We start from the raw sequence: 72,089 nt of genomic DNA on the forward strand, positions 1-72,089 counted from the left end.
AGACTTTAGTCCGGAAAATGTAAGGTTGGCATTCAACTTGCCCATGATGCAAGGAGATACACACCCATACACTAGAAGGGTCAACTTTGATCAAAGGTTGGACCAAGTTCTCATGGACATCTGTGAAGAGGGCGCTCAACGGAAGAGAGATTCAAGAGGGAAGCCGGTTCAACTAAGAAGGCATGACCTTAAGCCCGTGGCTAGGGGATGGTTGGAGTTCATCCAACGCTCAATCATTTCCACTAGCAACCGGTCTGAAGTTACTATAGACCGGGCTATCATGATTCATAGCATCATGATTAGAGAGGAAGTAGAAGTTCATGAAGTTATATCCCAAGAACTCTACAAAGTGGCGGACAAGTCCTCCACTGTGGCAAGGTTAGCCTTCCCTCATCTCATTTGTCACCTTTGCAATTCAGCTGGAATTGACATAGAGGAAGACATCCTCATTGATGAGGACAAGCCCATCACTAAGAAAAGGATGGAGCAAACAAGAGATCCCACTCATGGACAAGAGCATGAGGAAACTCCTCATGAAATCCCTGAGATACCTCAAGGGATGCATTTTCCTCCACAAAACTATTGGGTGAAAATCAACACCTCCCTAGGAGAATTAAGTTCCAACATGGGACAACTAAGGGTGGAGCACCAAGAGCATTCCATCCTCCTCCATGAAATTAGAGAAGACCAAAGAACCATGAGAGAGGAACAACAAAGGCAAGGAAGAGACATTGAGGAGCTCAAGCACTTCATAAGATCTTCAAGAGGAAGAACAAGCTGCCATCACTAAGGTGGACCCGTTCTTTAATTTCCTTGTTCTTTATTTTCTATTTTTTTCGAAAATTGTGCTTTATGTTTATTTATGTTTGTGTCTTTATTACATGATCATTAGTGTCTAAGTGTCTTAAAGCTATGAAAATGAATCGATCACCTTTCTTAAATGAAAAATGATTTTAATTGAAAAAGAAAAAGAAGTGCATGAATTTCAAATTTTAAAACAGTTTAATTATCTTGATGTGGTGGCAATACTATTATTTTTCTGAATGAATGCTTGAACAGTGCATATTTTTGAATTTGATTGTTTATGAATGTTAAAATTGTTGGCTCTTGAAAGAATGATGGGAAAAGGAGAAATGTTATCTGATGATATGAAAAATCATAAAATTGATTCTTGAAGCAAGAAAAAGCAGTGAAAAGCTTGCAGAAAAAAAAGAGGCGAAAAAAAAAGAGAAAAGAAAAAAAGAAAAGCAAGCAGAAAAAGGCAATACCCCTTTAAACCAAAAGGCAAGGGTGATAAAAAGGATCCAAGGCTTTGAGCATCAGTGGATAGGAGGGCCCACATGAATAAAATCCTGGCCTAAGTGGCTAAACCAAGCTGTCCCTAACCATGTGCTTGTGGCGTGAAGGTGTCAAGTGAAAACTTGAGACTGAGCGGTTAAAGTCGAGGTCCAAAGCAAAAAGAAGAGTGTGCTTAAGAACCCTGGACACTTCTAATTGGGGACTCTAGCAAAGCTGAGTCACAATCTGAAAAGGTTCACCCAGTTATGTGTCTGTGGCATTTATGTATCCGGTGGTAATACTGGAAAACAAAGTGCTTAGGGCCACGACCAAGACTCATAAAGTAGTTGTGTTCAAGAATCAACATACTTAACTAGGAGAATCAATAACACTATCTGGATTCTGAGTTCCTATAGATGACCAATCATTCTGAACTTCAAGGAATAAAGTGAGATGCCAAAACTGTTCAGAAGCAAAAATCTAAAAGCCCCGCTCATCTAATTAATACTGATCTTCATAGATGTTTTTGGAATTTATTGTATATTCTCTTCTTTTTTATTCTATTTGATTTTCAATTGCTTGAGGACAAGCAACAATTTAAGTTTGGTGTTGTGATGAGCGGATAATTTATATGCTTTTTGGCATTGTTTTTAGTATGTTTTTAATATATTTTAGTTAATTTTTACTATGTTTTTATTAGTTTTTATTTAAAATTTACTTTTCTCAACTTTACTATGAGTTTGTGTATTTTTCTGTGATTTCAGGTATTTTCTGGCTGAAATTGAGGGACCTGAGCAAAAATTTGATTCAGAGGCTGAAAAAGGACTGCAGATGCTGTTGGATTCTGACCTCCCTGCACTCAAAGTGGATTTTCTGGAGCTACAAAGGCCCAATTGGCACGTTCTCAATTGCGTTGGAACGTAGACATCCTGGGCTTTCCAGTAATATATAATAGTCCATACTTCTTCTGAGATTTAATGGCCCAAACCGGCGTTCCAAGTCAGCTCAAGAATTCTGGCGTTTAACTCCAAAACTGGCACAAAAGCTGGAGTTAAACGCCCAAACTGGCACAAAAGCCGGCGTTTAACTCCGAGAAAAGTCTCTACACATGGAAGCTTCAATGCTCAACCCAAGCACACATCAAGTGGGCCCGGAAGAAGATTTCTGTATTAATTACTTATTTATGTAAACCCTAGGCTACTAGTTTTCTATAAATAGGACCTTTTGTCATTGTATTTTCATACTGTCGATCTTTGATAAGTCTTATGCTATCTTAGACACTTGATCATACTTGGATAGACCTTTTCATGTTTGGGGGCTGGCCTCACGGCCATGCCTAGACCTTGTTCTTATGTATTTTCAACGGTGGAGTTTCTGCACACCATAGATTAAGGTGTGGAGCTCTGCTGTTCTTCAAGAATTAATACAAAGTACTATTGTTTTTCTATTCAACTCAAGTCTATTTCTTCTCTAGGATATTCATTCGTTCTTCAACTTGATGGATGTGATGATCCGTAACACTCATCATCATTCTCACCTATGAACATGTGCTTGACAACCACCTCTGTTCTACTAGCAATGGCTTGAATGCGTATCTCTTGGGTTTCTAATCTAAGATTGGAACCTTCGTGGTATAGGCTAGAATTATTGGCGGCCATTCCTGAGATCTGGAACGTCTAAACCTTGTCTGTGGTATTCTGAGTAGGATCTGGGAAGGGATGATTGTGACGAGCTTCAAACTCGCAATTGTTGGGCGTGTGACAGACGCAAAAGGATCAATGGATCCTATTCCGACATGATCGAGAACCGACAGATGATTAGCCGTGCGGTGACAGCGCATTTGGAACGTTTTCACTGAGAGGACGGGAAGTAGCCATTGACAACGGTGATGCCCAACATAAAGCTTGCCATGGAAAGGAGTATGAATGATTGGAAGAAGGCAATAGGAAAGCAGAGGTTCAGGAGGAACAAAGCATCTTCATACGCTTATCTGAAATTCCAACCGAAGAATTACATAAGTATCTCTATCTTTATTTTATATTTTATTCATCTTTTAATTATCAATTCTCCATTACCATCTGAATTCGCCTGACTGAGATTTACAAGGTGACCATAGCTTGCTTCAAGCCGACAGTCTCCGTGGGATCGACCCTTACTCACGTAAGGTTTATTACTTGGACGACCCAGTGCACTTGCTGGTTAGTTGTGCGGAATTGTGACAAAGTGTGATTCATGTTTAAGAGCTCCAAGTCCTTTGGCGCCATTATTGATGATCACAATTTCGTATACCACTGTTCTTTCGGCCCCAAAATGTCCACCATAACCTGAACTGTGGCAGTGCCATAGGATGTCTCTCATCTCACTTTCTGGCATACACCTTCTAATCATTCTATTTGGGCATCTCTTGAATAAAAAGGGCTCATTCCACAAGAATTTCTTGGCCTCAGTGAGCAACTTCTTCACTTGTTGCCTGGTGAAATCTTGAGGGATCCTCATTCTCACCTTGTAGTTTGCAATATCAGCAAACCAAGGTACCTGTTGGACTTGGAATAGATGCTCATCCAGGAATTTCTCATTTACTGGTTGTGGTGCTTCTTGGTTGATCTCTTATGGTAGCTTTGGAAAATGGTCTGTAATTTGGTTCTCACTTCCTTTCCTATCCCTTACTTCAATGTCAAACTCTTGTAGCAATAGCACCCACCTGATAAGCCTTGGCTTGGCATCCTGTTTAGACATGAGATACTTGAGAGAAGCATGGTCAGTATACACTACTACTTTTGAACCAATCAAGTATTGTCTAAATTTATCAAATGCATATACAGTTGCCAAGAGTTCTTTTTCTGTGGTGGTGTAATTTTTCTGTGCCTCATTTAACACTTTGCTTCCATAGTATATGACATGATGCAACCTATCCTTCTTTTGTCCCAATACAGCACCAATTACAACATCACTTGCATCACACAAGTTCAAAAGAAAGTCCCCATTCTGGGGGTGTGATGATTGGTGCTGTAGTGAGTTTAGTTTTCAAGGTTTCAAAAGCATACTTGCAACTATCATCAAAGATAAAAGGATTGTCAACCACTAGCAAGTTGCTTAGTGGTTTAGCTATCTTTGAGAAATCTTTGATGAATCTCCTATAAAACCCAGCATGCCCAAGAAAACTTCTCACTACTTTCATATTGACTGGTATAAGGATCTTTTCTATGATTTCTATCTTAGCCTTGTCAACTTCTATACCCTTGCTTGAAACCTTATGCCCAAGAATAATACCTTCTGGTACAATGAAATGACATTTTTTCCAATTCAAAACTAAGTTTGTTTCTTGGCATCTTTTCAAGAAAAGGGTTAGATGATGCAAACAAGTGTCAAAAGAGTCACCAAAGACAAAAAAATCATCTATAAAAACCTCTAAGAATTTTTCTACCATATCATAGAATATAGAAAGCATACACCTTTGAAAGGTTGCTGGAGCATTGCATAGCCCAAAGAGCATCTTCTTGTAGGCAAAAACTCCGAAAGGACAAGTGAAGGAAGTCTTTTCTTGGTCCTTGGGATCTACCACTATTTGATTGTATCCAGAGTACCCATCCAAGAAGCAATAGTAAACATGGCCAGCCAATCTTTCTAGCATCTGATCAATGAAGGGGAGGAGGAAGTGATCCTTTTTTGTAGCATCATTCAATCTTCTATAATCAATACAGATTCTCCACCCAGTCACTGTCCTTGTAGTAATGAGCTCATTCCTTTCATTGAATATGACAGTCATGCCTCCCTTCTTTGGTACCATCTAGACTGGACTCACCCAAGAGCTATCAGAGATTGGGTATATGATTCTAGCATTCCATAATTTCATCACCTCCTTTTGAACTACCTCTTTTATGGTTGGATTAAGCCTTGTTTGAGGTTGTACCACTAATATTGAATTCTCCTTTTGCAGGATTTTATGCATGCAAATAGCAGGGCTTATACCCTTGATGTCATCAATTGTCCATCCTAAGGCGGTTTTGTGATTTTTCAACACATCAAGCAGCTTTGCTTCATCATGCATACTCAAAGAGGAGTTAATGATTACTGGAAGGGTTTTCTCTCCACCAAGAAATGCATATTTGAGATGAGGTGGCAGAGGCTTCAGTTCTAACTTGGGTGCTTCCTCTTTCTTTTCTGCAAGTATAATTTCGGTCACTTGCTCCTCTTTGACATCTTCATCTTGAATCTCTTGAACTTATTCTTCTTGAAACTCTTGAGTTTCTCCTTCTTGTTTTCCCTGATGGCTTGTCTCAAGCATTTCCTCCACTAGAGTTTCTATCATCTCCACCCTTTTATGGTTTTCTTTCTCAGGGAGCTATTGCATTGCGTTGAAGACATTAATGATCATTTTATCATTATGTACCCTAAGAACCATTTTACCTTTTTTGACATCTATGATGGCTCTTGCTGTAGATAAGAAGGGTTGCCCCAAGATAATTGAGTTATGCCCCTCCTCTTCCATATCCAGGATCACAAAATCAGCTGGGAAGATGAACTCTCCAATCTTCACCAATATGTTTTTCACAATTCCATTAGGTATCTTGAGTGATCTGTCAGCCATTTGAAGTGACATTCTGGTGGGTTTAACTTCCTCTATTGCCAGCTTCTTCATCATAGAAAGTGACATCAAATTTATGCTTGCACCGAAGTCACAGAGAGCTCTTTCCAATGTTATGTTGCCTATGGTACATGATATGAGAAAACTCCCTGGGTCCTTGAGTTTTGGTGGAATGCCTCTTTGAATCACAGCGCTGCACTCTTGGGTTAAGATCACAGTTTCTTTTTCTTTCCAGCTCCTTTTTTTGTTGATGAGTTCTTTGAGGAACTTTGCATAAAGTGGCATTGATAAACCACTATTTTATGGTTTATCTTGTACTCAATTGAGTGGTTTTTATCAACTCTTTACCCACTTATTCATACTATTTGCATGTTTTATACTTTCCTTCCTGGTTTTGTGCTATGATTGAAAACATGCTTCTTTGATCTTATATTTGCTTATCATTAATGCTCTCTTATTACCATTAGATGCCTTGATATGTGTGTTAAGTGTTTTCAGAGATTACAGGGCAGGAATGACTTGGAGGATAGAAAGGAAGCATGCAAAAGTGGAAGGAATACAAGAAGTTGGAGAAACTGCTAAGCTGTCCAGCCTGACCTCTTCGCACTCAAACGGCTATAACTTTAGCTACAGAGGTCCAAACGACGCGGTTCCAGTTGCGTTGGAAAGCTAACATTCGGGGCTTCGATTTGATATATAATATGTTACATTTGCTCTGACGCTAAGTGACGCGAATGCGTGATCTACGCGGACGCGTCGCATCTGCAAACTTCAATCCGCGCGGCCGCGTGGACGACGCCTCCGCGTCACTTGTCCGCGACCTGAACGTACCAGAATACGCAGGGGGCGATTTCTGGGCTGTTTTTGACCCAGTTTTCGGTCCGAAAAACACAGATTAGAGGCTATAAAGTGGGGAGAATGCATCCATTCAGGGAGAGCTCGCATTTTTTATTACTTTCCATGATTTAGATTTAGTTTGAGAGGGAAATTCTCTCCTCTCTCTCTTAGGATTAGGATTTAGGACTTCTCTTAGTTTTTAAGAGTGACTCTCGATCCAGGTTTAGTATTTGCTTTAATTTATGTTTCTACGCTACTTTTACTTTAATGCTTTTATTCGTATATATGAATGTTGCCAACTTGACTTATGAACCCTTTCCATGTTATGATTTGAATTAATGATTATTTGAGGTATTTCAGTTATTGATTGCTTTCTCTTTAATTTGTGTTACCATTGCTTTCCATCTAAGGACATTTTTATTCCAACAATTTTACTTTTTCCCTTTTTGGTCTTGGTTAAGAAATCAGTAACTCAACATTATTAAACTCAGCATAATTGATAATCGTTATCTTGCTAATTAAACTGAACTTCAATAATCCCAACTTTTTCTCAGGAAATAAATAGGATTCGAAGGTCAAACTAATTAGTCCCTTGACTTTCCTTTGCTTTAGTAGGGGTTAACTAAGTGGAATTCAGATTCAACTTTCATTATTGTTGAGAGAGATAACTAAGTTGGACTTCCAATTTCTCTTACCTTGCCAGAAGTTTGCTTTACAGTATTTATTTAATTTAATTGCCATCTGCTTTACTGGTCATTTAAATCACTTGCTTCTCACCTTCTAAACCTCGATTACAACCTTTATAGCCAATAATAAGAACATACTTCCTTGCAGTTCCTTGGGAAGACGACCCGAGGTTTGAATACTCGGTTAACAATTTTTAAAGGGGTTTGTTACTTGTGACACCCAAAACGTTTGTACGAAGGGATTTCTGTCGGTTTAGAGACTATATCTACAACACGACTATTTTTATGAACTTCTTTACTGGAAAAAATTCCGACGTCAGGCATCTGTTCTAAGGCCTCAGCAAGTGGAAGGTTAATCTCTAGCTTCTTGAAAATCTCCAAGAATTTAGGGAATTGTTGGTCTTTGAGCTCCTTGTGCAATCTCTGAGGATAAGGTAGTGGAGGGACATATGGCTTCACCTCTTTCCTCTGCTCTTGTGGTTGTGCCTCTGAGAGTTGCTTGCCCTTTGTTGAAGTTTGTGGTTCTTCATCTTTCTTGGAGTCCTTCTTGTCATTCTTGTCAACCCCTGTTTGTTCCTTGCTGGAAACCTTGGTATCATCTCCTAATGTCTTTCTACTCCTTAGTTGTATGGCTTTGCATTCTTTCTTGGGGTTAGGAATGGTGTCACTTGGGAATGTTTTGCTTGGTCTCTCAATAGGCTGCTTAGACAGTTGCCCAATTTGCCTTTCAAGGTTCCTCATAGACGCTTCATAATTCTTGTTGGCCATCTCTTGATTCTTCATGAGTTTCTCCATCATCATCTCCAAATTTGAGATTCTTTGGGATTCTGGATGTGGTTGTGGTTGAGTGTGGAATGTTGATGGTTGGTGAAAGTTGGTAGGGGTGTTTGAAGGGTTATTTTGTGGGTAGTATGTGGATGTTGGGTTATTGTTTTGGGTTTTTTGTATGGATTGTTGTTAGTGGGATGGTGGTTTTGATTGCTTGTGTTGCAAAAATTGTTAGGGTTAGAGTTCCTCTGCCATTGGTTCTGGTTTTTTCCCCATCTCAGGTTGGGGTGGTTCTTCCATGAGGGGTTGTATGTGTCCCCATAGAAGTCGTTTTGGCCAGAATTTGGGTTATGCATGTATTGTACTTGCTCAGGCTGCTGCTCATTATTGCACACCTCATAGCTTTCTTCATGTTGTCCCCAAATAGTTAGGGGTTGGTTGGTTATGCTCACTACAGCTAATTGCAGTCCAGCCATCCTCTTTAACATCATCTCCATCTGTTGTTGAAGTTGTTGGTGCATTAGCTTGTTCTGGGCTAAGATAGCATCCACATCTTCAACCTCACAAACACCTCTCTTTGGGGCTGCTTGTCTCTCCGAGGAGTAGAAATATTGGTTGTTGACCACCATGTCTATGAGATCATGTGCTTCTTGTGAAGTTTTCATCATTTGAAGGGACACTCCTGAAGAGTAGTCCAAAGCCTTTCTTGCTTTCATGGATAGACCCTCATAGAAGTTTTGGAGCTTCACCCATTCACTAAACATGTCTGGAGGGCATCTTCGAATTAATGCCTTATACCTCTCCCAAGCTTCATATAGTGACTCTCCCTCTAGTTGTCTGAACGTTTGCACATCAGTCTTGAGCTTGATGTTTCTTTGAGGGGGGTAGAACTTGTCTAAGAACTTGCTAACCAAATCATCCCAGTTGGTGATGCTCTCTTTTGGAAATATTTCCAACCATTGAGTAGCCTTGTCCCTTAGAGAGAAGGGAAACAGCAGCAGCTTGTAGATGGCTGGATGCACCCCATTGGTCTTGACAGTGTCACATATTCTCAAGAAAACAGAGAGATGTTGATTTAGGTCTTCAGTAACACTTCCTCTATATTGGCAGTTGTTCTGAACCAGAGTAATAAGTTGTGGTTTAAGCTCAAAGTTGTTGGCATTCACATTTGGAGTAAGAATGTTACTCTCACAGTTTCTAGGTCAGAAATGGTGTAGGAGGCTAGCACTCTCCTGGCAGGTTGACCATGGTTGTTGGCAACCTCCTCAGGTGGATTGTGCATGTTTTCTTCCATGACTTGATCCAACTCTTCCTCTGAGTCTTCTTCTCCAATCACCCCTTCCCTCTTGCTTCTCTTCTAAGTCTCAGGAAGGTTCTTTCGGGTTCAGAATCAAAGGCCTCTTCTTTCCCCTGGCATACACAACATAAAACAAATAAAATGGCAAATGAACACTCTATTGCTAGAGTGAATGTTAGAGTTAGTGGACACAATATGTCAAACAGTTAATATGCTTGAAAGAAAACAAAAGAAAAATGCCTAATCTAGACTATCACCCACTTAGTAATTGTCAATCTAAATCAATCCCCGGCAACGGCGCCAAAAATTTGATGTGCGAGAATTTGCACAACAGCAAACCCCTTCGGCAAGTGTGCCGAATCATCAAGTAATAACTTACAAGAGTGAGGTCGATCCCACAGGATTGATGGATTGAGCAACTTTAGTGAGGTGATTTGTTTAGTTAGGCGGATATTGAAAGGTTTTGGTGAAATTAAATGAGCAGAATATGAATCCACAAGGAAAGTAGAACAACACAATATAAGGTACTAGAAATGTAAATGCTGGAAAGTAAAGGACAGAATCTTAAATAACACAAGTACTAGAAGATTAAATGTTGAAAAGTAAATGGCAGAAACTTAAGGTGCAAGAAAATTAAATGAGCTGAAGCTTAAATGAGAAGAAATAAAAAGGCAAGAATGTAAATAGCAATGGAAAGTAAATTGCATGAAAGTAAATCTCAATTCCTTCCGAGGCTCACATAGAAATTCATGGATCTAAAACCCCCTTCCGAAGTGAATTGATCAAAATGAAAATAGAAGTTATCTCTTAGCTACAACAAGCAGATTGAGAAGAAGAAGAATTTCATTCAGTCATGTGAATTACAATATAGCTCCTCCCCCTAATGATGGGGGATTTAGTTCATCATTTCTTAGCAAAATCAAAAGGAAAGAAAAAGTACATGAAAGTAAAATAAAGTACAAAGAAAATGATTCAGGGTTTCCTAATTAGGGTCCCTGCTTCACAGCCTCCTTTCTAACTTCAAAATCTATCCTATTTATACACTTTCCAAATCAATCTTCAAGTATTTGGATGTGGGCTTTGGCCTTAGTTGAAGCAAGTTAGGAGTGACTCTTAGTGACGTTGGCATGGACGTTAGTTCACTAACGTTCACTAGCTTGCATGGGTGCCATTGAAATGAGATCAGCATGGGCGTTGGTCACCAACATTAGTGCATTAACGGTGGCCAACGTTGCCTTTGAAATGCTCTAGGAACGTTGTCACTGGCGTTAGTTTACCAACGTTGCTACCAGCGTTCTCTTAGTCACGCGTATGCGTCGCCCATGCGTACGCGTCGTTAACCAATTTTCCATGCATTTCTCTTGAAATTATCGAAGATGTTGGTGTGCCAACATTAGATAACATTTGCACACTAATGTTGGCACCCTATTTTGATAGTAACGTTGGTGAGCCAACTTTGGCCACCAACGTTGCTTCTTATGCTTGGCACGTTAGTAGGCAACGTTGATAGGCAACGCTGGTGAGCCAACTTTGGGCCACCAACGTTGCTTCCCCTTCCTAGTGCCAACGTTGCTCGGCAACGTTGGTGAGCCAACTTTGGCCACCAATGTTGCCTTCTCTTCCTCTACCAACGTTGATGGGCAACGTGGGTGAGCCAATTTTGGCCACCGATGTTGCCTCCTCCTTCTTTGTAACATTTTTGGGCAAAGTTGGTGCGCCAACTTTGGCCACCAACGTTGCTTCCTTTGCTTCTTCTTTGCCCATCTTTTACTTCTCCTTACCTATCATCAACCAAACAAATGCATCAAAGCCTTGTCATAATCACAAGATATTGCATCATTCATAGCAACAAGTAATTCTTGAATTAATCTCATGAAAATGCTCAAAAATAACAATGTTTGGTTGAATCAAGACAAGCATACATTTCTCATCGAAATGCTTACTTATTGCCTAATTAAGTGCATGAAACCAAGTAAAAAGTAATGAAAAAGGCTTGTGAAACTAGCCTAAGATGCCTAGGCATCAGCGGTGAACGCCCATCATGCATCCCTTCACTGGTGTTTAATGCTAGTTCCTTTACCAAGTTGGGTGTTGAACGCCCAGGAGGGACCTCCTTCTTGGCGTTCAACGCCAGATTTTCTGCTAGTTTGGGCGTTGAACGCCCAGTGAGGACTTCCTCACTGGCGTTTAGTGGCAGCTTTGTTGCCAGGTTGGGCGTTGAACGCCCAGGGAGGACTTCCTCACTGGTGTTCAATGCCATCCCAGTCTCTCCAGATTCGGCCTCAACCTCTATGGTGATGGCCTTGCACTCTTTTCTTGGGTTTACTTCAATGTTACTAGGAAGAGTGTCAGGAGGAGTCTCAGGGATTCTCTTGCTCATTTGACCAATTTGTACCTCTAAATTTCTGATGGAGGACCTTTTTTCAGTTATGAAATTATAAGTGGTCTTAGAGAGGCTGGAGACTAGAATGACTAAGTCAGAAAGGCTCTGCTTAGGAGTTTTCCTATTCCCTTGAGAAGATGGAAATGGTGGTCTATTGTTGAACCTGTTTTGGTTTCTTCCACCTTGATTAGTGTTGAAGTCTTACTGAGGCTTCTGTTGATCCTTCCATGAAAGGTTAGGATGATTCTTCCATGAGGGATTGTAGGTGTTTCCATAGGGTTCTCCCATGTAATTCACCTCCTCCATGGTGGGTTGATCAGGATCATAAGCTTCTACTTCAGAAGAAGCTTCTTGAGTGCTGCCAGCTGCATCTTGTATTCCAGTCAAATACTGAGAGATCATATTGACCTATTGGGTCAAGATCTTGTTCTGAGCCAATATGGCATTCAGAATGTCAACTTCAAGAACTCCTTTCTTCTGAGGTGCCCCATTATTCACAGGATTTCTCTCAGAGGTGTACATAAATTGGTTGTTTGCAATAATATCAATGAGTTCTCTTGCTTCTGTAGGTGTTTTCTTTATATGGAGTGATCCACCTACAGAGTTGTCCAATGATATTTTGGACATCTCAGAAAGACCATCATAGAAGACACCTAGGATAGACCATTTTGAGAGCATGTCAGGAAGATATCTCATAATTAGTTTCTTGTATCTTTTTCAAGCGTCATAGAGGGATTCACCTTCTCTTTGTCTAAAGGATTGAACTTCCACTCTGATTTTGCTCATCATTTGAGGAGGAAAGAATTTGACCAAGAAAGTATTGACCAGCTTCTCCTAAGAGTCTAGGCTCTCTTTAGGTTGAGAATCCAACCATATCCTAGCTCTGTCTCTAATAGCAAAGGAAAAGAGTATAAGTTTGTAGACCTCAGGATCTACTCCGTTGGTGTTAACAGTGTAACAGATTTGCAAGAATTCAGCTAGGAACTGATGTGGATCTTCCAGTGAAAGTCCATAGAACTTGCAATTATGTTGTACAAGAGAAACTAACTGAGGCTTAAGCTCAAAGTTATTTACTCTAATGGCAGGTATAGAGATACTTCTGCCATATAAATTAGAGGTTGGTATGGTGTAGTCACCAAGTACCTTTCTTGCATCTCCTCCATTATTAGCATTGGCTGCCATGTCTTCAGCTTCTTGTTCGAAATTTTTTGAGAGGTTTCTTCCGGAGTGTTGTACTTTAGCTTGTTGTAAACACCTCCCTAGAGTCCTTTCAGGTTCAAGATAAGGATTTAAGAGAGGTTCTTTATCTCTGTTCCTGGTCATAAATAAGAAAACGAAAACAAGAAAGAAAGAAAGGAAGCTTCTATGTCTGATTTGAGTATAGAGGACTTCCAGTGAGATGTGAAGAAGAAGAATGAATGAAGAATGAAGATAGAAGAAGGAGAAGAAGAATACGAATAAAGAGATGAGAAGAATTCAAAAATTAGAAGAAAAAAAGAGAACAAGAATTAACATATTTTTGTTTATTTATTTATTTATTTAATTCAAAAATAAAAGGTTAATTAACTAAAAAGATTTGAAAATTAAGTTATGAATTTTGAAAAAGAAGATAGAGAAATAGAGAAGATATTTTCAAAAAAATTAGAAGAGAGAAGAATTATTAGTTAGGAAGTTTTGAAAAAGAAGAAAGAGAAAACAAGTAACTAATTAAGAAAGATTTGAAATTAAGATAAGATAGAAGATTAGAAAAGATTTGAATTTTAAAATTTGAAATCAGAAAAAGATAAGATAGAAATTGAAAAGATTTTTAAAACATTTGATACTAAATTTTGAAACTAGAAAAGATAAGATAAGAATTTAAAAAGATTTGAAAAAGATAAGATTTGAAATTGATTTTTGAAAAAGATTTGAAAAAGATAAGATTTGAAATTTGGTTTTTGAAAAAGATTTGATTTTGAAATTTGAAATTGGATAAGATAAGAATTTTGAATTTTAAAGAAAGATAGTAATTTGAAAAAGATATGGTTTTTGAAAAGATTTGATTTTGAAAAGATTTGAATTTGAAATTTAAAACTCAAGATAAGATAAGATAATGAAGAAAGAGAAAAACAACTAAATTTGAATTTGAATTTCAAAAATTGAAGTAAAAAGATAGAAAAGATATTATTTTTTTATTTTTGATTTTTGAATTTAATGAAGAAAGAGAAAAATAACTAAGTGACACCAAACTTAAAATTTTTAGATCTAAGAACACCTAGTGTGTGAAAATTGCAAAAAAAAAATACAAAGAGACACCAAACTTAAAAATTTTAAGATCAAAACAAGAAAAAAACAAGAACACTTTGAAGATCAGGAAGAACACCAAGAACAAAACTCAAAGAATTCAATGAAAACAAGAACATACAAAGGACACCAAACTTAAAAATTTTAAAAACTAAAGACACAAATTTTGAAAATTTTATAAGAAAAGACACAAGAGGACACAAAACTTAAAGATTGACACAAGATTCAAACAAAAGACACTATTTTTGAAATCTTTTTAGAAAAAGACTCAATAAATTGGAAAATTCAACAAGAGCACAAACAAAAGACTCAAACCAAAAACATAGATTAACTAAAGAAGAAAAAAGGTTTTTGAAAATTTTTTTGATTTTTTCGGAAAAGAAGAAGAAAATAAAAGACTCAGATAAAATAAAACTAAACCTGTAAAGAAAAGGAAATTACCTAATCTAAGCAACAAGATAATCCGTTAGTTGTCCAAACTCGAACAATCTCCGGCAACAGCGCCAAAAACTTGGTAGCGCGGAATTACACTTGCACTATTGAACCAGCAAGTGCATTGGGTCGTCCAAGTAATACCTGAGTGAGTAAGGGTCGATCCCACGAGGAATGTGATTTGAAGCAAGCTATGGTTATCTTGTATATCTTTGTCAGGTGGATAGAAGAGTTGTTTGTTTGTTTAATTTGCATAAAAGGAAAATAAATAAAACGTTACTCAGTTGATGGTGAATGTAATGATATAAAGATGGTTAAGGCTTGGAGATGCTTTGTTCTTCTGGATTAATCCAGTCTTACTGTCTTCTTCAACTTGTGAATGATTTCTTCTATGGCAGGCTGTATGTGATCGACGCCCTTCTTAAGAGATCGCCAATGCTCCTCCAGATCTGAACCGCAGGGTTAGTGCGGATCCAGTCTGATTGAAGGTGAAGCTCCTGCAGTTCATTCCCCTTAGTGATCCTACTCAAAACGCCACAGACAAGGTCAAATCTTTCGGATCATAGAATGCTGCGCCTTTGGTTCTAGGAAGACTCTAATCTGCCCATATCTCAGCTGAACTGGTGTCTCGAAAAGTCCCCAACGAAGTCGTGGATTAGCCGTCAAAGAGATGTATGATCAACCTGGTGGTTAATCATTGTCCGATAAAAGACTCACTATGAACCCCTGTAGAATGAGATAACCTTGTGTCGGTTCAACGCATTCTTAATGATGAAGAACGGATATACATCTTAGAATAGAGAATCAAACACGTATTGAGATAGAACAGTAATACTTTATTAATCCATTAAACTCAGCAGAGCTCCTCCCCTCAACCTAGGAGGTTTAGAAACTCATACTGATAGAAAATACAATAATAAACAAAATATGATAGGTCCTCTCCTTGAGTCTGTAAAAGTTCTCAAATAAATACTAAGCTAATGACTAAGGATTACATAGGAAGGGTAAAATAGTGCTAAAATCCACTTCTGGGTCCCACTTGATTAGTGTTTGGACTGAGCTTGATTGAGATCCACGTGCTAGGAGGCCTCTAGGGCATTAAACACTAGCTATGGGTCCTTTATGGGCGTTGGACGCTGGTCTCTTCTCCTTTGGGCGTTGGACGCCAGAATAGGGCAGGAGGCTGGCATTGAACGCTAGTTTTGGGCCTTTAATTCCGAAGAAAACTATAAACTATTATATATTTCTGGAAAGTCCTGGGTGTTAGATTTTATAGCCATTGAGAATGCTCCATTTGGACTTCTGTAACTCCAGAAAAGCTCTTTCGAGTGCAAGGAGGTCAGATCCGGACAGCATTTGTAGTGCTTTCTCTGTTTTTGAATCAGACTTTTGCTCCAGCTCCTCAATTTCAGCTAGAAAATATCTGAAATTGCATAAAAGCACACAAACTCAAAGTAGAATCCAAAAATGTGAATTTTACACTAAAACCTATGAAAACTTAATAAAACTTAAGCAAAACATACTAAAAACTATATAAAAATGATACAAAAAAGCGTATAAAATATCCGCTCAGCACTTCCACTCCCATTCTCAACCATTCTCTCTCCACCACTATCGTTCCCTCCCTCTTTTTCAATTTCCAAGACACGATGGCTCCCTCGTCATCGAGACAGGATTCCCTACTTCCCTCATCGATCTCTTCATCAAGAATCGAAGCTACTACACAAGACCTAAGTCAAAGAGACCTCTTCTACCTGGTATGTACGATCCTCCACTGCCACCGCCCTCCATGCCGGTTCTATCTCCTACGATAAGACATTAAGTTCAGGCAATTTATCGGTGGTTCGGGCCCACGCTCTGAGTTTGACACCACTTGTGACTGTGAATGACAGTGAGATGACGGCGGGATATCGAACTTGGAAGAGGTAAATCGGGTTGGCGAATGCAGGTGCGGGTTGTATTCAAAATTTGTTCTTGCATGAAGTTGAAGGTGTTGTTCAAGGTTGCAGTAGAGGAGCAATCAGTTTTTTTCATTTTGACCATCTCTGTGAGGATGTCAACAAGCGGGTGAGTTTGAGGGAGAGGGAGAAAAAGATGGTGGTGGAGAGAAAGAGATGTTGAGGATGGGTTTTAGATGGGTGAGGAGGGATCTTGAGATTTGAATTGAAGGGAGTGAAGTTGTAGTGGTGCTGTCAAGTGACGTTATTGTCCTTGAAGATGAGGTGAAATTAGAGTTTGAGATTTATTAGGTTAGAATAGAAGGGCAATTTAAAGATTTTTTTTATAGATTTTTAGAGTTTGGATAGATTTGTCTGTGAAATTTTACCTTTTATAGTTACAAGTAAGTTTTAGTTCTTTTATGATTAGATTGGTCAGTATTATAATCTTTTATGGTTAGTTTTAATACTTTATTTGGAGAAATATATTCATTTAAAAGAGTTGGAATGAAACTTCTTACAAATTTAAAATTAAGTGTGTACACCAAAACATACAAAGTTACTAAGTAGACAATTGTTTTTTCTATTAGGTTTTTAAGTAGGGGTGGCAACACTACTAGAATTCGTAGGTACTCACCCCGGTCTTACCCGCTCGGCGAGTAATTACCCACCCCCGCATCGGGGCGGATTCTTGGGTGCAGCGGAGGCGGGATTGAATTTAGGTTAAACTTGTCCCTACCCGTCCCGGTATATAATATAAAATAATTAGTAAAATTATTAATAATATTATATTATATTTAAACTTTTGTTTTAATTTATGTTATGCATGTAACGAAGGTTATATAAATTTTAAAATTTAAAATTTTTTATTGGATTTTAATAATTATAGGGGCGGATGGGGTTGGGGTAGGTACTCGCAAGGGTTTAGGGTTTAGGGCAAAAACCCTAATAGAAACGAGGCGAATTCGATGCGGGTTATTGTAAGGTGGGGTGGGGTCGGATAGGCAAAAACCCTCCCCTACCCATCCTATTGCCACCCCTATTTTTAAGTTAAATAATTATTTAACTTATTTTCAACAGTGATGCTATACATATAAGTATTTTTGTAACTAAATTCAACAAAGTTGACATAAGTCTAACAAAAAAAAATGTATGTACATCCGTTACCGCTTCTTTTTCTCTGCGCTCTTTTAGTACAGAAATTTTTGTTGGAGAGTACATAAATTTTTATCCACAACACAAAAATTTTTTCACATATCATAAATTTTTGTTGAGAATATATTTTATTGGTTGGCTGAGTCAATTGTAGTTCTCTAAAAATTTTTGTGTTGTGCATAAAAAAATTAAGAGTAATTATCTAAATTCGACCCCAAAAATTTTAAAAATAAATATTTTAATCCTTAAAAAAAATTAATACACAAAGACGTCTCCAAGGTTTTATTCTAACAAACATAACAATCCCTTGTCTATTTTTCAACGTAAACAAATATTTTCTTCTATATGTATTTATTTTTATTTTTAATTTTATATATACTTTCTCAAATTAATAATTTTGTTAGTTGTACACAACTATTAAAATTTTTATTGAATAAATATAAATTTAAAAATAAAAGATATTTTTATTAATCCTAATATGGTTTTTTGTCATAATTATATCATATTTATTAATATTTTTTAAATAAATACTTAAAAAAATAACTTATATAAACTAATTAATTATTGAGTTATTGAAATATAAAATAAATAGTAAATTTAATATACAAATAAAATTAAAAAAATATATATATAGCCACTCAATAATAATAATAATAATAATAATAATAATAATAATAATAATAATAATAATAATAATAATAATAATGTTGTTCAATAAAATTATTAAAGATTATTCTACAAGAAACTCAAGGTTAAAATTATTTGACATTTTTGTATTTAATATAACTTAACTTGGTGTGATAGTTAGAAATTAAATATAATCAAAGTTATTCTTCATTTTTCAATAGAATTTTAATTTGATCACTACATTATCAATTAACTCAAAAAGCTAACTGAATTTTTACTTTATAATTAGACTAACTTAATATACACATCCATGTAGCACATACATATTATTTTTTATTTATAATGTGTACAAAAACTATGTTAACAAAAAAAAGTGTATCAAATTTGCATTCTCTGTTAGTGAGTTACGCCGAAAATGAATGAAAAATTGTTATGTCAGATAGAGAAAAACGTTGGAAATTAATCTGTGTATTAATTTTTTTTGGAGAACTAAAATGTTCATTTTTAAAATTTTTTGGGACTGATTTGGGTAATTACTCTGCCAAAAGTTGACTGAGGACTGATTTGTCTGTCAGAGTAAGATCTCGCGGATGTTTTGTATATTAATTTTTCTTGGGGACTGATTTGGATAATTACTCAAAAATTAAAAAATTGTGCCGTGCATAAAATTTTTTTTTGTGGTGCACAAAAATTCTATTGTATATATTTTGTTAGTTATGCGTCAATATTTTTTAAAATTTGTACTATAAATCAATATTTTTGTATTCTAATTTTCTAAACATATATATATATATAAGAGAAGAAAAAGATGAAGAAGATGACAAAATGATGATGATAATTAAAAAAGATGAAAAGAAAAAAAAATAAAAAAAAAATAGAAGACCACGTTAAAGAAAAGCGTATACATAATAAGTGAATTTGGTTTGAATATTATTTCCTCACCTAATTTTATTGTACTTTTATATATATATATATATTATACGAAAATAGTTGAATAACTTTTTTATATTATTGACTAATACTTTTTTTGGTGGAAAGGAAATAAGTGAAAAAAAAAAAGTATAAAAAAAGTTGAGAGAGAAAAAAAAGAGTAGAGTGGAAGTTACATTTTTATTGGGATGTTTTGATTAAGAGAAATTAAGAAAAAATGAAGTTTACTTAAAATTTACTTATTTTGTTTGTATGGATAGAAATGTGAAAGAAGTGAAATAATTACATGATCAAGATATCATTATATTTTTTTTAAATATTAGTTAAAAGTTATTATTATTATTATTATTATTTTTGAAAGAAAGAGTTTAACACTTAAGTGAAGTAAAGAAAGATAAAACAACAAAAAGATAAGATAATTTTTTTGTCATTTTTGACATAACCATCAACAACATGAGTTATTTACCACACTATTCTGCAGCGTATGAAAAAGTTTGAGCCATATAGTCTACGACCTCTGTTGTCTTGCTCTGAAATATGACATCACTCCGTCATAATCAAATGTTTCATATAATTGAGAAGAACCTAACTAGCCAAAATTTGCGCATCTCTTTTTTCATCGGCATTGATCTCCAACTCTCAAAGTGTTCTTTCAAAGCACCGGTAGCAGTTCACGTCTGTCCAAACTCCGAAGTCCATGCACATCACACCTGCTAGGAGTACTCACAAGTAACGAATAAGTGTTGAATATTTTCAAAATCTTTCTTGCATAATACGCACAAATTATCATTCTGTTGTAAGATTCTCAACCTACTTAGCCGACCTTTGTGTTGACCTGGTCTACCAATACAAACTACGTGAGCAACTCAACTCGAGGCGGAACAAAGTCTTTTCAGATTTTCTTTGTGAATCTATATCTCAGAAGCTTCTCATCCAAAGTCTCTTCCTGCAAAACCTGCACAAATGAGTTAGTAGAATAAACACCTTCCTTATCGAATTTTCACACCACTCTATCTTGCACTTCTACTATCATTCTAACAGATTGCAAGACATGAAGTATCTGGTCCAAGGTATCTGTCTCCCATTGACGTAGTTTCCTCTTCCGTTGAAAGTGTCAAACCCGCTCTATCCCATTCTAGAACCCAAGTAATAAACTCAAGTAATAAACAGACAGGCTATTGATCACCGACTTAATAAGTACCAACTTTCCAACCTTACTAAAGACCTTTGTTTTTCACAAACTGAGTTTCTCTTTCACCTTATCTATAACCAGCTTCCAAATTTTTATCAACCGCAAATTTTTATTATTATTATTATTTAGGAAGTATTTCTTTTGCTTTTGGCTTTTATCTATTTTATTTTTATTTTCGCTATTTTTAATTTTTTAGGCAACAGTACAATCGAATAATGGATGAATGAAACTTGGCCAAAACAAAACAAACGTGCGTTGTCATATGTAAACGATACTCTAGTAACATAGTCACCAAACAATATCAATTAACAGGAAAAATAAAATATTATGTCTATTTGAAGGGAATTTTTGTAAAAAATGACAAAATATTTTCACTTTATATATTTTGTCACTTTCTTCTTATTTCTTTCTCGACTAAATAAGCAAAAATTTCCACTTCTCTTTTATTTCCTTCCATCTTCTCTATTAGATTATAATTAAAATATAAACAAATAAAATATATATAATTAAAATAATTATTAAAATAAAAATAACAAAAATTATATATAAGATTATAAGTTGAAATTTTAGTTAGATACAGACATATTTTATTGATCCAAACTAAAATAGTGACAAGTAATTTTGACGGGGACGGACGTGTTATCACGTGTATCCAACTAACGAGATGGGTTGGAATACAAATAAAGCCAAAGTGACTTACTAGTGCAAAGAGATATGATAGGATGATCATATATAGAATAACAAATTAATAATAGGGTAAAAAATACATATAAGGCAATGGCAGACTAAAATTACATAAATCAGCCAAAACAAAAACTGCTTCATGAATCTATCAATGTACGTTTATATGCAGTTCGAATCAACTAAATTTGAACTCTATTTTTACATAATTCGAACCAGCTGGATTCGAATTGGGTTCGAATTATACACAAACACACGCACACACTAATTCGAACCAAGTGGGTTCGAATTACACACAGTAATTTTTACACCCACACACGCATTTCCAAATAATTCGAATTTGACTGATTCAAATTATACATCGAATTACGCTGTTAAAAAATTAATAATTTATTAAAAAAATTTATTAAAAATTTTATTAAAAAAATTAATAATTTAAAAATAAAAAAATATATATTTTATTTCATACATTAAAAAAAGCTAACAAAATATTTAATTACGAGACTTCTTTAAAATATTTGTGATCTATCAATTCGAATTCCATACAATACTCTTTTGTCCATTTTTAAGAGCTCATGAATATTTTTTAATAAATTTTTTTAATATATACTACAAAAAATATTTTATCCTATGCAAAACAATTTAAAAAAAATTATATGGTGATTCGAATTATACTCTACATAAAAATTTGTAATATCCTAATGACTTAGGACATTAAAGAAATACTCTACATAGTCAATAATAATTTAGAAGTTAAAGAAAAATATTTTTATCATGTATTTACCTAAATCACTAGAATATTACAAACTTTTATAGTACTCATAACATCTTTTAAGCCATTTTTTAAAAATTATTTTGTATTAGAATAAAATATATTTTTTAATTGTTTTGTATAGAATAAAATATTTCCTTTCATTTCTAAATTATTATTGACTATGTAGAGTATTTTATTTAAAATTTAAGTACATGCATGTATTTACCTAAGTTATTAGAACATTACAAATTTGTATAGTACTCGTAACATTTTTTAAGCCATTTTTTAAAATTATTTTGCATAGGATAAAATATTTTTTGTAGTATAATTTAAATAAATTTATTAAAAAATTTATTAAAAAATATTCATGAGCTCTTAAAAATGGACAAAAGAGTATTGTATGGAATTCGAATTGATAGATCACAAATATTTTAAAGAAGTCTCGTAATTAAATATTTTGTTAGCTTTTTTTTTAATGTAAGAAATAAAATATATATTTTTTAATTTTTAAATTATTAATTTTTTTAATAATTTTTTAATAAATTATTAATTTTTTAACAGTATAATTCGAATTATACCATGAATAATTCGAATCAGTCAAATTCGAATTATTTGGAAACACGTGCGTGGGTGTAGGAATTACTGTGTGTAATTCGAACCCACCTGGTTCGAATTAGTGTGTACATGTATTTGTGTATAATTCGAACCCACCTGATTCGAATTACGTAGAAATAGAGTTTAAATTTAGCTGGTTCGAACTACATATAAATGTGCATTGATGGATTTATAAAGCAGTTTTCGTTTTGGCTGATTTGTGTAATTTTAGTCAACCATTAGCTTATATGTGTTTTTTACCCTTAATAATAAGAGTAATAATAAAGTAAGGTGATTAACAGATTAAGGCTATGTTTATTTTGGCGTTTGGAAAGAAAAAAATAAATTCAAATTTTTTGAAATTTAATTTTTTTAAAAGTTTTAATTTTTAATTTGACTATTTTTTCTCTTTATAAATGCAAAAGTAGTTTTGAATTCAAAATCATGTTTACAGAAAGTAACCATTCTTAACTTCTGCGTTTTAGTAATTGCTGTTTAGCATTAACTCTAAATATTTATTTTCTTTCTACCAATCTTATTCTTTATACATGTTATTATTTTATTTATGAAATTTTTATTATTTTTTTTATATGAGTTCTCTTTTTTTATTATTTATTATTTTTAATTTTTATTAATTTTTTATTTGATATTGTATATTTTTATAATTATAATTCTTGTGTATTATATTTATTATTATCTTTTTATAATATGATTTATCAATCTTATTAAATAAAGTAAAATAAACAAAAAAAAAATTAATAATAATAATAATAATAATAATAATAATAATAATAATAATAATAATAATAATAATAATAATAATAATAATAATAACATATTAAAAAAGAATACTAAAAATACTAAAAAAATACTATATAAAAAATATATTAAAAAATATTAAAAAAATAAGCATGCATAAAAAAATAACATTATAATTTAATGTTATGTCTTTTTTAGTAATTATCTATCTAAAAGTGATTTGAACTAATATTATCCAAACAATATTTTTTTTATCAAAATCAATTTTGGGATAAAGTTGCCAAATATAAATCATATTACACAAACTCACTTCTACCCAAAATCAATTCTATAAAATTATTTTCATTTAAATTTTAAATTAACAAATACCAATTTAAACACATACTAAATCGTTCTATATTCAACAACGTAATAAAAAAAAGTGAATATATATATTATAAAATTTATTATTTATGTTATTAAAATATAATTTTTTTAAAATTAACTAAAACTTCATTATGAAAATAATTGTTTGAATCAGCGTTTCTCCATACGACATAAGCTCAACTTTTTTCAATTCTCTCATATTATTATTTTTTACGTTAGTAAAAATCTTTATGTCTTAAAACACACATCAAATAAATATAACCGAACTAAAACAATAATAGTAGAACTATCATTAAAATTAACAATGCAAAAAAAAAAATTAACATCTTTCATGATAACTATTAATAAAAGAGTTCACATCTTTCATGACAATTATTAGTAAAAAGAGTTCACATGTATTTATTATATTTTATTGATCTTTATAAAGCTGAATTACAAAAAGAAAGGGTTACATAATTAAATTTGTCTATTGGCTAATGATGCTATATTCATATTCTAGCAATTGATGTATTACATGATTAATAAATCCTGTGAGAAACAAAAGACTGAGAAAGTAATTAGTGTATTATTCAGTGTGTTGAAAGGTACAATATATAAAGGGTATTTATAAGTGGTAAATGAATCAGAGTAATAAAGGCATATAATCCTACAATTAATATATAAATATACTATATAAATATAGATGATACTAATTGGTTTAAATTGATGCTAATGATTCTCTAATATCCCCCCTCAAACTCAAGTGGGAGCTAAGGATACCAACTTGAGTTTGGATAACAAAATTCGAAAAAGAGTCGGGTGATGAGCTTTCGTGAAGATATCAGCAGTCTGATCTAGTGTTCCAACAGCAATGAGACGAACATCATCAATAAGGATACGTTGCTGAACAAAGTGACAATCAATCTCAATGTGTTTGGTGCGTTCATGAAACACATCATTATGGGCGATCTGAATAGCACTGCGATTATCACCAAAAACATCAGTAGGGGACGACTGAGGAGCACCCAGATCTTCGAGAAGCCAACGAACCGAGATAACTTCAGCAGTGGTGTCAGCGAGGGCACGGTACTCAGCTTCTGTGCTTGAGCGAGTAGTGAAGGCTTGCTTCTTAGCACGCCAAGAAATGAGAGCGTCGCCAAGAAACAAACAGTAACTAGTAGTAGAACGACGATCAGTGGGATCACTAGCCCAATCAGCATCGGAGTAAGCCTGAAGAGACAAAGAGGAATGGGCAGAAAAATAAAGTCCATGAAATAGAGTGCCTTTGATGTAGCGAAGAATGCGAAGAACCGCCGCATAGTGAGTAGTACGAGGAGCTGACAAGAACTGGCTAAGTACATGAATCGGATAGGCGATGTCTGGTCGGGTGACAGTCAAGTAGATGAGACCGCCAACTAACTGTCGATAGAGAGTCGGATTATCCAAAACAGTGCCATCCATAGGGGTAAATCGAACATTAGGCTCAAGAGGAGTAGACTCAGTGCGACTATCTGTAATCCCAGCGCGAGCAAGAAGATCTGAAGCATACTTAGCCTGAGAGAGATAGATGCCATCATCGGTGGAGATGATCTCGAGACCAAGAAAACAGCTAAGAGAACCAAGATCTTTCATCTCAAAGGTACGGTGAAGTGAGGCTTTGAGATCAGAGATACCATCAACATCATCCCCAGTAATGATCATGTCATCAACATACAAAAGTAGAAGAACAACTCCACGTTCGCTTTTACGAATGAAGAGGGCATTCTCATGAGGGCTAGAAGTAAAACCAAGACTGCATATGATAGTACTGAACATGTCAAACCATTCACGAGGAGCTTGTTTAAGTCCATAAAGTGCCTTGCGAAGGAGACAAACCTTATTAGAAGGACAAGGATATCCCGGAGGTGGTTTCATATAGACTTTCTTTTTCAAATCCCCATTAAGAAATGCATTCTTCACATCCATCTGACTGAGAGACCATTTTTTAACCGCGACAATGGCAAGAAGAGCTCTAACAGACGTAAGACGAGCGACAGGAGCAAAAGTCTCTTCATAATCAATACCATACTCTTGCGTACAACCTTGAGCAACCAAGCGGGACTTATAACGGTCAATAGAGTCATCAGAGCGAGTCTTGATCTTGTATACCCATCTACTGCCCACAACTTCCTGATCAGAAGGAGGATCAACCAAATCCCAAGTGTGTGCTTTTTCAAGTGTCTGTATTTCTTCCTGCATTGCTTGTTGCCAATTTGGGTTTGAAGAAGCTTCTCTGAATGACTTAGGTTCATGTTGATGAAGGATAGTAGAAAAGCAATGATAATCAAGAAGATGAGGAGGTGGATTCCTTACCCTAGAAGAACGAGCGGGAGGAGGAGGCATGACGGTAGGAGCAGGATCATCGTTCGGTCTGGAATCATCGGGAGATGGAGAAGGCGGAAGAACAGGAGGCTGTAGAGGGTCACTCGAGATAGGATCTGGAGAATCATCACTAGGAAAAAGATCAACATTGGGGTTAGTAAACAAAGGTGAGTGAGTAGTAGGAATTGACTCAAAGGATGAGAACCGAGAAAAGATGTGGTGCTCCCAGAAGACAACATGACGAGATATACGAATACGTTTAGAGAGAGGATCCCAACAATGATAACCCTTGTGTTCAGTGCCATAACCAAGGAAACAACACAGACGAGCCTGAGGTTCAAGTTTACTATGTTCATGAGGCTGAAGAAGAACAAAACATACACAACCGAAAACTCGAAAGAACTATAATCTGGGAGGGTATGATAGAGACGCTCAAAGGGAGTAACATTACCAAGAACAGAAGAAGGGAGTCTATTGATAACATGAACAGCAGTAAGAACAGCTTCACCCCAAGAACGCTCAGGACACGAAGAAGAAAGGAGCATTGCACGGACGGAGTTAAGAATGTGACGGTGTTTGCGTTCAGCTCTACCATTTTGTTGAGACGTACCAGGACAAAAAAACTCAGACAAAGTACCCTGTTCTGCAAGAAAGGCTAAGAGTTTGGAATCACGGTATTCCATAGCATTATCATGTCGAAAAACCTTAATGACCTTGGAAAACTGAGTTTTAATCATAGTAGCAAAGTTGATATAGATCTGTGGTAACTCATGGCGATTGGTCATCAAATAAACCCAAGTAAAACGGGAATAATCATCAATGAAAATGACAAAATATCGAGCTCCGCCCATAGAGGTAGTGGGAGCGGGGCCTCAAACATCAGAGTGAATGAGATCAAAAGGAGAGCAAGCAAGAGATGAATTATTGTGAAAAGATAAAGCAGGTTGTTTGGCAGTTTGGCAAGAAATGCAATCAAAAGATTCATTTGGAACCTGACCTAAAACACCTTGAGACACAAGAGGACGCAATTTTCCTAAGGAGGTGTGGGGAAGACGTTGATGCCATAAGTGAAGGGTAGAGGGAGAAGAAGCAGCACAGAGATTTGGTACCGGAGGAATATGAAGATTCTCGAGTTCAAACAACCTTCCGACCTTACGTCCAGTCCCGATGATTTGTCCCGTCCGAGGATCCTGTACACGACAACCAGAAATGGAAAAAGTGACTTCAAAACCCAGATCAACAAGTTGACTAACAGAAATAAGATTGAAGTGTAATTTGGGAATATAATAAGTATCAGGAAGATTAAGAGTTGACTGGGATATAGAACCCTTGTGCATTGCATGCAAGAGGGAGCGATTTGCAGTATTGACAGAAGGTCCATTTGCAGTGGTAGACATGGACGAGAAAATATTACGCAACGGAGACATGTGATTAAAGCAACCCGAGTCAAAGTACCATTTAGAATTACCTGGAGGGGTCGATAAAGAAGAAATATCAGATAGAGAGACATGAGACGAGTTGAGTGGATCAGGACGTGATGGGCGAGTAGGACAGGCAGTAATTAAATATCCCGAGAGCTTGCAGTAACGGCAGAACAGCTGTGAACAATGGTAGCTAATATGACCTGTCTGGTAGCATGTGCGACATTCAACAGAAGGACAGTCGGGGAAGAGGTGCCCAGAATGGTTACAGTTTTGACAGAATTTACCCTTTCTGTCAGTGGCAGTAAAAACATCTGGCTTTTCTATGATAGTGGTTACAAAGATCAAAGAGAGGAGAGAAACGGTAATTTCGGAGCAGAAAATGAGAAATCAGAGTGCAGAATCGGAAAGAGCTTATGAAAAAACCTTAGGGAAGGTCCCGCTTGTCTGCCACGTCAGCGACACATCAGCGCCACGTCAGCAGGGACGTCAGTGCCACGTCAGCAGAACGGAGACACGTGGTAGCCCGTGAGAGGACGGAGAGGACAGGCTGGCGGTGAGGTGGTGAGCGGGTCAACCAGCGGTCCGGGTTGGGTCAATCGCGGGTGCGCGAGTTGCAGGAGAAGCTGGCGGCGTGACACGTGGGCGCTCCAGGATCGTCCGATCAGCAGCAAGATCCAACGGCTACTGAAGCATCTGGGTTGAGGAAGAATGAAGGTGTGCAGGGAGGTTCCGGCGGCGCGTGACGGCGCGTCCGATGGCCTCAGGTGACAATTCTGGCAGCGTTAGAATCCTGACGGAGAGACGAACACAATGATGGTGGAGGTGACGAACCAAAGCGTCGGAAACAGAACGAAAAACCAGAGCAAAGAAGCACTGTCGGAAGAAAAAAATAAGGATGCTATGAACAAATGTGCATTGGAAAAAAAACTTTTAGGCTCTTGATACCGTGTTAGAAACAAGAGACTGAGAGAGTAATTTGAAGAGTGTATTATTCAGTGTGTTGAAAGGTACAATATACAAGGGGTATTTATAGGTGCTAAATGAATCAGAGTAATAAAGGCATAGAATCCTACAATTAATCTACAAATATACTATATAAATATAGACGATACTAATTGGTCTAAATTGATGCTAATAATTCTCTAACAAACCCAATAAAAGAGTATAAAACATAGACATACAAAACATCAAACATCCTAAGGCACACACCACATTACATACTAAATATCAAATACCAATTCTTATTACATGGATATAACTAAAAATTTCACATTACACACCAAAAAAGAATGAACACTATTTGCACTACTTATATCTAATGAAATCTTAATCAATAGTTTTAGTTAAATGACATGAAAAGCTATGTCACTTGATCTCTGACTAGATGTAGATTCATTCTCAAAAGCATTAGTATTATTAGATTCATCAAATTCGAACTTCAATGATCTTCTTAACCTCTTTAAGGGAGGCTTTTCTTTTTTCTAATCGTGAGTACAACTTTGTGTAAGGCCAGCAACATATTTCTAATTTCAATAAATCCATCGGAATTTAAATCAAATTAAAAAAAATTAATACAAATAAGTATAAAAAACCAAATAATAAAAGGTAGCACATTGTATAAAAAACTAAATACATCATCACCTCCTCACTTTTATTAACTTGATCACACGAATTATCCTAGTGATCACTTTTATTTGACATCTCTCTCATGGAATCAGTAAATTTTCTTTTAAGAGAAGAACACTTTTATAACACACATAATATAGTAGCTTCGGTTAATATAAGATTAAAAAAAAAGGGAAATGAGGGTATATATAGCAGAATACAACTGAGAAATTTAAATTTTTAAAATACAAAATTTTTTTAATTTGGGAGAAAAAAAAGAAGAAAACAACCAATAAATATTTAAAACTGAACAATCAAAATACACAGAAGTGAACACAACATAAACCTTAGATTAGTCTACACCTACTGATCTCCGATATCTAATCCAAGATCTTAATGGCTGCTACTATTAGATCGAAGAATCAGAAGGACAGACTTACAATCCTATATCTTAATCTAATAGTGTAAGACCCAGAATTTTTGAAAAATCTTATTATATGTCAATTTTAATTATTTATTCATTAAAGACTTTAATTTTAGAATTTATTTTATTAAAGCTAACTAAATCAAGTTTTGATAATTAAATTAGAATTTTTATCTAATTTTATAATTACAGGATAATTTTCATATTTAAATTATAAAGTTTAGTAATTGTAAAATAATAAAAAATTTTACATGATCTGATTTAAATCATTGAGATTTTGGAATATAATATTTTAATTTTTATGAATAAAGAAAATTAATTATATTATCTCTAATTATTGAATTAGAGTATTTATTTAAAAATAATTTGTAAATTGATAATTAAATAGTATTTTTACAAATATTAATGTTGGATTAAAATAGATTTTTAATTACTCTATTACCCACAATTTTAGTAAAATTATCAAACTATCCCTAACCCTAACTCTAACACAACATACTCATCTCTCACTCCCAAAACCCTAGCCATCACCCTAACATCCCTTTCTTCACTCTCTCTCAATGGAAGCACACTAAACAAACACACACATAGCCACCGAAAAGAAAAGAAAGAAAGGGAAAAATGGAAGGAAAGCTGCACTGCAAGCCGAGGAAGAAGAGAGAAGAGAGGGTGCGCACGCGAGGGAAGGGCGGCGTTGCTGTCGCCGCCGTCGAGCCATCTCGCCGATGCCGCCAACACTGACGATTAGAGAGAGATCAGGCAGGGAAAGAGCTCACCAAGGAGCTGTGTGAGAGAGGAGACGCGAAGAGGGAGTAGGATTTGCGCTGCCAGCTGCGTCGTCACTACTGCGGGAGGAATTGCCGCCCTTCGTATTGTAACACCTTAATTAGCCTAGGCTTTACCTCGCGTCTTAAAGCAAAGGTTAATCAAAGGTTACGATAGTTCTAAGCTCATACATATAATATATAGAAGAAAATAATATAATTTAGAAGCCCGATGAAGGATATAGCTCAAAAATAGGATTTGAAAAGCGCAAAACGTACTAACGATGCTTCTAACGTAAAGCACAAGGTATAAATATAATATAACAAAAGATAATAGTATAATATCAAAAGAATCTAGACATGGCTCGCGGAGTTTAAGCCGGCTAGACATATATACAGACAAACAGAATCTGAAGTTTAAAATGGCTTATACAAGTTTTTCTCTCTCAATACAAGCCTCTAGGCAAAAGCAAAATACAAAAGTGAGAGATATATGTAAACAAAACAAATAAAAAAGACTCCAAGAGTAACAGGATCCTCCGCTTCTATCACCATCCAAACATCTCACCGAGGTGGGTTGCGACCTGCATCTGAAAAACAACAACAGAAATATGGTATGAGAACCGGAGGTTCTCAGTATGGTAACAGTGCCCAGTGATGTAGGATATAAGACCCCGGAATGCCAAAGGCAATCCTAGACTTCATATCCATCACAAGATTTTAGTCTAACTAACACCGCTGTCCCACAGCCTTCACCAAACTATCCTCCATGCGATTCCATCGCCACCGCCTTCTGAACCTCCTCAATCCCAGTAGAAATCACAATTAATTACAATGCAAGTAAAACACAAGTAGAAGCATATACAGCAAGCAATTCAAGTAAGAAAATAGGCATGTTATTCAATTAGGCATACAATTACGAGTCGGCAAAGCAAACAAACATATAGAATATGCACATGATGAATGCCTGTCTTGTTGGCTATGATATCACATTGTCGGTTCAACTGCCAACCTGACACATCTCCATGGAGACGTCGCCGTTCGGAATCATCATTGGGAACCCCCGAGATATGGTGCCCGTCCAAGATTTTGTGCCTGCACACTCTATTGATCCGAAGGGATGCGAGCGGGATACTCTTGTCTCAGACCTCACATCTCAACGTAAGCAGGATTAACCACCGTCCTTACGCCGCCGCCGCTACCTCGATAGGCAGGATTAACCACCGTCCCTGCTGGGCGCATAGCGTCTCATCAATCTCAGAATAAAATAGTAGTTCAGTAGTTTTTCGGAAAACATTTTCAATACATCAATAATTCCTCATTGCACATTCGAGTCCTCGACTCATCTCAACCAATGTCAAATCAACATTTCCATTCTAAGTCCTCAACTCATCTCACTTCTATTAATTTACATTTCTATTCTGAACTCAACAGTTCAGCAGTCCTCATTCCACATACCAGTCTAGCTTCACACGCTGTCAAACCATCCTCAGTACACCCAAAACCTAAGCCTCCATTTTCTAATTTTTCAAAATGACATCAACTAAATCTCTAAAGTTATTTCCCATGTTCTCATATCCAAAATTATGTCCAAAAGTCTTAAAATGGTATCATAGAAGCTTACAATCTTGTTGGGAAGGTGAAATAGTTGAAAACAAAATTTAAATTTGAGAAACAGGGCATGTACTTAGGCACAGGGGTGTGCGTGCGCACGCCCAGGAAGATTTTTAAAAGTGTGCGTGCGCACAAAGGTGTGCGTACGCACAGGTACCAAATTTTGCAAGGTCTGTTCACTCGCACAAGGTGTGCTAGCGCCCTAAACAGACTGCCCTTTCCAACTTGCGTGAGCACAGGGCTGTGCGTGCGCACAGGTTTTAAATCCTCATTGGGTATGTGCGCGCACAAGCTGTGCTAGCATTGTATACAGAAAGCCTTTCCCTGCTGATGAGCGGATAATTTATATGCTTTTTGGCATTGTTTTTAGTATGTTTTAAGTAGGATCTACTTACTTTTAGGGATGTTTTTATTAGTTTTTATGTTAAATTCACATTTCTGGACTTTACTATGAGTTTGTGTGTTTTTCTGTGATTTCAGGTATTTTCTGACTGAAATTGAGGGACTTGAGCCAAAATCAGATTCAGAGGTAGAAGAAGGACTGCTGATGTTGTTGGATTCTGACCTCCCTGCACTCAAAGTGGATTTTCTGGAGCTACAGAACTCGAAATGGCGCGCTTTTAATTGCATTGGAAATTAGACATCCAGGGCTTTCCAGCAATATATAATTATCCATACTTTGGCCGAGTTTAGACAATGCAAAAAGGCGTTGAACGCCAGTTCTACGCTGCAGTCTGGAGTTAAACGCCAGAAACACGTCACGAACCAGAGTTGAACGCCAAAAACACGTTACAACTTGGCGTTCAACTCCAGAAGAAGCCTCTGCACGTGTAAACTTCAAGCTCAGCCCAAGCACACACCAAGTGGGCCCTAGAAGTGGATTTATGCATCAATTACTTACTTCTATAAACCCTAGTAACTAGTTTAGTATAAATAGGACTTTTTACTATTGTATTTTCATCTTTTGATCATTTTTAGATCTCTAGACCTCCATGGGAGGCTGTCCACTCGGCCATGATTACCTTATATTCACTTATGTATTTTTCAATGGTAGAGTTTTTACACTCCATAGATTAAGGTGTGGAGCTCTGCTGTTCCTCATGATTTAATGCAAAGTACTACTGTTTTCTATTCAATTCAACTTATTCTGCTTCTAAGATATCCATTCGCACCCAAGAACATGATGAATGTGGTGATTATGTGATGCTCATCATCATTCTCACTTATGAACGCGTGCCTGACAAACACTTCTGTTCTACATGCAAACAAGCTAGAATGAATATCTCTTGGATATCTAATACAGGGGACCGAGTCCGAGTTATTAGAGTCCTCGTGGTATAACTTAGAACCCATGGATGGCCATTCCTGAGATCCGGAAAGTCTAAACCTTGTCTGTGGTATTCCGAGTAGGATCTGGGAAGGGATGGCTGTGACGAACTTCAAACTCGTGAGTGCTGGGTGTAGTGACAGACGCAAAAGGATAGTAAATCCTATTCCAGTATGATCGAGAACCTCCAGATGATTAGCCATGCCGTGACAGAGCATTTGGACCATTTTCACAGAGAGGATGGGATGTAGCCATTGACAACGGTGATGCCCTTACATAAAGCTTGCCATGGAAAGGAGTAGGAAGGATTGGATGAAGACAGCAGGAAAGCAGAGGATTAGAGGAACGAAAGCATCTCTATACGCTTATCTGAAATTCTCACCAATAATTTACATAAGTATTTCTATCTTTATTTTATGTTTATTTATTATTATTATTCGAAAACTCCATAACCATTTGATATCCGCCTGACTGAGATTTACAAGGTAACCATAGCTTGCTTCAAGCCGACAATCTCCGTGGGATCGACCCTTACTCACGTAAGGTTTTATTACTTGGACGACCTAGTGCACTTGCTGGTTAGTTGTGCGAAGTTGTGAAGTTATGTTTGGACCATGGTATGGTGCACCAGTTATTGGTGCCATTGCCAGGGAGAGAATGAACAACAAATTTTACAACCTCAGAGTAACAATTTCGCATACCAAGTTTTTGGCGCCGTTGCCGGAGATTGTTTGAGTTTGGACAACTGACGGTTCATCGTGTAGCTCAGATTGGGTAATTTTCTTCTTATTTTGTTTTCAAAAAGTTTTCAAAAATCTTTCAAAAAATTTTTTCCTTTATTTTCGAAAATTTTTTTTAAATCTTTTCAAAAATATATTTTTCTTCAGAATTTTTAAGAATGAATTCTAGAGTTTCAAGAAGTATGTTGAAGCCTGGCTGGCCGTAGAGCCATGTCTAAATTCTTTTGGACTGAGGCCTCCACATGTTAGGGAATTGCTTGTACTGCTGAAGCTTGGCTGGCTATTAAGCCATGTCTAACCCTTGGATTGGAGCTTTAGGCTAACATTGAAAGATTCCTGGAATTCATATTAAAAATTTTGAAATCCTTATTTTTTTTTTAAATTAATTTTCGAAAAATACAAAAAAATTTTAGAAAATCATAAAAATAAAAAATATTTCATGTTTCTTGTTTGAGTCTTGAGTCAGATTTTAAGTTTGGTGTCAATTGCATGTTCATCTTGCATTTTTCGAAAAAATCATGCATTCATAGTGTTCTTCATGATCTTCAAGTTGTTCTTGGTAAGTCTTCTTGTTTGATCTTGATGTTTTCTTGTTTTGTGTCTTTTCTTGTTTTTCATGTATATTTTTGCATTCATAGTGTCTGAACATGAAAGATTTCTAAGTTTGGTGTCTTACATGTTTTCTTTGCATTGAAAATTTTTCAAAAAAATATGTTCTTGATGTTCATCATGATCTTCAAAGTGTTCTTGGTGTTCATCTTGACATTCATAGCATTCTTGCATGCATTCATTGTTTTGATCCAAAATTTTCATGCATTGCATCATTTTCATATTTTTCTCTTTGATCATTAAAAATTCAAAAATAAAAAAATATCTTTCCCTTTTTCACTCATAAATTTTGAAAATTTGAGTTGACTTTTTCAAAACTTTTTAAAACTTAGTTGTTTTTATGAGTCAAATCAAATTTTCAATTTAAAAATCTTATATTTTTCAAAATCTTTTTCAAAAATCAAATCTTTTTCATTTTTCTTATTTATTTTCGAAAATGTTAAAAATATTTTTCAAAAATCTTTTTCCTAATTTCATCTCATAATTTTCGAAAATATCATCAACAATTAATATTTTGATTCAAAAATTTTAAGTTTGTTACGTGCTTGTTAAGAAAGATTCAAACTTTAAGTTCTAGAATCATATCTTGTGATTTCTTGTGAATCAAGTCATTAATTGTGATTTTAAAAATAAAATCTTTTTCAAAACTAATTCTAATCATATCTTTCTATCATATTCTTTTTTTTTTAAAAAAAAACTTATCTTTTTCAAAAATTTGATTTTCAAATATCTTTTCTAACTTCTTATCTTCTTATCTTTTCAAAATTGATTTTCAAATCTTTTTCAACTAACTAATTGACTTTTTTTTTGTTTCTTATCTTTTTCAAAACTACCTAACTAACTCTCTCTCTCTAATTTTCGAAAATCTCTTCCCTCTTTTTCAAAAGTTCTTTTTAATTAACTAATTGTTTCAATTTTTAATTTTAATTTGATTTCATTCCTAATTTTCGAAAATCACTAACCCCTTTTCAAAATTTTATTTTCGAAAATCCTCCTTCTCTCTCATCTCCTTCTATTTATTTATTCATCTACTAACACTTCATCTCACCCAAATTCGAACCCCTTCTTCCATCTGTGTTCGAATTTTCTCTCCTTCCCTTCTTTACATTACATTCTTTTCTTCTTCTACTCACACAGGGGAACCTCTATACCTGGGTAAAAAGGATCCCTATTATTATTTTTCTGTTCCCTCTTTTTCATATGAGTAGGAGCAAGGACAAGAACATTCTTGTTGAAGCAGACCCTGAACCTGAAAGGACTCTGAAGAGAAAACTAAGAGAAGCTAAAATACAACAATCCAGAGATAACCTTACAGAAATTTTCGAACAGAAAGAGGAGATGGCAGCCGAAAATAATAATAATGCAAGGAGGATGCTTGGAGACTTTACTGCACCTAATTCCAATTTACATGGAAGAAGCATCTCCATCCCTACCATTGGAGCAAACAATTTTGAGCTTAAACCTCAATTAGTTTCTCTGATGCAACAAAACTGCAAGTTTCATAGACTTCCATCTGAAGATCCCTTTCAGTTCTTAACTGAATTCTTGCAGATCTGTGATACTGTTAAGACTAATGGAGTAGATCCTGAAGTCTACAGGCTCATGCTTTTCCCTTTTGCTGTAAGAGATAGAGCTAGAGTGTGGTTGGACTCTCAACCCAAAGATAGCCTGAACTCTTGGGATAAGCTGGTCACGGCTTTCTTAGCCAAGTTCTTTCCTCCTCAAAAGCTGAGCAAGCTTAGAGTGGATGTTCAAACCTTCAGACAGAAAGAAGGTGAATCCCTCTATGAAGCTTGGGAGAGATACAAGCAACTGACCAAAAAGTGTCCTTCTAACATGCTTTCAGAATGGACCATCCTGGATATATTCGATGATGGTCTGTCTGAATTAGCTAAGATGTCATTGGATACTTCTGCAGGTGGATCCATTCACCTAAAGAAAATGCCTGCAGAAGCTCAAGAACTCATTTACATGGTTGCCAATAACCAATTCATGTACACTTCTGAGAGGAATCCTGTGAGTAATGGGACGCCTCAGAAGAAGGGAGTTCTTGAAATTGATACTCTGAATGCCATATTGGCTCAGAATAAAATATTTACTCAGCAAGTCAATATGATTTCTCAGAGTCTGAATGGAATGCAAGCTGCATCCAACAGTACTCAAGAGGCATCTTCTGAAGAAGAAGCTTATGATCCTGAGAACCCTGCAATAGCAGAGGTGAATTACATGGGTGAACCATATGGAAACACCTATAACCCCTCATGGAAAAATCATCCAAATCTCTCATGGAAGGATCAACAAAAGCCTCAACAAGTCTTTAATAATGATAGAAGAAACAGGTTTAGCAATAGCAAGCCTTTTCCATCATCCACTCAGCAACAGACAGAGAATTCTGAACAAAATACCTCTAATTTAGCAAATTTAGTCTCTGATCTATCTAAGGCCACTGTGAGTTTTATGAATGAAACAAGGTCCTCCATTAGAAATTTAGAAGCACAAGTGGGCCAGCTAAGTAAGAAGATCACTGAAACTCCTCCTAGTACTCTCCCAAGCAATACAGAAGAGAATCCAAAGAGAGAGTGCAAGGCCATTGATATAACCATCATGGCCGAATCCAAGGAAGAAGGGGAGGATGTGAATCCCAAGGAGGAAGACCTCCTGGGACGTCTAGTGATCAATAAGGAGTTTTCCTCTGAGGAACCAAAGGACTCTGAGGCTCATCTAGAGACCATAGAGATTCCATTAAACCTCCTTACACCCTTCATGAGCTCTGATGAGTATTCTTCTTCTGAAGAGAATGAGGATGTTACTGAAGAGCAAGTTGCCAAGTTCCTTGGTGCAATCATGAAGCTGAATGCCAATTTATTTGGTAATGAAACTTGGGGAGATGAACCTCCCCTGTTCACCAATGAACTAAATGCATTGGATCAACTGAGATTGCCTCAGAGGAAACAGGATCCTAGAAAGTTCCTAATACCTTGTACCATAGGCACCATGACCTTTGAGAAGGCTCTATGTGACCTTGGGTCAGGGATAAACCTCATGCCACTATCTGTAATGGAGAAACTGGGAATCTTTGAGGTGCAAGCTGCTAGAATCTCATTAGAGATGGCAGACAATTCAAGAAAAGAGGCTTATGGACAGGTAGAGGACATGTTAGTAAAGGTTGAAGGCCTTTACATCCCTGCTAATTTCATAATCCTAGATACTGGGAAGGATGAGGATGAATCCATCATCCTTGGAAGACCTTTCCTAGCCACAACAAGAGCTGTGATTGATGTTAACAGAGGTGAACTAGTCCTTCAATTGAATGGGGACTCCCTTGAGTTTAAAACTTAAGGACATCCTTCTGTAAACATGAAAAAGAGGCACAGTAAGCTTCTCTCAAAACAGAGTCAACCAGAGTCCCCACAGTCAAACTCTAAGTTTGGTGTTGGGAGGCCACAACCAAACTCTAAGTTTGGTGTTGAACTCCCATATCCAAACTCTAAGTTTGGTGTTGGGGAGTCTCAACAAGGCTCTGAACATCTGTAAGGCTCCATGAGAGCCCACTGTCAAGCTATTGACATTAAAGAAGCGCTTGTTGGGAGGCAACCCAATTTTTATTTATCTAATTTTATTTTTATTTTATTGTTCTTTCATATTTTATTAGGTTCATGATCATGTGGAGTCACAAAATAAATAGAAAAATAAAAAACAGAATAAAAAATAGCAGAAGAAAAATCACACCCTGGAGGAAGGGCTTACTGGCGTTTAAACGCCAGTAAGAAGCATCTGGCTGGCGTTCAATGCCAGAACAGAGCATGGATCTGGCGTTAAACGCCCAAAACAAGCAGCATCCTGGCGTTCAGACGCCAGGAATGCACACTGAGGAAAGCTGGCGCTGAACGCCAGAAACAAGCATAGAACTGGCGTTCAACGCCAGAAACATGCTGCATCTGGGCGCTGAACGCCCAGAACAAGCATCAATTCGGCGTTTAAACGCCAGAATTGCATGCAAAGGCATTTTACATGCCTAATTGGTGCAGGGATACAAATCCTTGACACCTCAGGATCTGTGGACTCCACAGGATCATCTCAGTATCTGTGGACCCCACAGGATCCCCACTCACATTACCTCCTTATAATCCTATATCACCCTTTCCCAAGAACCCTTCACCACTCACATCCATTACTCCCCTAAAAACATCATACAACCCACCTACACCCACCCACTCAAATTTAAACCATCAACTCACCTCCATATCTTCTTCTTCTTCTACTATTCTTTCTTCTTTTGCTCGAGGGCGAACAATATTCTAAGTTTGGTGTGGTAAAAGCATAGCTTTTTTATTTTTCCATAACCATTGATGGCACCTAAGGCCAGAGAAACCTCTAGAAAGAGAAAAGAGAAGACAAAAGCTTCCACCTCCAAGTCATAGGAGATGGAGAGATTCATCTCAAGGGTCTATAGCTCAGTGGTAGAACATTTGACTGCAAATCAAGAGATCCCTGAGATACCTCAAGGGATGCACTTTCCTCCACAGAACTATTGGGAGCAAATCAACACCTCCCTAGGAGAACTAAGTTCTAACATGGGACAACTAAGAGTGGAACATCAAAAGCACTCCATCATCCTTCATGAAATTAGAGAAGATCAAAGAGCTATGAGGGAGGAGCAACAGAGACAAGGAAGAGACATAGAAGAGCTCAAGGACATCATTGGTTCCTCAAGAAGAAAATGCCACCATCACTAAGGTGGACTCATTCCTTGTTCTTACGTTCTCTGTTTTTCATTTTCTATGTTAAATGTTTATCCATGTTTGTGTCTTCATTACATGATCATTAGTATTTAAGTGTCTATGCCTTAAAGTAGTGAATATGAATCCATCACCTCTCTTAAATGAAAAATGTTTTAATCCAAAAGAACAAGAAGTACATGAGTTTCGAATTTATCCTTGAACTTAGTTTAATTATTTTGATGTGGTGACAATACTTTTTGTTTTCTGAATGAATGCTTGAACAATGCATATGTCTTTTAAAGTTGTTGTTTATGAATATTAAATATGTTGGCTCTTGAAAGAATGATGACAAGGAGACATGTTATTTGATAATCTGAAAAATCATACAAATTGATTCTTGAAGCAAGAAAAAGCAGTGAATACAAAGCTTGCAGAAAAAAAATGGCGAAAAAAAATTAGAAAAAGAAAAAGCAAGCAGAAAAAGCCAAAAGCTCTTAAAACCAAAAGGCAAGAGCAAAAAGCCAATAACCCTTAAAACCAAAAGGCAAGGTTAAATAAAAAGGATCCCAAGGCTTTGAGCATCAGTGGATAGGAGGGCCTAAAGGAATAAAATCCTGGCCTAAGCGGCTAAACCAAGCTGTCCCTAACCATGTGCTTGTGGCGTGAAGGTGTCAAGTGAAAACTTGAGACTGAGCGGTTAAAGTCAAGGTCCAAAGCAAAAAAGAGTGTGCTTAAGAACCTTGGACACCTCTAATTGGGGACTTTAGCAAAGCTGAGTCACAATCTGAAAAGGTTCACCCAGTTATGTGTCTGTGGCATTTATGTATCCGGTGGTAATACTGGAAAACAAAGTGCTTAGGGCCACGGCCAAGACTCATAAAGTAGCTGTATTCAAGAATCAACATACTGAACTAGGAGAATCAATAACACTATCTGAACTCTAAGTTCCTATAGATGCCAATCATTCTGAACTTCAATGGATAAAGTGAGATGCCAAAACTATTCAAGAGGGAAAAAGCTACAAGTCCCACTCATCTGATTGGAGCTATGTTTCATTGATAGTTTGGAATTTATAGTATATTCTCTTCTTTTTATCCTATTTGATTTTCAATTGCTTGGGGACAAGCAACAATTTAAGTTTGGTGTTGTGATGAGCGGATAATTTATACGCTTTTTGGCATTGTTTTTAGTATATTTTTAGTAGGATCTAGTTACTTTTAGGGATGTTTTTATTAGTTTTTATGTTAAATTCACATTTCTGGACTTTACTATGTGTTTGTGTGTTTTTTTGTGATTTCAGGTATTTTCTGGCTGAAATTGAGGGACTTGAGTAAAAATCAGATTTAGAGGTAGAAGAAGGACTGCTGATGCTGTTGGATTCTGACCTCCCTGCACTCAAAGTAGATTTTCTGGAGCTACAAAACTCAAAATGGTGCGCTTCCAATTGCTTTGGAAATTAGACATCCAGGGCTTTCCAGCAATATATAATAGTCCATACTTTGGCCGAGTTTAGACGACGCAAAATGGCGTTGAACGCCAGTTCTACGCTGCAGTCTGGAGTTAAACGCCAGAAACACATCACGAACCAGAGTTGAACGCTAAAAACACGTTACAACTTGGCGTTCAACTTCAGAAGAAGCCTCTGCATGTGTAAACTTCAAGCTCAGCCCTAGCACACACCAAGTGGACCTCAGAAGTGGATTTATGCATCAATTACTTACTTCTGTAAATCCTAGTAACTAGTTTAGTATAAATAGGACTTTTTACTATTGTATTTTCATCTTTTGATCATTTTTAGATCTCTAGACCTCCATGGGAGGCTGGCCACTCGGCCATGCTTACCCTATATTCACTTATGTATTTTTCAACGGTAGAGTTTCTACACTCCATAGATTAAGGTGTGGAGCTCTGCTGTTCCTCATGATTTAATGCAAAGTACTACTGTTTTCTATTCAATTCAACTTATTCCGCTTCTAAGATATCCATTCGCACCCAAGAACATGATGAATGTGATGATTATGTGATGCTCATCATCATTCTCACTTATGAACGCGTGCCTGACAAACACTTCCGTTCTACATGCAAACAAGCTAGAATGAATATCTCTTGGATATCTAATACAGGGGACCGAGTCTGAGTTATTAGAATCCTCGTGGTATAAGTTAGAACCCATGGATGGCCATTCCTGAGATCCGGAAAGTCTAAACCTTGTCTGTGGTATTCCGAGTAGGATTTGGGAAGGGATGACTGTGACGAACTTCAAACTCGCGAGTGCTGGGCGTAGTGACAGATGCAAAAGGATAGTAAATCCTATTCCAGTATGATCGAGAACCTCCAGATGATTAGCCATGCCGTGACAGATCATTTGGACCATTTTCACAGAGAGGATGGGATGTAGCCATTGACAACGGTGATGCCCTTACATAAAGCTTGCCATGGAAAGGAGTAGGAAGGATTGGATGAAGACAGCAGGAAAGCAGAGGATCAGAGGAACGAAAGCATCTCTATACACTTATCTGAAATTCTCACCAATGATTTACATAAGTATTTCTATCTTTATTTTATGTTTATTTATTATTATTATTCGAAAACTCCATAGCCATTTGATATCCGCCTGAGTGAGATTTACAAGGTAACCATAGCTTGCTTCAAGCCGACAATCTCCGTGGGATCGACCCTTACTCATGTAAGGTTTTATTACTTGGACGACCCAGTGCACTTGCTGGTTAGTTGTGCGAAGTTGTGAAGTTATGTTTGGACCATGGTATGGTGCACCAGTTATTGGCGCCATTGCCAGGGAGAGAATGAACAACAAATTTTACAATCTCAGAGTAACAATTTCGCATACCACCTGCCTGTGCATACGCACAGGTCTGTGCGTGCCCACAGGTTTAAAATTTTGCAGGGTTGTGCATGCGCACAAGGCTATGCGTGCGCACATACCAGAAATCACAAAATTCTACAACTTTGTAGAATTTCAGATTTTGATACCAATCTTTGAATGACCATAACTTCCTCTACAAAAATTCAAATTTTACAAACTTTATATCGATTTGAAGAGTTTTCAATAAGCTTTAATTTCAAACAAATTTCAACCAATTTTGAAAACTGATACATAAGTTATGATCAGATAAAGTTCACCAAAAACCAACTTTTACCAAAAGTTTACAATTTACCAATTTCCTCATTTTCACAACTCAAACCAACCAAAACCAAATAAAACCTTTCCAAACTCCATTTTCCATCAAAATCTACCCTTTATAACATATTACACCATTCTCAACCATCAAACCTCAAATATATAATACCAAAGTCAATCCTCCACCACTATCAATTCTCATCATCAACCTCATTCATGCTTTATATCAATATCCAATAATATACAATCATTCAAAGTCATCAAGCATCATACCTCAACATCATTATTTTCTCAACATAACAATATCAATTTAACATGCATTACCAATCAACCATCATCAACAACCACATAAATCCAATCCTATCCTATGGGTTACTAGCCTAAGTATCTATGAATATTATATACTACATAGAGAAAACCGAAACCATACCTTGGCCGATTCCCTATATGAACCAAAACTCAAAATTTAGCACAATCTATACTTTCAACCACAAGCAAGCCTCCAATTCCACTTCAACAAGCACTAACAAGTTCCAATAGCTTCCAAACTCACAATAATCAAGCTATATTATCACAAATCATCACTAATCAACCTAGGGCTCATCATAAATAAAATTTCACAAGAGTTCAATACCTCTTACCTTGTTCAACAGTCTTGGTAGCCAAAATCCAAAGCTAATCATGAGTTAGAGTGAACCTAAACACCCAAAATCACAAAATTCTCACTTAACAAAAAAACCTAGGATTCGAAATTTTGGAGAGAAGAACTAAAAGAATTTCGTGGTTACCTTACTAGTTTCTTGGGTGGGTTTTGTAGAGCTTTTTGCAAGGAACGCGTAGCCGTAAACGGTGCGGCGATCGGAGCTCTATAGCTCAAGATATGAGCTTGTGAAGATGGGGATGAATAGTGTTTTCTTCTTCCTCTTCTCCCCTTTCTCTTTCAGCTGGTGGTGTTGTGTTTTGAGTGTCGCTGCTGAAATGGGTTAATTAAATGAACCCTTATATATGTTGGGCTTGGGCCCAACTTCGTTCCGGTTCAACCCGTTAGCGTTTTTAGCCCGTTTGGCCCAACTTTGGGCAAAATCTTTAAAATTAACGCCCGGTTTTTGACTTATAATATTTTTCTAAGGTTTTTGACTGTTTTAACCTTTTCTCATGCAGCATCGGGCAGACTTGAACCGGTTCTGCTGTCGGTTCATGGTTGTTTACGGTTTTCACAGAAAACACATTTTCTAACTCAGAAAAACCTACTGAGTCCAAAAATCATATTTACATCCTCAAATTCTCACTCTAATTTTTCGTATTCTATTTTGGGCCATATAATTATCTAATTAGGTGGTTAATTAAGCTTGGTTCTTAAATTCTCCCCACCAAATAAGAAATTTTGCCCTCAAAATTTAATGATTACCTGATAATAGCTCGGGATAATCTTTTCGCATCTCAGACTCCAATTTCCAAGTTTGCTCTTCAACTCCTGTTCGCTCCCAAGCTACTTTAACTAATGAAACTTCCTTTCCTCACAGCTTCTTCACACTAGTGTCGTCGATACGCACCGGTGTTACTTGAAATGTCAAGTTCTCCCTCAACTCGACCGACTCAGGCTCTAACACATGGGCCGCATCCGACGTGTACTTACGGAGTTGTGACACGTGGAATACGTCATGCAAGTTAGACAGATGAGGTGGCAAAGCTACTTGATACGCCACCGGCCCGAATTGCCTCAGAATCTCAAATGGTCCTATATACCTCGGATTCAACTTCTTGGTTTTGATTGCCCTTCCAATCCCAGTCGTCGGTGTAACCCTAAGAAATACGTGTTCTCCCACTTCAAACTCTAATGGTTTCCTTCTCTGATCCGCGTAACTTTTCTGTCGACTCTGGGCAGTTAGAATTCTCTCTCGAATATTCTTAATCTTCTCAGTAGTCTCAGCTACTAAATCAAGACCCAAAACACTTGCTTCAACCGACTCATACAAACAACGTGGAGATTGGCACTTTCGTCCATATAAGGCCTCATACGGAGCCATCCCTATACTTGCATGAAAGCTGTTGTTGTACGCAAACTCCACCAATGGCATGTAACGGTCCCAACTTCCACGTTGATCTAATACACACGCCTTTAACATACCTTCTAATGTCTGAATAGTCCTTTCTGACTGTCCATCTGTTTATGGATGATTTGCGGTACTGAGACATAGTTTCGTACCGAAAGACCTTTGGAAAGCTACCCAAAACCTTGATGTGAATCGGGGATCACGGTCCGACACTATGCTCGATGGTACACCATGCAACCTTACGATCTCCTTGATGTATAGTTTCGCCAACTCCTCCATAGAACAGTTTACTCGAATAGGCAGAAAATGAGCGGATTTGGTTAAGCGATCCACGATCACCCAAACCGCATCAAATCCCGACCTAGTCCTCGGTAAACCGGTCACAAAGTCCATCGCAATTCCTTCCCACTTCCATTGAGGAAACTCAAGTGGCTGTAGCATTCCCGATGGTTTCTGATGCTCTATCTTCACTTTCTGACACGTCAGGCACTTGGATACCACTGTTGCTACATCACCTTTCATCGTAGGCCACCAGAACATCTTCTTTAAGTTGTAGTACATCTTCGTACTTCTGGGATGAATAGAAAACCCACTGTTGTGAGCTTCTGATAACAAATCTTGCCTCAAACTCCTGACATCCGGTATACAAATTCTCCCCTTATATCTCCACAATCCTTCATCATCCTTGGTGAATTTTCCACGCCTCTGATCACCAACTGGTTGAAAGAATTGCTGAAGCTTTTGCTCATCTTGCTGAGCCTTCTAAATCTTTGTCTTAAACGTACCCGAAATCTGCAACTGATTCAAACAAGCTCTTTTGGCAACTTCACTAATGTCCAACTTAAGGTCCACAAACTTATCCACTAACTCTTCCTCTTTAATTCTCATCCAAGCTATTGTTAAATATTTCTGACTCAACGCGTCTGCTACCACATTCGCCTTTCCAGGATGATAACTCAGTTCAAAATCATAATCCTTAAGCAACTCCATCCACCTTTTTTGACGCATATTAAGTTCTTTCTGATCAAAGATGTACTTGAGACTTTTATGATCAGAAAAGATGCTAAACCTCACTCCATACAAGTGGTGTCTCCAAATGTTTAATGCAAACACAATCGCCACTAATTCCAAGTCATTAGTTAGGTAATTCACCTCATGCGGTCTTAGCTGTCACGATGCGTAAGCCACCACATTCCGGTGTTGCATCAACACGCAACCCAAACCCTTCAGTGACGCATCACAATACACTTTAAACGGTTCATGTGGTTTTGGTAAAATCAAAACAGGTGCTGAAGTTAACTTTTACTTCAAGGTCTGAAAACTCTCTTCACACTCTGACGTCTACACAAATGGCACCTCCTTCCTTGTCAACTTAGTCATCGGTAGTGCAATCCGGGAAAATCCTTCAATAAATCTCTGGTAATATTCGACTAAGCCTAAGGAACTTCTGACTTCCGTCACCGTTGTCGGTCTCTCCCATTCCATCACCGCTTCCACTTTTAAAGGATCCACGGCTATTCTTCCCTTGCTCACCACGTGACCTAAGAACGTTACTTCTTCTTTCCAGAACTCACACTTTGACAACTTAGCATACAATTTCCGCTCCTTTAAGATTTGCAACACAATTCTCAAGTGTTCCTCATGCTCCTTCATCGTCTTGGAATAAACTAAGATGTCGTCTATGAAAACCACCACGAATTTGTCCAAAAAGGGATGAAAGACTCTGTTCATGTAATCCATGAAAACAGCAGGTGCGTTCGTTAACCCAAAGGACATCACCACAAATTCGTAGTGTCTATAGCGCATTCTAAATGCAGTTTTAGGGATATCATCCTCCTTCACCCTTATCTGATGGTAACCGGATCTCAAATCGATCTTGGAAAATACTCCAGCTCCTTGTAGTTGATCCATCAAGCCATCTATCCTTGGCAGCGGGTACTTATTCTTCACAGTTACTTTGTTCAATTAGCGGTAATCCACACACAGTCGCATTCCTCTTGTTCAGAAGCTCTTTCAACTGAGTCTTTAGTTCAGCCAGCTCTATCGGAGCCATTCTATACGGCGTAATCGACATTGGTCTAGCTCCTAGCACCAATTCAATTACAAATTCAATTTCCATCTGCGGTGGAAATTCAGAAATATCTTCCGGGAACACCTCCGGAAAGTCTCTAACTACCGAAATTTGATCCAAGTTCTAGGCATCACCAAAGGCATTAACAGTTAACAAAATATAACCCTGACACTCTTTCCCACTACAGTGCACCATTACATAGTTCAGGTAGTAGCCCTTAGCTATCACTGCTCCATTTTCTCCTTCCGATATAAACTGAATTAACCGCTCAAAGCAATTCAACAAAACTCAATTCTTCGACAACCAACCAAATCCCAAAATCATCTCCAACCCAACCAATGGTAAACAGATCAAATCATGCACAAAGTATCTACCTTTAAGCTTGAAACCTACTTGCCTACACCCTGACCTAGTCATAACCGTCTGATGCGGAGTATGTATATGCAGATCAAATGCTAACTCTGACACTTTCAAGTCTAGTTCCTCAACTTTAGCAAATGAAATAAACGAATGCGAAGCTCCAGTATCATACAGTGCAATCAAAACTTTATCACCAATTAAACAGTTACCTCTCATCAACGGATCCGCCTTAGAAGCATCATTGGCATTCACAGCAAACACTCGCCCCTGGTGCTGACTCTGACTCGTATTCGGGTTCCTTCCACGAGTGCAATCCCTCGTAATGTGGCCAGGTAACCCACAGTTGAAGCATCCACCTAAACCAATCTTGCAAGATTCATATGGATGATAACGTCCACAACGCACACAAGTTAAATTTGGAGAATTCTTACTCTGATTTTCTCTTCCTTTAGCATACTGAAACTGAATCTGAGTGTTCTTTCTGAAGCCTCCTTGCCCTTGAAGCGGATATCCTCCTCTCTTGAAACTCTGACCTCTCGGATGAAAATACTTGCACGCCCCTTACTAGTGTTCCCTCCATGAGTGTCCTTGGATGCGGCTACTGTCTTGGCATACTCCTCAACCACCCTCGCCTGGTTCACCAAATCATAAAAAGTACAAATCTCCATTGGAGCCACAGCAGTCATAATGTTGTCCTTCAACCTCCTCTGATACTTGATATATTTCCAGCTTTCATAGGTCTCCGGGGCACCCTGACACACCCTGGAAAATGTACAAAGCTCCTCAAACTTGCTTGTGTAGTCTGCCACAGACAAAGAACCTTGCTTCAGCTGCATAAGTTCCATCTCCTTCGATTCTCTTGTAGACTCCGGAAAGTACTTCTTGTAGAAGGCCGTCTGGAATATGTCCCAAGGAACATCGGCATTCTGAAGCTGTAGCAAGCAGCACTCGGCTTGCCACCAGTGCTGGACCTCTCCTGCAAGCTGATAAGCAGCAAATTCTACATACTGATTATTGAGAACGTGCTGAGCTTGTAATGCACGCTCCATGGCCTGAAACCAGTTGTCCGCTTCTGTGAGGTTAGTTGATCCTCGAAAAATTGGCAGATGAACCTTGAGAAAAGTCTCCAAGGTCATCGGAGCACCTCCCAAGTTATCGTCATTTTCTTTCGCATTGTCATTCGCATTTCCTTCACCGTTTTCGTTGCCATTCCCAGCCGGTTGGCCTAACCTCTGCACAGCTTGCAGAGTTGTAGCAGCATTAGCTTCTATGGTGTTTGCTAAGTTCGCCATTGCTACCATGAATTCGACATGATTATCGGCCGGCTGCTCATTCCTACTCTCTGGTGAATGTGCTCGACCTCGTCCGCGAGTGGCCATTAAGGTTTCTGTCTACACCAAACAATCGATATAGAGGTAATCAGTCTCAATATCAAAAGCCTAGTGCTTCAATTATCCCAATCACTCACTCACAAACAAGCATGCTATGCAATATCAAACAGATAACCTAATAGCATCAAAGAAAAGACATACAAAGCATGCAATGAAGCACAATCAGTCCATCCCTCAGGCTCACGAAGACGAACCGCTCTGATACCACTAAATGTAATACCCTAATTAGCCAAAGCTTTACCTCACGTCATAAAGCAAAGGTTAATCAACAGTTACGATAATTCTAAGCTCATACATATAATATATAGAATAAAATAATATAATCTAAATGCCCGATGAAGGATATAGCTCAAAAACAGGATTTGAAAAGCGCAAAACATACTAACGATGCTTCTAACGTAAAGCAAAAGGTTAGATATAATATGACAAAAGATAATAGTATAATATCATAAGAATCTAGCCACGGCTCGCGAAGTTTAAGCTGGCTAGACATATATACAGACAAACAGAATCTGAAGTTTAAAATGGCTTATACAAGTTTTTCTCTCTCAATACAAGCCTCTAGGCAAAAGCAAAATACAAAAGTGAGAGATATATATAAACAAAACAAATAAAGAAGACTCCAAGAGTAACAAAATCTTCTGCTTCTGTCACCATCTAAACATCTCACCAAGGTGGGTTTCGACCTGCATCTGAAAAACAACAACAGAAATATGGTATGAGAACCGGAGGTTCTCAATATGGTAACAGTGCCCAGTGATGTAGGATATAAGACCCCATAACGCCAAAGGCAATCCTAGACTTCATATCCATCACAAGATTTCAGTCTTAAGGCATACTAAAACAGTAAAGCATAATTATATAAATCTTAACATAAATAAATATGGTGCTCTATCTTAGGAGATTTCTATTCTAACCAACACCGTTATCCCACAGCCTTCACCAACCTATCCTCCATGCGATCCCATCGCCACCGCCTTCTGAACCTCCTCAATCCCAGTAAAAATCACAATTAATTACAATGCAAGTAAAACACAAGTAGAAGCATATAAGGCAAGTAATTCAAGTAAGCAAATAGGCATGTTATTCAATTAGGCATACAATTACAAGTCGGCAAAGCAACAAACATATAGAATATGCACATGATGAATGCCTGTCCTGTTGGCTGTGATATCACATTGTCAGTTCAACTGCCAACCCGACACATCTCCATGGAGACGTCGCCCTTCGGAATCATCATTGGGAATGATGAGGGGCAGAAGTTAGACCAGTCAAGAGATTATAATATAATAGAATAGCGTTGTGAGTATAGCTCTTAACCAGCAAAAATCTGCCTCATTAATTTAGAAAGGTTGTCACAAAAAGTTTAGAATAAAAATACTGGGAGTATGAGTCACAGGTCGTCTCCCAACGAGTTGCTAGAAAGGGTGCTAAGTTATTAATCAGGAGTTTTCCGAGAATTTTGAGAGTTGAATAACAGAAAATAAACAATTGTAATTTAGTGCAATGAAAATTAAAAGAGATTTATAATATTCTAAATAAAAAGCCTTGACTGAGGGAATGATTAATCAGAAGTTCTATCCTTGTTGGGATCTCTTAAGTGTAGTATTAAAAAGGTTGTTATTTTCACTTAGTTAACCCTTACTAAATAAAGGAAAGTCAAGTGATTGAGCTAACTCTTATTCACAAATCCTAGTCCTCTCCCTTGGAAAGGTCTAGCGTTAGTAAATACAGAACTAGCCAACAACTTCCAATTTAACCATCACTTAAGCCTTCTAGCTCAAGTGTCTCCTTTTAATCAACCCCCATGTCAAGTAGGGAATCTACTCCATTGACATGAATATAACGCTTGTAGAAATATAAAATGAAGACATGATAATTTAAATAAAATATAGATTCAAAATTAATTTAAAGTAAAAGTAATCCTTTGCATTAACAATCTATGAAAATAATCCAATTATCACTCTAAACAAGAATTCAGAGTAAAAGTTAGGGGGCTAACTTTTGCCCAAACTTTTCATATCAGCAGCTATACCCATCTGATACCAACGTTGGTGCCAAAGTTAGGGGTCTAACTTTGGCCCTAACGTTGGCCTTACCTTGTGCACTTGTGGCGCCAACGTTAGCCACCAAGTTAGGGGGCTAACGTTGGCGCAAACTTTTGCTCCTCCCCTTGTGATTTTTATGTGCCAACGTTAGCCACCAAGTTAGGGGGCTAACGTTGGCGCAAACTTTTGGTGCCCAGGGAGGTTTTCTTCATGCCAACGTTAGCCTCAAAGTTAGGGGGCTAACGTTGGCGCAAACTTTTGTTGCCCAGGGGTGATTTTCATGTGCCAACGTTAGCCACCAAGTTAGGGGGCTAACGTTGGCGCAAACTTTTGGTACCCAGGGAGTGATTTTCATCATGCCAACGTTAGCCTCCAAGTTAGGGGCTAACGTTGGTGCTAACTTTTCACCCAAAAGTTTGTGCAAAAGTTTGAGGCTAACTTTAGGTCCAGCTTTTTGCTTCCTGGTTCAATTTCACTTATTCCATTGTCTTCTCTTTACTCCTAGCTATTCCTTCTTGCTTCAACCTTTCTCCAAGCTTTCCTCACCTATCATTAATCAACCAAACACATCAAAGCTATGCTTAAAATCATGAGATATTCATTCTTTCATAATATGTGACAATTATAGTATAAAATCTCATGAAATAGCATGAATTCATACATGGTTGATTAAATCAAAGGAAACATGAAAATCTAGCTAATTGGCTTGCTTGTAGCTCAAGAAAGTGCATAATTCTAATGAAAACAAAAGAAAAAGACTAGTTAAAATAGGCTAAGATGACTTGTCATCACAACACCAAACTTAAAGCTTGCTTGTCCCCAAGCAAGAAAAGATTTATTGAGAAGAAAGAATGAAATGGAAGAGGATGTTCATGCTGGCAGAGTATTATTGATAGTTCATGGGATTTTGTGTGGATATGTAAATACTCACTTCTTACTGACTCCTAGGCCTAGAAAGTCTCCTTCAAGCTTCAAGTAACATACTGCTATGACCTCTCATTATTCCTTTATCCTTGGCTATTACTTTGTTTATAAGCTTTATTTGAGTGTCATGTGTAGCAAGTTCATTTTCTTTTCTTTATACTTGACACATTATTCACCATAGACACTTGGCTCACATTCCTTCTTAAAACATTGATGCCCAGCACCTCTTTGGGTTACTAAATGCCTTGTAGTTAGGTTGCTCTTGATAGTGGACTTTCAGCTGATGATCCCGGATTAGTTAACCCAAGTCACCGAGTGTTGATGCACTCCTAAGAGCTTACTAATCCAAGCAGATCCTAGTACAAAGACATCACAGGCATATATTTTAAAGTTCAAGCTATTGGTGTCCAGCTTTGTTTCTTTTTGTTTCCTTTTGTTCTGCCACTTTTTGGCTATCTCTTTTCTTTCTTTCTTTTTGTTTTTCTTTCTAACCAAGGAATTTTTTTATTTAATTGAGATTCATAGACAGTAGGCCACTCTTTACTTAGAAAAAGATATCCTGGCTCTTTATTCACTAAAAGTGAGCTATCATACAATCACACACATACCACCACTTACTTTTATTCTACTTCTATCTAACAGAGATCATCTTGCTTCACATTCAAACTTTTCTTTTATTGAACTTAAAGATGCAGGGGACAAAACATGCTTCTTGTCAAGTGAAAGTAAACACACAAGCACACACATAAACTAGCCTACTTATTTTAAAAGAAATTTGAATCTGTTTGAACTGAATAAACAATTTAACAAGATATCAATCAAAAGTATTTCTCAACAGCAAAGGTTAAGTATAGATACAACCTATTGGGTTGCATTTCTTTTGTTCTTCTTTCTGCTGTACCCCTTTTTTGAGTCTTGATGCATAGTATCTTCAATTGGTGGTTAACTCCCAGACTTAATTCCTTGCTACTTCTTCTGATTCAACAGGTTAACTCTGGGTAAACTTTTGTGTCCTTGCTAAAGGTTATGAAATTGAGACTAAACAAAAACAGTTAAGTTGTTTGAAAAATCTGTTTGATTGCTTGGAACTAGCAATGTGTAGGAGGTTAGAATGTAATTTTAAATGAAGTTTTGGTGGAACACCAAACTTAGCTTCTTGCAATACATAGCAGTTATCCAACAATCTTATTGAAAAAGTTATGAAAAGAAAACTACCTCAGGTTGGGTTGCCTCCCAACAAGCGCTCTTTTATTGTCACTAGCTTGACATCTTTCAATTCTTTTTAAGAGGGCTGTAGGTGTTGAACCTCTTTTTCCTTATCCCATTGTCCTCCCAAATACAGCTTTGCTCTGTGACCATTTGCTGTGAATTGATTCTTTGTTGCCTCATCTAGCAGTTCAATATTCTCATAGGGAAAAATCTTTGTCACCAAGTATGGGCCAGTCCACTTAGACTTCAGTTTGCCAGGGAAAATTTTAAGCTTCGAATTATACAGGAGCACTTGCTGTCCTGGCTTGAATTCCTCCTTTGTGATCTTCTTGTCATGCCACTTCTTAGCTCTCTCCTTGTATATCTTAGCACTTTCATAAGCTTCTAGTCTAAATTCATCCAACTCATTTAGTTGTAACAACCTTTTTTCTCCTGCAGCTCGGGGATCAAGGTTGATGAGTTTAGTGGCCCAAAAAGCTCTGTGTTCAAGCTCCACAGGGAGGTGGCAGGATTTGCCATACAAAAGCTGAAAAGGTGACTTGCCAATAGGAGTTTTAAAAGCTGTCCTATACGCCCACAATGCATCCTCTAGCTTTCTAGCCCAATCTTTTCTTGTGATTCCCACTGTTTTCTCTAGGATCTTCTTTAATTCCCTATTTGCAAGTTCAGCTTGGCCGTTAGTCTGAGGATGGTAAGGTGTGGCTACTTTGTGAATTACTCCATATTTGTGGAGGAGTTTCTCCATCTGTTTGTTGCAAAAGTGACTACCACCATCACTAACAAGACCCTTGGGCACTCCATACCTAGTGAAGATGTGCTTTTTAAGGAATTGGAGGACAATCTGTGCATCACAGGTGGTTGTGGCTATGGCTTCCACCCACTTTGAGACATACTCCACTGCTACCAAGATGTATCTAAAAGAATAAGAAGGAGGAAAAGGCCCCATGAAATCAATTCCCCATAGATCGAACAATTCTAATTCTAAGATAAAGTTTTGAGGCATCTCATTCTTTTTTGTTAATCTTCCTGTTTTCTGGCATTCATTACATTGGTGTACATATTCTCTGGTATCCTTGAAGATAGTTGGCCAATAGAAGCCACTCTGCAGTATTTTTGCAGCTGTTTTTTCTGGGCCAAAGTGTCCACCATAAGCTGAACCATGACAATGCCACAAGATGTCCCTCACTTCACTTTCAGGAATACACCTTCTGATCACTCCATCAGAGCATCTTTTGAATAAGAAGGGTTCATCCCATGAAAATTTCCTTGCTTCGTTGATCAACTTCTTCACTTGTTGCTTAGAGAACTCTTGCGGTATCTTCCTTCCCACTTTGTAATTTGCTATGTCAGCAAACCAAGGTGCTTGCTGGATCTGCAGAAGGTGCTCATCTGGGAAGCTTTCATTTATGGGCTAGGATGCTTTTTGACTTGTTTCATGTGGTAGCCTTGACAGATGATCAGCGACCTGATTTTCAGTGCCCTTCCTATCTCTTATCTCAATGTCAAATTCTTGTAGGAGCAGTATCCACCTGATGAGTCTTGGTTTAGCATCCTGCTTTGACATCAAATACTTAAGTGCAGCATGATCAGTGTAAACCACAACTTTGGATCCTATCAGATATGATCTAAACTTATCAAATGCATAGACTACAGCTAGCAACTCTTTTTCTGTTGTTGTGTAATTTCTTTGGGCCTCATTCAACACTTTACTTGCATAATATATGACATGATGCAAATTTCCCTTCTTTTGCCCAAGTACAGCACCAATTGCAATGTCACTTGCATCACACATGAGTTCAAAAGGTAATTCCCAATCTGAAGGTGTGATGATTGGTGCTGTTGTGAGTCTATTTTTTAAAGTTTCAAAGGCATGCTGGCAGTTTTCATAAAAAACAAAAGGGTTATCAAGCATTAACAGATTACTCAAAGGTTTGGCTATTTTTGAAAAGTCCTTGATAAACCTTCTGTAAAATCCGGCATGCCCCAAGAAACTTCTAACAGATTTCACATTAATTGGTGGAGGGAGTTTTTCTATGATCTCAACCTTTGCCTTATCAACCTCTATCCCTTTTCTTGAAACTTTATGGCCAAGAACAATCCCTTCGGGTACCATGAAATGGCATTTCTCCCAGTTTAAAACCAAATTAGTTTCTTGGCACCGTTTCAAGACAAGGGTTAAATGGTTTAGGCAAGCATTGAAATTATCACCAAAAACAGAGAAGTCATCCATGAAGACCTCTAAAAACTTTTCGACCATATCAGAGAAGATGGATAGCATACACCTTTGAAATGTGGCAGGGGCGTTGCAAAGCCCAAAGGGCATCCTTCGGTATGCAAAGACTCCAAATGGACATGTAAAGGCAGTCTTCTCTTGATCCTTGGGGTCCACCACGATTTGATTATACCCAGAATATCCATCCAAAAAGCAATAATACGCATGGCCGGCCAACCTTTCCAGCATTTGATCAATGAACGGGAGAGGGAAGTGATCCTTTCTGGTCGCATCATTCAACCTTCTATAGTCTATGCACATCCTCCATCCAGTCACTGTTCTAGTAGGAATCAACTCATTCTTCTCATTAGTGATGACCGTCATTCCTCCCTTTTTTGGTACAACTTGAACCGGGCTCACCCATGGGCTGTCAGATATTGGGAAGATTATCCCTGCATTCCACAACTTCATTACTTCCTTTTGGACAACTTCCTTCATTGTGGGATTTAGTCTCCTTTGAGGTTGAACCACTGGTTTGGAATTGTCTTCCAAGAGGATTTTATGCATACATACTGCAGGGCTGATACCTTTCAGGTCATCAATGGTCCATCCCAAAGCATCTTTGTGGGCTTTGAGTACATCAATAAGTTCTCCCTCTTCCTTCTTTGTCAGGGATGAATTTATGATCACTGGGAAGCTTTCCGATGTGCCAAGGAATGCATATTTGAGATGGGTTGGTAAAGGTTTCAGTTCTTGTTTTCGTACATCTTCCTTCTTGTCTTGTCTTTCATCTGGCTCAGTAGTGATCTCAGTCACTTGTTCCTCTGTTGCCCCTTGATTTCCTTCTTGCTCTTGAAAATTTTCTTCCAATATTTCTTCCACCAAACTGTCTATCATATCCACTCTTACGTAATCCTCTTGCTCAGGAACGTGTTGCATTGATTTGAACACATTTATGACCATTTGTTCATTATGGACCCTGAAGATCATTTCTCCTTTTTCTACATCAATGATGGCCCTTGCTGTGTGTAGAAATGGCCTTCCCAGAATGATTGAGTCGTTTCCTTCTTCTTCAGTATCCAAAATTACAAAATCTGCTGGGAAAATAAACTCCCCAACCTTCACTAACAGATTCTCCACAATTCCACTGGGTGTCTTGATTGATCTGTCAGCCATGACTAGTGACATCCTGGTGAGTTTAAGCTCTTCTATTGCAAGTTTTCTCATCATTGAGAGAGGCATTAAATTGATGCTGGCACCCAGGTCACAGAGAGCCTTGTTGAGAATTATCTTGCCAATAGTGCATGAGACTACAAAACTTCCCGGATCCTTAAGTTTTGGTGGAATACCCCGTTGAATCACAGCACTGCATTCCTCGGTGAGTAATACGGTTTCCTTCTCAAGCCAACTTCTTTTCTTGTTGATAAGATCCTTCAGAAACTTGGAATATAGAGGCATTTGCTCAAGTGCTTCAGCCAAGGGAATATTGATTTCCAGCTTCTTAAAAATCTCAAGGAATTTGTGAAAATGCTGGTCTTTAACCTCTTTGTTAAACCTCTGGGGATATGGCAGTGGAGGTGTGATGCTCTTTCCTATTTGCTGCTGTCCCTGGATTACTTTCTTTGAGCTATGTGGCTGGTTGTCCTTCTCTTTAAGTTTCTCAGTGCTTTTGTTTGGCATCACAACTTGCTCCTTAGCTTCATCTTCCTTTGCTTGCTTCTCATCCTCTGTTGGTTCTTTGATGCCCTCTACTTGCTTCTGTGTAGTGTCATTGTTGCTTATCAATGTTCTCCCGCTCCTTAATTGTATTGCCTTGCATTCCTCCTTGGGATTTGGGATTGTGTCACTGGGCAGTGAGTTTGAAGATCTCTCAACAGATACTTGCTTGGAGAGTTACCCAATCTGCCTCTCTAGGCTCTTTAATGATGCTTCATGGTTTTTGTTTTTTATTTCCTGGTGTTTCATCATTTTTTCTATCAAGGTCTCTAAGTTGGTGAGTCTTTGAGGTTCAGGCGGTGCTTGTGGTGGGTTGTGAGATGTGGGTGGTGGATGATAGGCATTTTGGTTGGTGGGTTGGTTATTGGATTGGTACTGGTTGAGATTAGGGTAGTTGTTTTGAGGTTTTCTGTATGTGTTTTGGTTAGTCTGCTGCTGTTTGTAGTTTTGGTTGTTTCTTGGGTTGTTTTGGTTTGAATTCCTCTGCCATGGGTGTTGGTTTTGGTTGTGAGTGTCTCCCCATCTGAGGTTGGGGTGATTTTTCCATGAGGGGTTGTAGGTATCACCATAGAATTCATTTGGGCTTGAATGCATGTACTGGACTTGTTCCTGCTGTTGCTCCTCTTGGATTTCTTCATTTTGTCCCCATGTGGCTAATGGTTGGTTGGTGTTAACTGCTGCAACTTGGAGGCCATCAATCCTCTTGGTCATTTGCTCAAATTGTTGTTGAATTTGCTGCTGCATTAATTTGTTTTGAGCCAGGATTGAATCCACTCCTTCTAGTTCCATTACTCCTCTCCTTTGTGATGGTTGGCGACCTCTTTGATGAGCAAAGAAATATTGGTTGTTGGCCACCATATCAATGAGTTCTTGAGCCTCTTCTGCAGTTTTCATGAGTTGCAAGGAACCTCCAGCTGAATGATCCAAAGCTTCCTGGGATTTCAGTGTTAAGCCTTCATAGAAGTTCTGCAGCTTCTCCCACTCATTAAACATGGCAGGGGGACATTTCCTGATTAGAGCCTTATACCTCTCCCATGCCTCATAGATGGGTTCAGCCTCCATTTGTGTAAATGTTTGTACCTCAGCCTTCAACCTTATAATCCTCTGAGGTGGGTAAAACTTGGCAAGAAACTTGGTTACCAAATCATCCCAGTTATTGATGCTGTCCCTTGGAAAAGATTCCAACCATTGAGTGGCCTTGTCCCTGAGAGAAAATGGGAATAGCATCAGTTTGTAACTGTCAGGAGGCACTCCATTAGTTTTGACAGTATTGCATATCCTCAAGAAAGTGGATAAATGTTGGTGTGGGTCCTCAAGTGGTCCTCCACCAAAAGAGCAATTGTTCTGAACCAGAGTGATGAGTTGTGGCTTGAGATCAAAATTGTTAGCATTGACATTTGGAGCCAAGATGCTGCTCCCACAATGTCTAGGATTTGCAAAGGTATAGGAAGCCAAAACTCTCTTCTGGGGTGGGTTGTCATTGTTGTTGTCTGCTCCACCTGGTGGATTGGTTGAATGTTCCTCCATCTCTTGGAATTCTTCGTCTGATTCCTCTTCTCCAACAATATTTTTCCCTCTTTCAGCTCTTCTTAACCTCCTGAGAGTTCTTTCGTCTTGTTCATGAAAATTGGGTATGGTTCTTCTTGTACCTGACATACAAGCAGAGCATGAGAAATGCACAAAACCAGTGACACTTCAATCTACTGCTAGATTGAAGTGTTAGTTAGTTTAAGCAAAAAATCAAATAGTTAGTGGGTTAGTCGAAAATTAAAGAAGAAATGCTTGATCTAGATCACCACTTCACTTAATCATTGTCAATCTAATCAATCCCCGGCAACGGCGCCAAAAACTTGATGAGTATTTTGGTGAAAAATAAATTTCTCCCGAAACACACAAATCTAACCGGCAAGTGTACCGGGTCGTATCAAGTAATAAAAACTCACGGGAGTGAGGTCGATCCCACAAGGATTGAAGGATTGAGCAATTTTAGCTTAGTGGTTAATTTAGTCAAGCGAATCAAGATTTGGTTGAGTGTTTTGTGATTTGCAGAAATTAAATTGCATGGAAGTAAAGAGAACAGGGAATTAAAGTGCTGAATCTTAAAGAACAAGAAATTAAATAGCAGAAACTTAGAATGCAAGAAAAGTAAATTGTGGAATCTTAAAGTGCAAGAAATGTAAACGGCTGGAATTGTAAAGGGAATTGGGGATTGGATTTGCAGAATTTAAACAAGGAAAAGTAAATTGCATCAAGCAGAGAAGTAGAAGAAGGCTTGGGTTAGATTGGATCTTGAAGCAGAAAAGTAAATAAACATGAAAACAGTAAACAGAAAATGTAAAATTGGGAAATTAGATCTCAGGACCCAGAGACTAGAAAACCAAGTCTAGATCTCAATGCCTTCCTAGATCCAACAAGAAATTGAAATTGAAATTCAAAGAAAGTGGATGAAGAGCAATTAACAGAACTTGAAATTCAATCAAGCAGTAAATAAAGCAGTGAGATCCAAGGTTGAGATTGAAACAGAATTTCTTCAATTCTCCAACCCAAAATCCAAGACAATTGTAATTGAAATTGAAAGCAATAAAACTGAGAGGAAGAGAAGTGAATTCTCCTTCCCCAAGACAAAGAAATTAAAGATCACTCAATATCCAAAGCTCTCCGAAAACTATTATGAAAATTCCAAAAGAAAGCTCCCCGAAGAACTTGAATTCTATCCTATTTATACACTTTCTTCAAATGATCTTCAAGCCTTGAGTTGGGCCTTTGCTCTTGGTGGAATTGGGTTGAAAGAGGCCTTGGTTGATTGCTCTTGAAGTTTGGAGAAGAACCAAAGTGAACCAATTGAACCGGTTTGGAGTTTTGCAAAAGTTGGACCAAAAGTTTGAGCAAAAGTTAGGGGCTAACTTTTGCCCAAACTTTTCATATCAGCAGCTATACCCATCTGATACCAACGTTGGTGCCAAAGTTAGGGGTCTAACTTTGGCCCTAACGTTGGCCTTACCTTGTGCACTTGTGGCGCCAACGTTAGCCACCAAGTTAGGGGGCTAACGTTGGCGCAAACTTTTGCTCCTCCCCTTGTGATTTTTATGTGCCAACGTTAGCCACCAAGTTAGGGGGCTAACGTTGGCGCAAACTTTTGGTGCCCAGGGAGGTTTTCTTCATGCCAACGTTAGCCTCAAAGTTAGGGGGCTAACGTTGGCGCAAACTTTTGTTGCCCAGGGGTGATTTTCATGTGCCAACGTTAGCCACCAAGTTAGGGGGCTAACGTTGGCGCAAACTTTTGGTACCCAGGGAGTGATTTTCATCATGCCAATGTTAGCCTCCAAGTTAGGGGCTAACGTTGGGGCTAACTTTTCACCCAAAAGTTTGTGCAAAAGTTTGAGGCTAACTTTAGGTCCAGCTTTTTGCTTCCTGGTTCAATTTCACTTATTCCATTGTCTTCTCTTTACTCCTAGCTATTCCTTCTTGCTTCAACCTTTCTCCAAGCTTTCCTCACCTATCATTAATCAACCAAACACATCAAAGCTATGCTTAAAATCATGAGATATTCATTCTTTCATAATATGTGACAATTATAGTATAAAACCTCATGAAATAGCATGAATTCATACATGGTTGATTAAATCAAAGGAAACATGAAAATCTAGCTAATTGGCTTACTTGTAGCTCAAGAAAGTGCATAATTCTAATGAAAACAAAAGAAAAAGACTAGTTAAAATAGGCTAAGATGACTTGTCATCAGGAACACGTGCCCAACAATTTCAGGGGGTTCCTAGGCCCTGTTTTGGAGCAGATTTTGGAGGGAAAAGCTTAAGAAGACCAAGGATTAGGGGTGTTAGGACAATTAGTCATAATTCTAGATATTTTGGGGAGTTAGTTACATTTTGTTTTTAGAGAGAGAAACTCCAATTTCTCTCTAGGATTTCATTTCTTCCATTGCAATTCTCCTTTGATTTCTTGGTGAGATCCATTGCTAATTCACTTTTTCTTTGGTACAAGTTGTAGATCTACTATTCTTCTACTCTTAATTGATGCTCTTTTGATTCAATTTCTTAGATCTAGATTTGATTCACTTTGTTACTTTGAATTTGGATTAATGCATTGTGCAATTTCATTCAATTGTTTGATTGTTGATGATTGTTTGGATTAGATAGCTTTAATTCAATTCTCTTCTCTCAATTACATCATGTTTTCTATGATTGCCTACCAATTGTTTGTGATAATGACAACCTTAGCTATGGAGTAGATTTCTCTTACTTGGCTTAAGGGTTGAGTTATTGGAGACACTTGAATAGTGGATATCAATTGTAGATTATGAATTGAGAATTGCTAATTGACTTAGAGTGCACTAAAGCTAGACTTCCCTAGGGTAAGACTAGGACTTGTGACTCAAGTTAGTTACTCTCACTTGACTTTTCTCCATTGTTAGGGGGTTAACTAAGTGAAGCAATAATCAATTCTTATCATAATTGAAAGAAGCTATAATGATGGAACTTCCAATGCTTACCCTTAGCCAAGGCTTTTATCTCAATTAATTGTCGTTTGCCTTGCTAGTTTGAATTCTTGCACCAACTCTCAAAACCATAAAAGCTTTCCTAATCAATGATGCACATTCTAAGGCAATTCCTAGGGAGAACGACCCGGGATCAATACTCTCGGTCATAGATTTTAGAATTGTTTGATGCGGTATTCGCGTGTTGGTTAGACTATACTCACGATCGGATTCATTGCTAGTTTCTAACCGGCATAAGAATATTTCCATTCATCAATGGTACAAGTGATAATCAATGCACGGTAAAGAAGGATGTTGTTAACACATGGTCGCGAATCCATGTGAAAAGTTCATTAATGGAAATATAGCAAGTGCATTTTGTGGCAATAAGATGCAAGATGTTTATTGGCATACTTGCAAAGGCATGAGTAGCATAGATCAAGCATCAAATGGTAAATTGTATTATCACTCGTAACAAACTAACCATCACGTTTGTATTGACAATTATATTCAATTAATAAAATAATGAAAGGTTTTGTGAAAAACAGGCATTAGAGTAGAAGAATAGAGTAATTACAAATGCATAATGTCATACGGGCTTTTTCACAAACACTTAGTATGCATGGTAAATGTGTGATTGAAAGTATTGAATTTGAACACGCAAGTGACCCTAAAATAATTAATAATTGTCAAACAATTCCTACTTAATCCACAAGCAATTATATAGGAGAAAACAATTACCCAAATAAATTTCTAACACCAAAAAATAATGCAAAAAGAAAGAAAGAAAAGAAAACATAGATAATAAAAGTAAAAAGAAAAAAAAGAAGAAAACATAAATAAAAATAATAATGAAAAGGTAAAAAGGGGAAGAAGAAAAGAAAAGAACCATGATAATGGATGTGAAAAAGAAGGGGGCGAAGAAAGTAAAAAGTGAGAAGGGATAAAGAAGAAAGAAGGAAGAAGAAAGAAATAAGGAGGGAGAAGTAAAAATTAAGATTGGGGAAGAAAAGATAAGATATCTGGCGCTGATTTGGATAAACTGTGCGTCGAATGTGACGCGGATGCGTGGTTCACGCGTTCGCGTGATTGGCGTTATTTTCAGATGACGCGGACACGTGGGTCACGCGTTCGCGTGAAGTAAACTGTGCCATTGGCGCGAGTGCAGCCTCGCGTACACACAACTCTTTGTTTCATACTCTCATTGCCAAAATTCAGGGTGACGCGTGCGCGTGGGTGACGCGCACGCGTGAATGGCCTCTTTTTTGAAGAATGACGCGGACGCGTAAGACATGCGTTCGCGTGATAGGACTTGTGCTTCCAGCATCATTCCAGCCCTACTCCATCATAACTCTCTACCATATACCTCTTTATGTCGATTTTGCAGGGTCACGCATGCGCATGGGTGACGCGCACGCGTGGGAGGCAGATTTTTCAAATGATGCGGACGCGTAGGACATGCGTTCGCGTGGGCATGCTTGTGCGTAAGGCATGCCTCCACCCACGCTCCCGCGTGACTCTCTGCCTCTTTTCTTCTTGGTTTGAAAGCACGTATGACGCGGGCGCGTCAGTGACGCTTGCGCGTCGCGTGCATTTTTTTATGTATGCAGAATACAAATGCAAATGCAGGCTATATGTAGAGAATATGAGAAGAGTCATTAACAAAAAGTAAAATTAAACAAAGACTGAAACGGAACAATCATACCATGGTGGGTTGTCTCCCACCTAGCACTTTGTTTTTATGTCCTTAAGTTGGACGTTCTTCAGGCTCATTCTGCTTCTGTTGGTGGGTCTTCCAAGAGGAAAACCTCTAGCTCTTTGTGATCCTTCATCTTCTCACCATGATAAAGCTTTAGGCGATGTCCATTAACTTTCATGAATTTGGAGCTTGAAGGATGACGCAAGTGAAAAACTCCGTATGACGCTTCCTTTTCTACTCTGTAGGGACCTTCCCATCTTGATCTTAATTTGCCTGGCATGAGTCTCAGCCTGGAGTTATAAAGAAGAACTAACTCCCCTGGTCTGAATTCTCTCCTTTTTATATGCTTGTCATGGATAGCCTTCATCTTCTCTTTGTATCGCCTGGAGTTGTCATATGCTTCTAGGCAAAGGTTCTCTAGTTTTGCTAGTTGTAGCTTCCTTTCAGCACCAGCTTCTTCAAAATTCATGTTGCACTCCCTCACAGCCCAGAAAACCTTGTGTTCCACCTCTACTGGAAGGTGGCAAGCTTTTCCGTACACTAAGTGGAAGGGGCTCATCCCAATGGGTGTTTTGTATGCTGTTCTATATGCCCAGAGTGTATCTTGTAGCCTGGTACTCCAGTCTTTTCTATGAGGCTTTACTATCTTCTCCAGAATGCATTTAATCTCCCTGTTAGACACTTCTGCTTGTCCATTGGTTTGGGGATGATAAGCTGTTGCTACTTTGTGAATAATTCCATGCTTCTTCAGTAATCCTGTTAGTCTCCTGTTACAAAAGTGAGTGCCTTGATCACTCACGATTGCTCGTGGTGATCCAAAACGGCAAATAATATGGTTTCTAACAAAGGAAACAATAGTGTTAGCATCATCAGTACGGGTAGGAATGGCTTCCACCCATTTAGAAACATAATCTACAGCTAACAGTATATAAAGGTAACCATTAGAGTTTGGAAATGGACCCATGAAGTCAATGTCCCAAACATAAAAAATTTCACAGAAAAGCATAATCTGTTGAGGCATCTCATCCCTCTTGGATATATTACCAAATCTTTGGCATGGAGAACAGAATTTGCAAAATTTAGCAGCATCTTTAAAAAGAGTAGGCCACCAGAATCCACAGTCTAAAATTTTTCTAGCTGTTCTTTGAGGGCCAAAATGTCATCCACTCTCAGAAGAGTGGCAGGCCTCTAAAATGGACTGGAATTCTGATTGGGGCACACATCTTCTAATTACCTGGTCAGCACTACACCTCCACAAATATGGATCATCCCATATATAATATTTAGACTCGGTTTTCAGCTTGTCCTTTTGATGCTTAGTAAAATTGGGAGGGAAAGTATGGCTAACTAGATAATTAGCTACAGGTGCATACCAAGGAGCTACTTTGGATATTGCTTGCAAACTATCAAATGGGAAAGTATCTTTGATAGGAGTGGAGTCATCCTTAATGTGTTCAACGCGACTCAAGTGGTCTGCTACTAAATTCTGGTTACCACTCCTATCCTTAATTTTTAAATCAAATTCTTACAGCAACAGTATCCAACGTATTAGCCTTGGTTTTTACTCCTTTTTAGCTAATAAATACTTTAGAGTTGCATGGTCTGAGTACACTACTACCTTAGTACCAAGTAAATAGGCTCGAAATTTATCCAGAACAAAAACAATAGCTAGAAGCTCTTTTTCAGTAGTAGTGTAATTAGACTGAGCAGCGTCTAAGGTCTTAGACACATAAACAATCACGAAAGGATCCTTACCTTCGCGCTGAGCCAGCGCCACTCCTACTGCATGGTTGGAGGCATCATACATAATCTCAAATGGCTGGCTCCAGTCTGGTCCTCTCACAATTGGAGCTTGAGTCAGGGCGATCTTCAGCTTATCAAATGCTTGCATGCAATCCTCACTGAATTCGAACTCAATATCTTTCTGCAACAGTCTGGACAAAGGTAATTCTACCTTACTGAAGTCCTTAGTAAATCTCCTGTAAAAACCTGCATGGCCAAGGAACGAACGGACTTCCCTCACGGAAGAGGGGTAAAGTAAACTAGAAATGACATCCACCTTTGCTGGATCTATAGAAATACCAGTATTAGAAACAACATGTCCTAGAACAATCCCTTGTTTTACCATAAAGTGACATTTTTCAAACTTCAATACAAGGTTTGAACTAACACATCTGTCTAATACTCTAGCTAAACTATCCAAGTAAAGGTTAAATGAATCACCATAAACGCTAAAATCATTCATAAATACTTCCATACAGTTCTCAATGAGATCTGAAAAGATACTCATCATGCATCTTTGGAAAGTAGCCGGTGCATTACATAAGCCAAAAGGCATCCTCTTATATGCATACGTTCCAAAGGGACATGTAAAAGTAGTCTTCTTTTGGTCTTCAGGAGCTATATGAATTTGGAAATAGCCTGTATAACCATATAAAAAATAGTAATGGGATTTACCTGACAGGCGATCAAGCATCTGATCAATAAATGGCAAGGGGTAGTAATCCTTGCGAGTAGCTTGGTTGAGACGCCTATAGTCAATGCAAACTCTCCATGAATTCTGCACTCTAGTTGTCAGGAGCTCTCCATGCTCATTCTTTACTGTTGTGACTCCAGACTTCTTGGGCACCACTTGTACTAGATTGACCCATTCACTGTCTGAGATGGGTAAATGATATCTACTTCAAGTAGCCTGGTCACTTCTTTCTTGACAACTTCTAAGATGGTAGGATTCAATCTTCTTTGGGGTTGATGAACGGATTTTGATTCCTCTTCTAAATATATTCTATGCTAAAAAACTTGAGGGCTGATGCCTACTATATCCGCCAAGATCCATCCAATTGCTTTCTTGTGCTTTCTCAGTACACCGAGCAGTTGCTCCTCTTGTTGAGAAGTGAGTTCCCTTGCAATGATAACTGAGAACTTTTGATTATCCTCAAGGTAAGCATACTTGAGGTGTAGAGGAAGGGGTTTCAATTCCAATTTCTGCTCATGGCTAGGTTCTGGATCATCCGGGGCTAGTGATAATGGTAAAGTGTCTTCATTATGTTCAGAGGGTGTCCCACACTTGGACCTTGCTCCATGTGTTTCTCTTCTACTTCTTCTTGGTGAACTTCAGCTACAGTTTCATCAATGATGTCGCACTGGAAGATAGAATGATCTTCCGGAGGGTGCTTCATAGCCTCATTTAAACTGAAACTCACTGTTCTGCCATCTATTTCAAAGGAGTAAGTTCCTGAGAATGCATCCAGCTTGAAGTTCGAAGTTTTCAGGAATGGTCTTCCAATCAGGATTGATGATGATTTTCCTGAGTCATTAGGGGGGAATTTCTAGGATATAGAAGTCAATGGAAAATGTGAGCCCCTTAATGCTCACTAGTACATCTTTAACAATTTCAACTACTGTAATAATGCTTTTATCTGCTAACACAAAATGAGCTGCCAACCTTTTTAAGGGAGGGAGCCTTAAAATATCATATCGAAGGTCGGAGTTCACACCCGCTTTCATTTAATATGGATAGAAACCCCTGTAGTTCAGTGAGCCGAGGGCTAGAGTCATTCATGGCATGCTTTTTCCAGATCCTACCGAACAACGAGGGGCCCCCTCCTCCTCTCACTCGCTGACCGAACAAAGAGTTCGTTGTCGGGCGATCCCGTTGATGAGGTTGCTTGCGTCGGTGAATTTACTTCGAGGAAAGCAATAGTTGCCGTGTACGAATTGGGTGAAACAGCTTTTCTAAGGACCGATAGACGAGACAAAACTGGGAATAAAAAAAGATCTCGGAACTCATTTCCCTCAGTCTTTTACGTTGCTGTCCCCCTTCTCTGATTCCGTACTCAATTCCGTGTCACCTGCCTGAACAGACAGATCGTCAAATGGCAACGTATATAAAGAAGTGGCCGGTTCCTCACAAACTGAATTGTCCGATTTTATACTTAGGCTTGTGCGCCCTTAAAGGAGTACAGATAGAGTTGGGGCTTTTGCGGCATCTAGTTCAGTATTAGATAGAGCAGATAGTTCAAAAGAAGGTTGACTTCTCTGTCACTTCCGTACTTCTGTAACTTCTCTTTAGCTTATTCATTGAATTGCTTAGAAGGGTTACAGTTACAATCTGACCTAGTTACAGTGTAACAATAAAGTAAGCCTTAAGCAAAACAAAGAGAAAGTTCTTTGCTAAAGAAAAGACTGCTATTCGATCTATTCACTTTCGTATCACCCGGAAAAACTCGTTTGGCCGAGGGCTTCCAAAAACATCGTAAGCTAAACCCGTGCTGACAAATAACCAACCCGCAATGAATAGGGAGGGTATAGTAATGCTATGAATAATCCAGTATCGAATACTGGTAATAATATCAGCAAAAGAACGTTCTCCGGTGCTTCCAGACATGTTGAGCTCCCGTCTTGCTACCTTCTTAGGCTGACGGGATGGTAAGACAATAGCAATAGAAAGGTTAGCAAAGATTTGTAATTTCATCACCGGGTAAGAATCTATTCTAGGCTGCTACTTAGTCAAAGACTTCCCGGTAAGGAAGATTCATTGAATCCTTATCTAAGGGGTAAGAAAAGGGGCTTTCAGAGCCAACTGCATTTCCTAACTATGTTACCACAGAGCCAGATACGGGTTTAGGCAGATCCGAGGTATCAGACTTCTTTACTTGTGACTAAGTCTTACTTACCCATGAAAGAAATCCGTACAGACAATGGCATTATACTAACACACGCTCCTAAGTCGCACATGCAATAAGAGAATATTACACCTTGAATGGTACAGTTTACCATACATGGACCTGGATAACTATATTTTTCAGGTATACCTCCCATTAAAGCAGATATAGAACTACCTAAAGAAATAGTTTCTAATTCATTAATTTTATCCTTATGAATGCATAAATCTTTCAGAAACTTTGGATATTTAGGTACTTGCTGAATGACATAAAAAAGGGGAACAGTTACCTCAACCTTTTTGAAAATTTCTACCATTTTGGGATCAAGTTCCATCTGCTTTTTGGACTTCCTTGCAAGGTGTGGAAATGGGATAGGAATGGCGCCACTTGTAGCCTCTGCATTCTTTGGTGCTCCATTCCTTGGCTGAGCTACTTCTTCTTCAACCTTGTCTTGTACTTCATCTCCCTCTTCAGCATCTTCCACTTCTACTGAGTCTTCAATTTGGGTGTGTTCTATTGGGCTTGGCTCCTCCTGGGTCCTCTCTTGCAGTGTGGTTCCGGACCTCAAAGTGATGGCATTGATGCCACCCTTGGGATTAGGTAAGGGTTGAGAAGGAATTCCACTAGAGCTTAAAGGTTGGTTAGTGGAAGTAGGTAATGAATCTATCTGGGCGGCGAGAGCTTGTAAAGTGGCATTCAGACCATTTAGAGTTGAATTCAGTGTAGTCTGCATGTCTTGTTGTCCTTGTGCAAGAGAACGAAGCATCTCGTCATTTGATGAGGAAGTAGGATAAGTGATCTGTGGGACTTGTTGTTGGTTATGCTGGGGTCCTTGTGACTGTCTTAGGTGAGGAGCTCTGTAAGGTTGGTTCTGATTCTGCTGTCTGTTGTTGTTATTCCACCTCTGGTTTCCATTGTTATCTCTGCCTCCTCTGTTATAGTTGTCCCTCCAGCCATCCTTGGTTATAGTTTCCACCTTGGTTGTAATTGCCGCCTTGTTGATTATATCCTTGATTCGGGCGGTCATAGAAGTTATGAGTAGCTGCCACCGTGTTGTCTTCTTGTTGGAGTTGCGGGCATTCATCAGTATAATGACTATAATCAGCACAGATTTTGCATACTCTTTGGGGAACTAACTGTTGGTTTTGTTGTGGTGGGGGAGGCTGAGCTTGTTGTTGTTGGTGCAACTGCATTTGCTTCAGTAGGTTGGTCATTTCACATATACTCTATGTAAGAGCAGTAGTGTCACTGCTAAAGGAAACCTCTGCAACAGCTTTTGAGTGGCTGCTCCTGTGCCTGTGATTCCTGGTAGACTCAGCTAAGCCGCTGATCAGTTGCCATGCTTCATCTGCGGTCTTGTACTTTTTTAGAGAACCATTACTGACACCATCTAGTGTAGTTTTATCCCGAGGCTTCATGCCTTGAGTGAAGTAGCTGATTAACACTAGCCTGTCAATCATGTGATGGGGGCATGCGTTTAGAAGGTTCTTAAAGCACTCCCAGTACTCATAAAGAGTTTCTGATTCTCCTTGAACAATGCAGAAGATCTCTTTCCTCAGTTTGTCTGTAACTTCAGCTGGAAAGTATTTTTCCAAAAATTCTCTCCTGAGCGTATCCCAGTTGGTAACAGTCGCTTCAGGTTTCGCGTAGTACCACTCCCTCGCCTTTCCCTTAAGAGAAAATGTGAAGGCGGTTAATAGAATAGAAGTTTCATTTGCACCATGACGCCTAACAGTAGAACAAGCTGTTTAAAAATCCCTGAGGTGCTTGATAGGCTCATGAGCAGGTAAGCCATGAAACTTGGGCATCAAGTTGATCAATGCAGTCTTCAGCTCAAAATCTGCAGCCAGAGTTGGATGACGCACTTGATATGGCTGCAGTGTAAAATCTGGGGCTCCAGCTTCCTGGAGAGTAATCTTCCAAGGTGCTGCCATGTTATCTACACGTGAATCAACTGAATCAGTAGTAAAGGAGCTTGTTTCTATCTCAGATGGCGGTTTAGATTCGCCCTCAGATGAGACTGGTGAATCGATAATAATCACTTCACCACCCTCTAAGGCTAACTTGCGCCGAGCTCGCCTAATACGTGAAAGAGTTCTTTCAATTTCAAGATCAAATGCAGCTAAGCTCGGATCAGGCAGTGAATGCGTCATTCAATGAAAGAAACATATAGCTCATGGTAATAAAATAAAAATCAAATATGCAATTAAAAATAAAAATATGTACACTAATTAATAATTTAGCACACAATTGCAACTCCCCGGCAACGGCGCCAAAAACTGACAAGGGGCGGAAGTTAGACCAGTCAAGAGATTATAATATAATAGAATAGCGTTGCGAGTATAGCTCTTAACCAGCAAAAATCTGCCTCATCAATTTAGAAAGACTGTCACAAAAAGTTTAGAATAAAAATACTGGGAGTATGAGTCCCAGGTCGTCTCCCAACGAGTTGCTAGAAAGGGTGCTAAGTTATTAATCAGGAGTTTTTCGAGAATTTTGAGAGTTGAATAACAGAAAATAAACAATTGTAATTTGGTGCAATGAAAATTAAAAGAGATTTATAATATTCTAAATAAAAAGCCTTGACTGAGGGAATGATTAATCGAAAGTTCTATCCTTGTTGGGATCTCTTAAGTGTAGTATTAAAAAGGTTGTTGTTTTCACTTAGTTAACCCTTACTAAATAAAAGAAAGTCAAATGATTGAGCTAACTCTTATTCGCAAATCCTAGTACTCTCCCTTGGGAAGGTCTAGCATTAGTAAATACAGAACTAGCCAACAACTTCCAATTTAACCATCACTTAAGCCTTCCAGCTCAAGTGTCTCCTTTTAATCAACCCCAATATCAAGTAGGGAATCTACTTCATTGACATGAATATAACGCTTGTAGAAATATAAAATGAAGACATGATAATTTAAATAAAATATAGATTCAAAATTAATTAAAAGTAAAAGTAATCCTTTGCATTAACAATCCATGAAAATAATCTAATTATCACTCTAAACAAGAATTAAGAATATAGAATAAATAAAAGAGTAAGTAAGGAAACAAACTAGAATAGTATCTTCAACGGAGATAATGACTCTTCAGTATCCAAAAGCCAAAGCAATAAACTAGGAATGTAAAGAGAAACTAGAGGAAGGGTAATTCTCTCTCTAGATTCAGATCTAAAAACCTAAAAATTATCCTAATGAGAATATGTGAATGTGTGTCTCTGTGTGTGTCGAGTCTCTGCATGTTCCCTGGCTTTATTCTGTGTTTCTAGGCCAAAAACTGGGTCAAAACGCGGCCAAAAATCTCCCCCAGCATTTTCTGTTAATTTTGCAGATCGCGCAGGTCACGCGTGCGTGTCATTTGGCGAATTTCCTTGTCACGCGTATGCATCGTCCATGCGTGCGCATCATCTTGCAGAACTCCATTCCACGCGTAAACGTCAGGCACGTGCACGCGTCGCTGCAATTTCCTTCATTCCGTGCGCTCGCTGAGCCATGCGCGCGCGTCGGTGCTCGCTGGTCATCTCCTTAGTTTCTTGTGTTCCTTCCATTTTTGCAAGCTTCTTCTCCATTTTCTAAGTCATTCCTGCCCTATAAAGCCTGAAATACTTAACATACGGATCACGGCATCAAATGGTATAAAGGAGAATTAAAATATACGAATTGAAGATCTCTAGGAAGCAAGTTTTCAATCATAAAACAATACTAGGAAGGGATTATAAAATCATGAAAATCATATGAATAAGTGGGTGAAGACTTGATAAAAACCACTCAATTAAACACAAGATAAACCATAAAATAGTGGTTTATCAGGGAACCCCCGAGATTTGGTGTTCGGATCACCGTCCAGGATTTTGTGCCGGCACACTCTATTGATCCGAAGGGATGTGAGCGGGATACTCTTGCCTCAGACCTCACATCTCAACGTAAGTAGGATTAACCACCGTCCTTACGCCACCGCCGCTACCTCGACAGGATGAATTAACCACCGTCCCTGCCGGGTACATAGCGTCTCATCAATCTCAGAATAAAACAATAGTTTAGTGGTTTTTCAGAAAACATTTTCAATACATCAATGATTCTTCATTGCACATTCGAGTCCTCGACTCATCTCAACCACTGTCAAATCAAAATTTCCATTCCAAGTCCTCGACTCATTTCACTTCTGTCAATTCACATTTCTGTTCTGAACACAATAGTTCATCAGTCCTCATTCCACATACTAGTCTACCTTCACACGTCGTCAAACCATCCTTGGTACACCCAAAACCTAAGCCTCTGTTTTCTAATTTTTCAAAATGATATGAACTAAATCTCTAAAGTTCTTTCCCATGTTCTCATATCCAAAATTATGTCCAAAAGTCTTAAAATGGTGTCATAGAATCTTACAATCTTATTAGGAAGGTGAAATAGTTGAAAACAAAATTTAAATTTGATAAACAGGGCATGTGCGTACGCACAGGGGTGTGCGTTAGCACGCCCAAGAAGATTTTTAAAAGTGTGCATGCGCACAAAGGTGTGCGTACACACAGGTATCAAATTTTGCAAGGTATGTTCACTCGCACAAGGTGTGCTAGCGCCCTCAACAGACTGCCCTTCCCAACTTGTGCGTGCGCACAGGTTGTAAATCCTCATTGGGTATGTGCGCGCACAAGCTGTGCTAGCGTTGTAAACAGAAAGTCTTTTCCAGCCTGTGCGTGCACACAGGTTTAAAATTTTGCAGGGTGTGTGTGCGCACAAGGCTGTGAGTGCGCACATACCAGGAATCACAAATATCTGCAACTTTGCAGAATTTCAGATTTTGACAGCAACCGTTGAATGACCATAACTTCCTCTACAAAAATTCAAATTCCACAAACTTTATATCAATTTGAAGAGTTTTCAATAAGCTTTAATTTCAAATAAATTTCAACCAATTTTGAAAACTGATACATAAGTTATGATCAGACAAAGTTAACCAAAAACCAACTTTTACCAAAAGTTCACAATTTACCAATTTTCTCAT

At 37.9% G+C, this 72,089-nt stretch overlaps 2 protein-coding genes and 1 non-coding gene across 3 annotated transcripts; all 3 read right to left on the reverse strand.

Moving 5' to 3' along the window:
• Positions 1-9,518: 9,518 nt before the first annotated feature.
• Positions 9,519-45,958, reverse strand: LOC140179284 (uncharacterized). Its single transcript, XM_072217997.1, has 4 exons — positions 45,662-45,958; positions 44,821-45,067; positions 43,998-44,415; positions 9,519-9,564 (listed from the first exon to the last, which is right to left on the reverse strand). The coding sequence occupies exons 1-4, from the start codon at positions 45,956-45,958 to the stop codon at positions 9,519-9,521; spliced, it is 1,008 nt and encodes a 335-aa protein (XP_072074098.1).
• Positions 36,126-36,233, reverse strand: LOC112752237 (small nucleolar RNA R71). Its single transcript, XR_003176684.1, has one exon. It is a non-coding gene; the product is annotated as a small nucleolar RNA R71 (small nucleolar RNA).
• A 286-nt stretch (positions 45,959-46,244) lies between the features above and the next one.
• On the reverse strand, positions 46,245-48,115 carry LOC140179285 (uncharacterized). Its single transcript, XM_072217998.1, has 4 exons — positions 47,194-48,115; positions 46,770-47,092; positions 46,575-46,631; positions 46,245-46,499 (listed from the first exon to the last, which is right to left on the reverse strand). Exons 1-4 carry the CDS (start codon positions 48,113-48,115, stop codon positions 46,245-46,247), a joined length of 1,557 nt encoding a protein of 518 aa, XP_072074099.1.
• Positions 48,116-72,089: the final 23,974 nt, after the last annotated feature.

Source organism: Arachis hypogaea, chromosome 15 (genome assembly GCF_003086295.3).
Source record: "Arachis hypogaea cultivar Tifrunner chromosome 15, arahy.Tifrunner.gnm2.J5K5, whole genome shotgun sequence".
In the NCBI taxonomy this organism is placed as follows: Eukaryota; Viridiplantae; Streptophyta; class Magnoliopsida; order Fabales; family Fabaceae; genus Arachis; species Arachis hypogaea.

Bases quoted from the DNA above. Each gene is read 5' to 3' on its own strand.
- LOC140179284 (XM_072217997.1), bottom strand. From the start codon at position 45,958: ATGAAGGAGCATGAGGAACACTTGAGAATTGTGTTGCAAATCTTAAAG. The intron at 45,068-45,661 runs GTGCCATTTGTG...ACAAAGATTTAG, and splicing joins CTAAGTTGACAAGGAAGGAG to AAGGCTCAGCAAGATGAGCA. The intron at 9,565-43,997 runs GTATATAGGACC...TGTGTATGCCAG, and splicing joins ACCAAGAAGTTGAATCCGAG to GGGAAAGAAGAGGCCTTTGA.
- LOC140179285 (XM_072217998.1), bottom strand. From the start codon at position 48,115: ATGGCCACTCGCGGACGAGGTCGAGCACATTCACCAGAGAGTAGGAAT. The intron at 47,093-47,193 runs GTATGCTAAAGG...AGATTGGTTTAG, and splicing joins AACACTCAGATTCAGTTTCA to GTGGATGCTTCAACTGTGGG. The intron at 46,632-46,769 runs GTAGGTTTCAAG...CGGTTAATTCAG, and splicing joins CTAGGTCAGGGTGTAGGCAA to TTTATATCGGAAGGAGAAAA.